The following is a 71,920-nucleotide window of genomic DNA, read 5'->3' on the forward strand; positions in this document are numbered from 1 at the left end:
ACCCCGGGCCCATGGGTTCCCAGTACGGTAAAAGTGCCAAATAAATACAATGCACTGCAATAAAAACTCACTAAGCATCCTAAACTTCTTCAACAATTATCCATCCTAGGTTCTCGCTAATCCATGAATAGGCAACTGTCATAAAGGAGTGCTAAAACTAATTCATGCTTCACATGTTTCCCAACTCGCTGACTCTTCCACGAATCAGACTCAGAATCATAAACAAAACCATCACCAGTTATTCTACCTCAGCAATTCTGTATCACTACATCATACCCTCATCTGGAGCTAGTGAAACCACATCACTGCGTCTACCCAGGGAGCTCAAATTATCTCATCAAGAACAGCCCTCAACATCCACCGACACCAGCATGAGGGGCCTCTCAGTTGTACAAGCACAAGCAATACAGGCAAGTAATACACAAATAAGGTACAAGTAGAACAAGTAGCGCATAATCAGATAACATGGCATATATGATGTAGAAATCCAAAACAAATAGGCAAACCCAAACAATTCAAACATATGCAAATGACGTATGCTTGCCCTATGGCTGATGATATCATTTGTCGGTTATATAGCCAACCCGACATGTCCAGGTAGCTAACCATTGGACAGAAACACCACTTGCGGAGCAAGTAGGCTTGAGCTACAACCCCCTTGCTACTACCCGCTCAACCCAGAGCCAATGGAATAACCACTACTGCGGCTACTACCTAGGCGGGTGTTCAAAAGCTCAACCTGGAGCGAGTGGATTCACCACTACTGCCGCTACTACCCAGGTGTCACAATCTCTGACCTTGAGCAAGTGGGACGAACCACAACCCTTGCTACTTCCCAAGATCTCAGAATATACATTCGTTCATTTTAAAAGCAATCCTCATTGTTATCAAATCTCAACCATTAACCTAGAGTAAGCGGGACGAACCACCACCCCTTACTACTACCCAGGTATCACAAATACATTCATTTAAAACTCCATAATTAAACTCATTTATCATAAATATTCTCATACCCGGAGCAAGTGGACAACGCCACTGCCTACTACCCGAGTTCACACATCACATTTCAACATTTTCCACTATTATCCATTTAACACATTCATTCATTAATCATATATGCATTTATACTCAGCCATAATCAATAATGACTTTGTCGTAACTCGGCAATAACTCAGCCATCTGGCTCATGGTTCAATCAAGAACCAGCCATTTATCAATAAATATAGCCCTTCGGCTCATGGCATACACGATACTTCCACCGTCATCCTCCATATCTCATATAATCATCTTTGATCATCATTGATCATAACTTTTTCCCTTGCTTCATTCGTAAGTTACCACATCCCCTAGCTCCTTCCTCATTGCTAGGCATATCATAAAGATTTAATACATAAGGGGTGAGATCAGAGGCTTAGAAGTATGAGATTTGGCTTTTAAAACTCAAAAATCAACTTTGGCATGAAAACAAGGCCACGCGCACGCGTACTTCAGGCGCACGCGTGGATGGCCACAAAGCTCATCGACGCGTATGCATCATACACATGGACACGCAGATTGAAACACATCCAGACGATGCGTACGCATCAGCCACGCGTACGTGTGGGTGCATTTGCGCCCCAAGCACAAAACTGGCACAACTCTCGGGAAAATGGTTGGCATTGGGTGCAGCGCATCGACGCGCACGCGCACGCGTGGATGGTGCCTTCTTGAAGAACGACGCGTACGTGCCAAGTGCGCCTACGTGCCAAGTTAAAAGCTGCAGAATTTACAAACTCAACCCCCAATCTTCTGACGGACATAACTTTCTCATTTTAAATCATTTTTCGCCCGTTCTTCGAACGGCATGGACATCCTGGATCCAATTTCACTTTTAAATAAGTTTGGCACAAAACAGAAATCTGCAATCCAAGTTATGTCCCGTCAAAGTATGCCCAAAAACCATGTTTTCACTCAAAACCGCAAAGTGCCATTTTCAAAACAAGCCATTTCCAACTCTTTTCAAAATCAACCAAAACATGCCAATTTCATCCCTTTTCTTTGAAATCAATCAAAGTATATCAAAATCGATATTAAGCCTTCTCAACTCATACACTAACACATTACCACAATTCACAAAACTTCCATATAATCATTTTTACCCATTTCAAACAAATGGCTAAATTACAAACACATTAACATGTCATACATCCTTCCTCATCCCGATTTCCAACAATACTATTTCCAATCAATCATCATTATACATAATCAATATCTACTCACTATCACATGGTTTCACCCACAAATCAATCTTAATCATTTCTCAAGCATATATCACAACATACATATCTCGCATGCATCATCATACCATCAAGGCACCAATAATTATGATCACATATATGACCACATAACATACCTCATCTATACAACTTCACCCAAAATTACCAAATTCCACATTTCAACTCCTCAAACCTTATTATTCAATAACCAACCCAATCATTCATATATTCATTATCTGAAATTCATCCAATCACCTGTGTCATCATACAATGCACACATCAACTTACCTTCCTTACCTCTTTCCGGCCTCCGGCCCAAGATTCACGGCCTCCGGCCCAAGTTCACAATTTAAATGCATAAACCACAAATCAATACTCATTACCCAATACATAAAATTCTCAATACACCAAGCATACAAGGCCACACAATTTTCAACCCAATCATTAATTCATATTACATACCAACTATGCATATTAGCACCAACCATTTACATAATCCAAACCTAATCCTAGGGGCATCTAGCCTAGGAATTCTCATCACACCACATAATACTTAAATGAAACTTAAACCGTACCTCTTGTAGCCAAACCAATTGAGCCTCTTCTATGAAAGTCTCCACCAACCCTTAGCTCCAAGCCTCACCAAAGCTCCACAAGCAACACCAACCTCCCAATTGTGCATCAAAATCACCAAATACACTAACATAACCAATTTCACATACATACATCAACCTAAGGCTCATAAAAATGACAAATCACAAGGATTTGAGCACTTCTTACCTCAGCCCATATGAAGTCGGGATAGAACCCACTTAGAATCCATGTTGGAGTATCCCTAAATACCCAAAATCACAAGATTTCAACACTAACTACCCAAAAACGTGTAACAGTGGAGAATTTCGAAACCTGGGCAGAGATGAATAGAATACTCACCACAAAACTTAGATAGAATTGTAGAGGATGAGAAGAGCGATGCGTGGCCGCAAACGGCTCATCAATCGGAGCCCCGTAGCTCAAGTTATGGTGGTTTGAAGATCAAAGAGAGTTAGGTTTTCTCTCTTCTCTTCTCTCTTCTCAATTCAGCGCCCCAACCCTTCCTTTTAGGGTAAAATGAGCTGAAATTCTCATAACTAATGTTTATATATGTTGGGTCTTGGGCCCACTTAGGCCCGGTTCACTTATTTTTGTCCATTGGCCCAATTTTGGACCAAAACCTTTAAGATTAGCGCTCTAAATCGCACTTCAAATATTTCTACCTCCCCTAATTATAATTCCTCATTTCTTAATCTTATTTACTCATAATCAATTTTCTCAACTGCAGTACCAGACAGGTCTCAGCCGGTACTGCCGGTCAAAATTTCACTGCGCGCTTTTACGCAGAAAAATATGTTTTCTGACTCGAAAAAATTCACTGAATCCAAATATCATATTTAAATCATCAAATTCTAATTGCCAAATCTTCCAACCATATTCGCTCCTATTTAACTTATTATTTAATTAATTTCAGTTTGACCGGGTATTACAATTCTCCTGGAAGAAGAACAAGAAGAATGAAATGGTGGGAAAATGAGTATTTTTATCATTTAGAAAAAAAAATTATTTAAAAGAACGATTTTAATAGCAAATAAAATATTAAAGACGATTTTAAATTGAAAACTATGTTAGGGACGGTTTTGATTTTGACCCTAAACGTTAAGGACTAAAATAATGCTTATCCCAAAAATCTTTAAAAAAAAATAATTATTAATTGTTTGGAACAAATTAAGTGTTTTATCAACCAATGGTGCATTGGTGAAAGAAAGTGGGTGTGTGTGCTCTTTATACTGGAGGTTAATAAATTTATCATCGGAAGATATCTAAAAAACTCACATAGTTTGGTTAAATGTTATTTGAAAGACATAATTGTTAAAAAATCTAATGGCTTGCAAGCTTGGAAAATAGTATTATAATTTATAATTGAAGATGTGAGACTAAAAAAGGAGGACTTAGTGTTCATATTAAAGAACAACAATATTATAGATTGGATAAATGACAAAATAGGAATGAGTTGGGACTTGAGGATATTGAGAAATAAATAAAATATATGTGGTACGCAAGTGATACAACATGTGGGAGTAAATTCGTGGACAGCAACAAATTCAAAGAAAAGAAAAGGTGAAAAAAATTGGTAAAAGAGTAAAGTGCATATTGGGTCTATTGAAATAAGGAAAAGTATAGGTAACTAACAATATTTTTTAATAATGTGTGAACAATGTGAATTAATATATTTTTGAATATTTTTGTCCCCCTCTTGCCGACATCGTTTAATGTCTCGAAATCGGTGCATCCCAATCTCATGTACCAATCTTTCAAAGGAGGATTTTAGGAGTGACTTTATAAATAAATCTGCCAGATTATCACTTGAGCGGATTTGTTGGTTTCAATTGTCCCTTGATTTTGAAGATCATGAATGAAGAAGAATTTGGGAGAAATATGCTTTGTTATATCACCTTTGATGTATCCACCTTTAAGTTGGGCAATGCATGCTGTATTATCTTCAAACAAGACAGTTGGAGCTATCTTATGATCAATTAGTCCACATGATGACAGAATATATTGGATCAGACTTTTGAGCCAAAAACACTCGCGACTAGCTTCATGAATTGCTAGTATTTTGGCATAATTAGAGAATGTTGCAGCAATCGTCTGTTTCGTGGACCTCCATGATATAGCTGTTCTACCATATGTAAATAGGTATCCTGTTTGAGATCTCCTTTTATGTGGATCAGACAAGTAGCCAGCATCTGCATAGCCAACTAGTCGTGACTTGGATCCATAGGGATAAAACAATCCCATATCAACTGTTCCATGAAGATATCGAAAGATTTGCTTAATTCCATTCTAATGTCTTCTTGTTGGAGAGGAACTATACCTTGCTAGTAAATTCACAGCAAATGATATATCGGGTTGTGTATTATTAGCAAGATATATTAGCGCTCCAATGGCACTAAGATATGATACTTTAGGACCAAGGATATCTTCATTCTCTTCTTTAGAACGGAATTGATCATTTTCCACATCCAAAGATCTTACGATTATTGGGGTACTCAAGGGATGTGACTTATCCATATAAAATCTTTTCGAGATCTTCTCTGTGTATGTTGTTTGATGAATAAAAATCCCATTTTTTATATGCTCGATCTGCAGGCCGAGACAAAATTTAGTCCTTCCAAGATCTTTCATCTCAAACTCTTCTTTTAGAATTTTTATAATTGATGGAATCTCTTCAGGTGTCCCAATGATATTTAAATCATCAACCTACACAGCAATTATAATGAATCCAGATGCGGATTTCTTTATGAAAACACATAGACATATATCATCATTCTTGAATCCATTTTTGGTCTGATACTCAGTAAGACGATTATACCACATTCGTCCAGATTACTTTAGACCATATAAAGATCTTTGCAATTTGACTGATTATAACCCTTGTGAATATTCATTGGATGGTTTAGATATCTTTAGTCCTTTAGGGACTTTCATATAGATATCCCAATCTAATGAGCCGTATAAATAGGCTGTTACCACATCCATTAAGTGCATATGCAGTTTATGATATGCAGATAAACTGATCAAATAACGCAATGTTATTGCATCCACTACAGGGGAATACGTTTCTTCATAATCTATACCGAGCCTTTGTGAAAAACCCTTGTGCCACAACTTCATTTTTCTCATTTCGTTTTCTCACAAATACCCATCGGTATCCAACAGGTTTTACATCTTCTGGTGTACGGACTACAGGTCCAAAGACTTCACGTTTTGCAAGTGAGTCTGATTCAGCCTTCATGGCTTCTTCTCATTTTGGCCAATCATTTCTTTGTCGACATTCTTCGACTGATCTTGGCTCAAGATCCTTACTTTCATGCATGATATTTAATGCCACATTATATGCAAATATTTCATTGACAATTGTCTTATTTCGGTCCCATTTCTCTCCTGTAAAGACATAATTTATCGAGATCATGTCATTTTCATAATTTTCAGGTACCTGAACGTCTTCTGGCGTTAAAACTATATCAAAATTTTGGATAGCTGCAGGTTTCTTTACTATGTCTTTTTCAACAGGAATAGTATTTACCTCTTTTCTTTTTTGAGGATTTTTGTCTTTGGAGCCGACAGGCCTGCCACGCTTCTGGCGTGTATTTGCTTCGGTGGCAATTTGTCCAACTGAGACATCAATTTGGATTGGGGTATTTTCGGTTGGTATATAAGATTTAGTTATCCTCTTTGTATCGAAAAATGTATCAGGCAATTCATTTACTATTCTTTGCAAATGTATAATCTTTTGAATTTCTAGTTCATATTGCCCTGGTCGAGGATCTAAATGCATCAAGGATGATGCATTTCAATTAAGTTCTTTTTCAGGAAGCTTATTCTCTCCTCCTAATGTGGGAAATTTTGATTCATCAAAATGACAATCCGCAAACCGGGTTTTAAATACATCTCCAATTTGTATCTCAAGATACCTCACTATAGAAGGATAATCATATCCAAAATATATCCCCAATTTTCTTTGGGGTCCCATTTTGGTGCAATTAAGTGGTGCAATGGGAACATATATCACACAACCGAATATTCTTCAATGGGAAACATTTGGCTGCTGGCCAAAAGCTAATTACATAGGAGAGAACTGATGGTAACTCATTGGCCTCAAACGAATAAGTGCTGCAGCATGTAAAATAGCATGCCCCCAAACTGAAGTTGAGAGATTTGTTCTAATAAGTAAGGGTCTAGCAATTAATTGGAGACGTTTAATAAGTGATTTTGCTAACCCATTTTGTGTGTGAACATGAACTACTGGATGTTCAACACTTATTCCATTAGTCTTACAATAAGCATAAAAAACTTGGGAAGTAAATTCACCAGCATTATCAAGATGAATTGCTTTGATTGGATTTTCTGGAAATTGTGCTTTTAATTGAATAATTTGAGCCAGTAATCTCGTAAACGCCAGGTTATGAGAAGACAATAAGCACATATGTGACCATCTCGAAGATGCGTCTATCAGGACCATAAAATATCTAAAAGATCCACATGGTGGATGAATAGGTCCACATATATTACCTTGAATCCTTTCTAGGAATTCAGGGGACTCAAATTCTATCTTTACTGGTGATGGCCTTAAAATTAACTTCCCTTGAGAACATGCAACACAACAAAATTCACTAGATTTAAGAATCTTCTGGTTCTTTAGTGAATGTCCATGGGAGTTTTTAATAATTCTCCGCATCATGGTTGTTTCTGGATGACCCAATCGGTCGTGTCAAGTTATGAATTCATTTGGGCTAGTAAACTTCTGGTTTACAATGGCATGTGATTCAATTGCACTAATCTTGGTATAATATAACCTAGATGAAAGTGAGGGTAATTTTTCTAATATAACTTTCTTATTTAAATCATGAGTTGTGATACATAAATACTCATGATTTTCCTCATTCATTGTCTCAACATGATATCCATTTCGGCGAATATCTTTGAAACTCAATAAGTTCCTCAGAGACTTAGTAGACAATAGTGCATTATTTATTATGAATTTTGTTCCTTCGGAAAACAAAATTATAACTCTTTCGGAGCCTTCTATCACATTGCCTGAGCTAATAATAGTATTAACATATTCTTCTTTTGGCACAAGATGGGTAAAATATATATCACTTTTGAAAATGGTCTGCGAACTTGCACTATCCGCAAGGCGTACATCTTCATTACATATCCTTGCCATTTTTTCAAAGATAAATAATAATGAAATGAGTAGTATGCACAGTTAAATTGAATACTTGATCAGAATTATTTTTTTTAAGAAACACTGTACATAAAAATAATGTCATATACTGAAATTTTATTTTAAAACTTGACACATTTAATGATGTCGAAATTCATGAACATTAATATTTCATTATTTATATACATCATATTTGAAACTCAAATACATAGAAAATAATACTTGACAATAAGTTCTTTACATTATTTATTTACTTGGATACTTAACAATCTCACATATTAAATTATTCCATCATTGATCAAATGACCAATATTTCCTTCAGGATCCTCAAAGAAATCAGATACATCATAATGAGTAGTGAAATTTTCAGCATCATTTGAAACAAAATTTGTTTCCTTTCCTTTGTCATCCTTTTTCAAAGATGATTGATAAAGATCAACTAAGTGCCTTGGAGTACAACAAGTACGCGACCAATGGCCATTTCCACCACAACGAAAACACTTATCCTCTGTTGATTTATTTTGTCCAGAATTTTTTTCTTTATCCCACTTCTGGTGAGATCCTCTCTTTTGATCATAATTTCTTTTCCTTCCATAATTTTTCTTGTTGCCAAAACCTTGCCATTTACCTCTTCTGGGGTAATGATTTACCGCATTTACTTCAGGAAATGGGACGGCGCCAACTGGGCGCACTTCGTGATTCTTTAAGAGCAACTCATTGTTGCGTTCAGCAACAAGAAAGCAAGAAATTAGCTCAAAATATTTTTTAAATCCTTTTTCTCGATACTGCTGCTGCAGGAGCACATTCGAGGCATGGAAGGTTGAGAAAGTTTTCTCCAACATATCATTATCAGTTATCTTTTCCCCACATAATTTCATTCGTGAGGTGATTTAAAACATTGCAGAATTATATTTATTTATAGATTTAAAATCCTGCAGACGCAAATGCATCCACTCATATCGGACTTGAGGAAGTATCACCGTTTTTTTATGATTATACCTTTTTTTCAAGGTCTTTCCAAAGATCTGCAAGATCCTTTAATGTGAGATATTCATTTTTCAATCCTTCTGGGATGCATTATTTTCAGCCTTAATAGTGTCTCCAAGATCCATTAAATCAAGATGAATTTCAGCATCTAATATCCATGATAAATAATTGTTTCCAGATATATCAAGAGCATTGAATTCAAGATGAGAGAGTTTCGACATAATGAAAATTTGTTACCTGAGTCTTCATAAAAATTTGATCAGAGTCTCGTGCTGACAACGTGTTATAAAATAACTAAATAAATAAAGAAGAAGTAACAAATATAAAATATGGAAATATAATTAGATAACTCAAGTAGTAATATTCACTAGAATTACTATATCAATATAGTAGATATAATTAATATATTTAATAATATTATAATAAAGTATATAAGAGAGAGGATAGTATGAAAGAGAGAGAAGAGTATAAGAGAGAGAATATTGTTTTATTGCTTGTTTGTTGTCTCGTATCATACCTCCTATTGATACACCTATGGGGTTCATATTTTTAACCTTCATTGAATACAAATTCTTTCTTGGTAACATGAATATTGAGTCACCCATGATATTAATGGGCATCTATATCCTTTGTATTGTGTAGTATATTTTTATTTGATTGGTAATTATTCATATTATTTAAGATAGTCATTGTTTACTTAACACTCCTCTTGAAATAATAAAGGTGAATGAAAGTAACTAAAAAATACCTCCATAATGATGGAAATATGTGACTGAAAATACTATATTAATTGTGATTTTATTTTTGCTTTGTTTGTTTATATATATATATATATATATATATATATATATATATATATATATATATATATATATATATATATATATATTTTGTTATAATTTGTGTAGCGTTGACTATTTTTAATGGTAATATCAAAGAAGATAGTCCAATTCTTCTGATGACTCTCCTACTCCCCTCTCATGGATTGAGTTTCTTTCGAAGTATCTAAACAAAAAAGCCTAAACTCCTTTGACTTTCTTTGTGCAAACATTTATATTTAAAATCTCACTACAAAAAAAAAGGGTTAAAACGGCGGTTATTTTTGGAAATTACGGCGGTTAGAACCGCCATTATTACCAAAAATGACGCCTCCAAAAAACGCCGTTATTTTGGGCGCCATTCTGGTTATTACGGCGGTTTTCAGAAAACCGCCGTAATAACCAGTGGATAATACGGCGGTTTTTTAAGGGTTAAAATGGCGGTTTAGAACCGCCATTATTTCCGTATAAAATGGCGGTTTTTGAATTGTTTAAAATGGCGGCTATAACCGCCGTTTTTACCAGGATGTTGTGGCATCCTTTCTGTTTAAAATGGTGGTTTCTAACCGCCGTTTTTACCATTATAACCGCCATTTTTATCAGGTTATAATGGCATATTTTGTGTTTAAAATGGCATTTTCTAACCGCTGCTTTTACCAGGTTATAATGGCATCATTTTCGTTTAAAATGGCAGTTTTTAACCGCCGTTTTTACCAGCGTATAATGGCATCATTTTCATTAAAAATGGGAGTTTCTATCTGCCGTTTGTACTTAATTATGATGACAATTTTATACTTTTTAAAATAATATTGAAACTACTAATTTAAAGTGATATTTTCGAAACTCACTTAAAAATCTCATAATAACCAAAAGGCATAGCCATAAATCAAACATCATAAGATGATTTTTATTAATTCTTACATGATTCAAAAGTCATAATCCAAGTCATAATTGAAATGTCATAATCCAAAAATAAAGTATCAAAATAACATTTTTCAATAATACGTCTTAACATATAATCCTTAATATACGTCTTAACATATCAAGCAAGGTCATGCTTCCTTGTTGCTTGCTCCAGAAGACCTACTTCCTAACTCTTCTGGTTATGGAATCTCACTCTCCTGATCCAATCCCTACAACAAAAATATAATTATTATGAGCACAAGAAATGCAAGAAAAAAAATCAATTTTGTTCAATCTTAAGCAGCACAAAACTTGCTCTGGAAGTTCTTCTTCCTTTTGTGCTTGTTAAAAAGAACAAAATAGAATCATCAAATAAAATAGTGCTTGCTAAAAATTTTTACTAAAAAGCTTATTGATTCAATGTATGACAGTAATAAGAACACAACACACTACGTAATTTTTCTTATTTTTAGGGAAGTGAGTGATGCAAATATAGTCTCTCTCACAAGAAAGTAGAAGAAATATAATTTCTGCAAGTATATGGAAGCAATTGAATTAAATAAATAAATATATGGCAGCAATTAAAATATATAGTCTCTCTCATTCATTTCTTTTAGACAAATAATTTAGTGCAAGTATATGCTTTAAATAAAATGAAGAAATATGGCAGCAATTGAACGATTCTTTATTGAAACTTTACAAACAACAACCACAAAAGGAAGAAGAAATTGTTGCTAGAATGATTTATACACAATTTTTCACCTTGATGCTATTGCGAAACTGTTCCATTAGCATTACTAAGAAACATGTTAGCAGGATAAGTTGGCAGCTAAAAAAAAGGAAAATAGTTAAATTTTGGCAACTTTTGGCGTTAAATATTTCAATTTTAATAAAGATATTACATTATATTTTTTATTATTGGGCCTCTTCTGTTTTATAGACCTCTCTCAAAAATTTCCAAGCCCACTTTCATAGCCATATTGCATGTGCTTCTTTCGGTTTTGGATAGGATTTGTCTTGTTATTCCCTTGTCCCATACAATCACAGCTACCTAATTATACAATAATACTAAGAAACATGTCAAAATTAATATGCCTTAAGAAAGATAGACACAAGAGAATCCTAATCCATTATTGCCTACTTTTAAATTGTACCTGAGATAAGGCTATAAACAGTATTAGCATGGGAATTCCAATTTCGACCCAGCTCCCAACCTAACACAAATGATTCAGAATCAGAATAGTATGTGTATCCAAGTCGACTGAAAAACCTGAAAGCAAAGGAAAGCACAATAATTATTTGGCGTATTCTCCAATCCAAGTTTCTCTCTTTGACTTCAAAAAGTGTAACATACATTTCAACAAAATAAAAAAAATGAGCATACCTGGAACAAATGGCCCATATTTGACTAAATCCCAAAATTATTTGTATGCATGATGCTACTATTAGTGCACCTTGGACTGCTCTCATTGTGCTAAGAATCTTTACAAACAAATGGAAAAACAATTACTTGGAAGTTTGTCTATCAATCAACTAACTAAGTTCTGGTTCTGTTAAGAACATTAACTATGACAAAGTTGAGAGCAGACAACAAAATAGAATTCTTAAAGAAAAACCTAAACCTACAATTCCGTTGCACCATTTAAGGATATCCCTGCCATGGAAAACCAAAAGAAATGAAAAGAACATGTTAAAACAAGCATGGGAAGAATTTTATTAATTAAACTAGTTGGGCTTCCAGGTTATTTATGCAGTTACTGTTGTGCAATCTTCACATGCTCCATTTGAAACACAAGGTCCTTCACCAGCAGAGCAGCAAGGAAGCTGGATTAATAAAGAAAAACCTTAGTCAGTTAAAGTAAAATAATGGTAAACTTGGAGTATTACATTGAAATCTTATCCTTCATCGACACCTTTTCCTTCTCAATTAAAGCAAAATCTCTAGATTACCAGGAGCTTCTACTGTATTCTAAACAAGATATAAAATAAGATCAGGAACATATCCATGAATATAAGAACTAAATGCATATTTGAAAATCCAGTGTGTTATTTCAATTTTCATGTCTTGCAAGTATGCAATCAAACTTTTTATAGTAAAGAGGTGCAGAAAAATAACATTTCACATACCTCATAGCCCATAAGTATAAGCTGAACTTCATTTCTGGAAAGTCCAATCTCTTAAGCAACCTAAACTAACCAACACATTATCATCAGATTTCATTAAGTGGTTGGTAGCAATATCAATCTCAACCAAAGACGAAATTCACAATTAACTTCAGTTTTGTTCTTATACATAATACTAGTTGCAAAAGCATGAAATACTACCAATGCAAATTTCATAAAAATAGTACTTTTGGCATAACTAGTCTATATACTTTTATATTGTGCATTTTTCCTTCTCAAGTAGTTGTGTATATGCAAATTAATTTTTTCCTATAAAGTAAAAAGAGTCAAGGAAATAAGAGGCTACAACTAGCTAGTTGCGAAACCACCTTCTTTTACATTATTGAAATCTCAAATTGGGGCTACTTGGAAACACTACAATACTCTGCCAAATGAAGGTGATGTTTCAAAGATTTATCTCTTTAAGCAATTCTCATACAATTATACAATACATTATTAAAGGGTTGCTTGTGAGCCTCTTTCCCAAAACCAACCTACAAACAAATTTCCATAAAGAATAAGCAAAACAAAAAGAGTGTGCTAGCTGCGTGCAAAACCTTCTTTTTATATTAAACAGGTGATGCATCATTTTGGTATCTGAAAATGATGGTAAGCTTGACAATGCTATGAACATTGATGCTTTTACTTAAAATTGGACAGATCATTGAATCTAAAATCCGGAAGGACTAATTGAATTATGAATCTTGTTAAACAATCATTCATTGGCTGCAGTTAGGCATGAAAAATTATTGGTAACATATCCCAAAAAGACATAAGTGCAATTCTAACAAAATGTGAAACAAAAATTTAAAAACAAATCCAAGTGACAGCATCAATGATGCATGCTCAATCTAATCCACAAATTTGAGGAGTGTCATATAGAACTCCATTTGGAGATACATGTTTAGAATTTCATGGTGAAGCATATATATATATATATATACACACACACACACACACACACACTACCTGCTGAAGCACTTGTATTGCAATCAACGCATGCTTAACCCCAGGTTCAGTAAGAGCTTTTCAAATTAGCCCCTTTGAAGCACCCTGAGATGGATCAAAGTTCAAATTCTTTAATGAAATAGTGAAGTTTAAATGATCAATTTATTAAAAGTGTCATTCTCTTAATTAAACATTTGAACAATAAGCTATTAATTGTTAGACTAATTTGAGGTTTGAGAACTGACATAATTTTCAAGGCAGAGGTAGTAAGCTTGATAATCCAGCAGGATCCAGAAGCATGGTGGCCACCTTCATATCTTCATACACAAACAAGAAAAGGAAGAAATAAACAAGCCATCAACATTGAAAAGCTAGATCTAATCATTTTGACAAATAGGATAAAGTCTACAAAAATAGTCTTCAATGATAGATTTTAATAATGCAACAGCACATTACAAATGTATTTCTAAACTAATGCAATTACAGTTTACATTCATCAACCTAGTTTAGTTTATTATTCATTTAAGTTATTATTCATCAAGAATCCTAACACTTTAATATTACACATGGCTGAAAACCAAAACGGAAAATACAATCGGTAACATAAATGGAACATAAATGAAACATTTGGAAGAGTGAGGGACGGCGGCAAAGGCACGAAGCAGAGGAATGGAGGAACGGCAGCGGTAGCGGCGGCGGCGGCAGCGCAGCGAGAGCGGCAGAACACAAATTGCGGAGGAACGTCGTCAACAGTGCAAACTGCGGAACTGACTTCTCCACTCGCGATGAATCCTCGCAAAGGCCTAAAAAGAGAGACTCATCACAGAGGAAGCAAAGAAGAGGAAAGGAAGGAAAGAATGAAGGAAGGAAGCTTACCTAGATCGTCGCAGAGGAATTAGGCGCTGACAATTTTGGCGGAGAAGACACAGAGGACGACAAGGAGAGGAAGCTGGAGGAGACGTCACCGGAGGATATCGCCGCTTTAGGAGATGTCGCCGAAGGAGATCACGGAGGAGATGTCACCGAAGAAGATCGTCGGAGAACGCAATAGGATCGGAGATTGTCGCATAGGCCATCCAAGAGCAACAACATCACACGCGTAGGGTTTCAACTAAGTTTCTGAAATTTAGGGACTCTTCTTTTATACCTACGTGCCAACGGCGGTTCAAAACCGCCAGAATTACCAAAACCGCCACAAATCCAAAAATAAATTATGGCAGCAACAAGAAACGCCGGAATATCTAAATATTATGGCGGTTTTGAAGAATCGCCGTATTATAAATGCCATTTTAACCTCCTTTTTTGTAGTGTCTAATAAACTTCTTGATAATATTGCAACCATTAGGTCCATCACAATCCGAATTAACATTTCCTTGGCATGTTCCATGAAGACTTTCTGAAAATTTATACGAATATTAGATCCTCAAAGTCAAACATCATACAAAAATGTAAGAAAAAGTTAAGCTAAGCAAGAAAAACTTTACCTTGAATATGAACCCCTAGATTCTGATCGACTTCTTAGGTTTAGTTTTTTAAAGAGTTAAGTATTTTTTTCGTCTTTAAACTCTGTAATCAAAATTAAAATTGTTTTTGACATTTTTTTATTAAAATCATTTTCAATGTTCAAAAATATTTTAAAATTATTCTTTTTACTCTAAAAAGATAAATTTATCCTTGTAAAAAAATAAATTATAATATTAAAAATTATAAAATAAAAAAATTAAACTCCATCTCACTAAAATCATTAGTTCTCAATAACCCTCCCTCATCAACATCCTCTCATCTCTCTCACCCATGCAGCTGCGTCGTCGCCTCCCAACTAGTGCTGAAGAGTTTTCATCCACAGCTCCCAACTAGTGCTGAAGAGTTTTCATCCACAGCAAGCCGTCGTTTGTCAATTCGCCGGCGATGACGACCACATCCACTACAAAGTGAACTTCATCATTACCTCGCACAACCCCAACCTTTTGCCATCTGTTTCCCTGACCAAGCGAAGGTAACCCATTTCTGTGTCGCGTCCAACCACACCTTCCGTCAGTTCTAAGCGCTTCCCGTAAATCTGTTTTGTTCGTTGTTTTCTTTTTTTAAACCCATTAATTGGAACGAATAATGAATAAATTAATTATTGTGATTGTTATTATTAATAAAAGAAAATTGTTGTTGAATAAATTAATTATTATTGTTGTTTTTTTTGTCTTTTTTTCTATTGTTCCTGTTGGTGGTTTTGATGGATTGTGAGAAAGAGTCTCTGAATTGCATTTGGTGATAAGAGAGTAACAATAGGATGAACTGATGAAGGTAGAAGTGTGGGTGATTGGGTACATATGGTGGTGAGTGAGTGAGGTCCAGTAGTTCACTCGTGAGTGAATGAGGTTGAACGGTGGTGAATGATGACGAAGATAAAAAAATTAAGATAAAATGGAGGTGAAGAACAATAATAGTAGAAATTGGGAACAATGATAATAGTAGGATGTGGTTTAATTTTTTAATTTATTTTTTACAAAGATAAATTTATTCTTTTAGAGTAAAAATAATAATTTTAAAAAATTTTAAATGTTAAAGATGATTTTAATAATAATAAAAAATATTAAAAATGATTTTGATTTTAATCTCAAACCTTAAAAAGAACTATGGTACTCAACTCTTTTTTAAATGATGATTCAGATTCATCAAATAGTTCAATCTCAAATAATGCATTCTCAGAAAATAACAGCAGCTTCAACAGTGTTTTTTGTACTGTGTCCAAGACCAACTTGTTCTATTCCCTTTTCTACATTAATAAATGAATAAGAAGTATAGATATCTCCTTCAAGAAATTTTTTGTTATAGCTTAAATTACTCAAAATCCTATACTGAACATTCAGCATATGCTTCTGATTTCCTAAAATCACCACCCTCTCAAACAAGCTGTAGTCAAGAATTTATTTTTCTTCGTCATCATCACTATAATTCAGAGTTTTCCTGTACGAAACATGGTTATTGAGCAATCACTCTACCCTAGTTGTTGCGAAGGAGGCCACCACAGCTCACTGAGCTCGCAACGTTCTGCTTCCCCCAATAATTCTCCTCTTAGACATCACTCATTATTGAAGAGAAGAGTGCACCCAAATGAAATTGCACACAGCATTAGACCCACACGCGGCACAAAAAATAATATCCTGTTCACATATAAATATATGGAAAAGTTTATGAGCTAGTAATTTTATCAAATTCTGGTCAGCATGTAATTAGTAAAAAAAAAGTGAATTATTAGATGAAATTTCACATTAATTTCCCACCATTAAAAATTTTATTGATAATTATTTAATAGCTATAAATCTCAAAAGTTACTGGCCTAACATTTCTCTAAATATAATATAGACTCATTAATTAATTATATTCAAATGCTAATGGAATTGGAGACAGCAAAACAGCCATAGTCAGGATCAATCACCCATTTTAATAATAATTGGGAAAAATTTTTTGTGTTTAATTGGTTAGACATTAAAATTATTTTACGTTCACATTGTATAAAAATTAATTTATTGTAAAAAAAATTTAAGAACTAACCGAATTTATTATTTTTTATTATATTTTTAATTATTAATTTAATAATTTAATAATATATTTTTAGTCTATATTTTTAATATTATTGATAAAAAATAATAAATTTTGATAACTATTAAGTAGCATTTGATAGAGAAACATAGATTTAGAGACAGAAATTGAAATAAATTTTAATATTCTATTTGGTATAAAATGGGAAACATAAATTGAAATAAGAATAAAGCTTTAATTTAATTTGTACAAAGGGTAAAATTAGAATTAATTAATTGAAATGAGGGTATTTTAGGTATAAATGTTATTAAAGTTTTAGTCTCCGTCCCTAAAAATTTCAGTCCTCTACTGTGTTTCCACTTTTTGGAAGCACTGAAATATGAAAAAAAATTTTAGAGATAGAGACAAATTTTAATACCAATCTCTAAGCCAACAAATATGATACTGAGTCTCAGTCTTCCAGTCTCTGACCTAGTACCTCAAAACAAACGCTACCTTAAGGACTAATTTATTACAGTATTAAATTTTATTTAAGAATTTATCGTTGACCAATAGATTGTGACATATATAAACCGAAATTCGAATTTCTAATATTTTTTTAAATAAACCAATAAACTAACAATGAGACCAATTCAACTTAATTTGTTGTATTATAGTTCTATTTATTCTCAATCAACTTTCTACTCATTGTTTTTTATTCTTTTTTTTTATAGTTTTTAGATAAGGGTGATTGTTTCAAGGTTTAAAACTTATTTCTAGAAATAATAAATTAAAAAATATTATTTTTATATTTGTTTTAAAATAAAAATATTATTTATGGATATCAGTATTCTTGAAAATTTGATCTTTCCATATTTTTATTCTCACCTTATAGGTTGGAAATAAAGATTTTCCTTGATATGTAAAAATGTACTAAAACAAAATGTCTCAAAATAATAATAAGAAATAAATATTTGAAGATATTTTCCCAAGAACTTATATTATAAAAAAAATTAATGCCAAAGACCATTAAAAATTTTAATTAACAAAAAATCAATTATGTTAAAAATACTAAAAAAAGACTAAGTAAATATTATATTAAAGAGAAAGATCACACAATATTTGTAAATAGACAATAATATCTTTATTTTTTTTCAAATTTCTAATTTAAGATAATAGTTTATATTTGTCACCGTCCATCTTCTTCTTTTCTTTTCTAATTTTCGCCACCCCTCATAAAAGAGAAATGTTCATATACAAAAGCATCATTTAAAAAAAATTGATTAATTAAATGCTAAAATATGAGTGCCTTTTTTTTACCAATAATTAAAAAAAAACAAACAAACAAGAAGCTGATGAACCAGCGGAAAAACCGATTGAGTTGATGGAGCAAGTAAAGGGTTTGAAAGGATTAAAATTGAGTGACAAGGAGGTGTATGTTGTTGAGATGGGAGTGAAGGGAATTTGAAACAACAAAATTGGAGGAGGAACCGCCAGAGAATAGGAAAAAAGGTTGAAGAATGGGATAGGCATGGAAAATCCAGGAAGAAACTATGCAAATAAGACAATACAAATGGAAAGAATGAATCCAAAACACAAGTTTTTTTTTTTTTTTTTGAAGTGTAAGAATTAATTATAGAATTGAGTCTAAAATATAATCGATAATAAAAAAACATTTTGAGAATGAAGATAAGCTATAAAATTAAAAGTTAGCCGAATTATGATTTATGAATGATGAATTAGAGGTAATAAATAAAAGTGTATCGATAAAAATTTGAGTATATAGACGGTTAAAAAAATATGTTTATAAAAAATAAATAATAAAATATTTTAAAGATATATTTACTTTTTTATAAAAAAAATTAGTCATTTTTTTAAATAATAAAAATTAATGCTTCTTAAATTTAGTATTAAAATTCTTTTTAATAATTAACTCCTTTTAAGGTTTTTTTGGAGTAATTTTTCCTATTATAAACCCAATAAACTTTTAACTTATCCCTGAAATTAACCGAACAAGTTTATTGAAATACACAGCGATATTATTCTCATGTATAATGTATAATATTCCTCGAAGTTTTATTCATACAAATACAATTTTTAGGATCAATATCTTTTAAAGTGGGAAAATTAATAAAGTGATAAAGTGAGGAAATAATTATAAAATATGAATATTTTGTTAAATTATTGTGTTTATATGTTAGGATATATTTTGAATACGAAACTCATCAACATTTGTTTGATATTTGTGTTTGTATTTAATCGTATTTTAATTAAAAATAAAATTTTTTCGACACATTTAAATATACCTAAATACTATTAGGGATAAGCATTTTTAGTTTTATTTCTTAACATGTATTCTTGAAATGAGTTTAAAAATAATATATATTATTATTTGTTAAAACAAATATTTTAAATATTTTATATAATTAAAAAAAATTATTAAAAAATAAAAAATTTATTTTATATTTTAATATCAATAAAATATCAAAATATTATTATAATTTATCTAAAAAATACTTTATATTTTATATATATATTGTGTCCTCATGTTTTATAAGATTTTAAAATTTGTATATTTACGTGTTTTGTATCGTGTCGTGTTCCATATCCGTACATCATAAAAAATTAATCATTCTTAAATTAAGATAATAGAACATATATTTTATAAAATGACAAAATTAGTAATAATTAACCTTTCATTACTTTATTACTTTATTAATTTTTTCATTTTAAGATCCAAATTTCAGTTTCTAAGCTTGAAACAAAAGAACGATTATTAATAATTTTACTTGTACCAAACCTTTAAGCATTACTACTCAAGAATAAGAGTAACAAAATGTAACATCTAAACATTAACTGAGACAAAAGTTAAGACCTATCCTCATAATATTAAAGCATATTAACATATATATAAGAAGGAATTTCTACAATATTTTATAGTTCTATGAGCTACTTTTTAGTTTTATGGGGAAGGCAAAAATAAAAAAATGGAAGCAAGACAAAAGAAATATAAGAAAATGGAGCCAAACCTGCTCTTATGACGGTTGTTGGGATCACCGGTGGCATAGCCTTTGAAGTAGAAATAACCAGCAATTATATAAAGCACTCCAAGAACACCACAAATTGAAGGGTGCTTGAGCCCTCCCAAAATCATTAGCATGAAGAATACTGCCATTGTTTCTAAAGAGTTTTGGTGCCCTCTCTGCATTCATCCAAAATAAATAAATAAATAACACAACGCTTAAAAAGTTTATTTGGATATCATTAAATTATTAAAAAAAATAAATATTATTTTGATCCCTATAATTTAAAATAAAAATCACAATCATTTCTCACATTTTTTTATTTAAAATCATCCCTAACAATACAATTGTTTTTAAAGTTATTCTTTTGTTAAAAGAAATAATTTTTGGATATATTATCCTTTATAAAAATTAATAATTATCATTTGTTTAAGAAAAATATATTAATACTTATTAATACACTATAAATAAAGAGTTAATCTTGTAAAAATGCTGCAAATTACATAATCTTCTCATATATGCATGCGTCTATAGAAATTTATAGAATTTAAAAAATTTTAATATACTGGTCGACTACCACAAAAAGTTATTTGCCATTTGGATTTTTTTTCTTTTATAAATAAGACATTTTAAGAGAATAAGACTATGAATTCTTGCTCTTTTTGTGGAATCTTTACATCCTCAATACATATATATTCGTTAGTAGAACAGAATTTTTTTTTTCTTTTAATAAAAAGCAAAGTATAATAAAGGGTTTGACTAACATATACTTGCAAAGTCACATGTAAAATTATTAAAGAACTTTTTATAAAAATACAAAAAATTCGAATTCTTAATACATTTATTATGTATTTATTAAAAATAAAATATTTATAATAATTTAATATATAGCCTAAAAATATACATTAGCAGCTAAAGCACTTAATAATTGAAGTGCGAAAATAATTAAATCGATATTATGTAACTAACAAAATTTATTACTTTTAGTCAATATTAGACTAATCCTTTATATTCTAAATACTAAATTCTAAATCCTAAATATAAAATTCTAACTCTTAATAATATAAAATAAATTATTGATTAATATTAATAAAACATATTTATTATATTAATAAAAAATATTATCCTCCTAACATTTCTCGGGTAATTATTAGTTAATTATTGCAATTATTACCTGAATGCAGTTAAAGAGTTTGGCATATTTGTTTTGGGATTCAGAAGCATAAAGAGTGGGATAAGGAACCTTGTACCTCTTGCGAACAATGGCCACTTGTGCAGCCATGTACAAGTTCAGGAGACAGTATATTACAAGAACAATCGCCACAAACCCGTACTCTTTTGGGACCAACTCAATTATCGTCGCCATTTTTCTGTTGATTAGTAGTAGTAGTGGTTCTTCTTCTAAGTTTTAACAAGAAATCACATGAACAGAGTCATGCAGTGCTTTGGAATGATTTTGCTTTCAATATCAGATCGATGTTGAGATTAATATATAGACCAATTCAATTCAATATTAAAAATTAGTGTATTACCCTGATTATTATTAGTATTATTCGGATTTTGATTTTGGCTTAGCAAAAGTGGTTTAGACGGACTACTTTAAATAGGTCCATAAGTAATTTTTTTGAGTAATTACCTGTTCGGTATCTCGGGTACTAGACGGTTCGGAGTGGTCCTCGGATGAACAGGTGGGGCGTAGCCTGGAATCGGGTTGCGAGGGTGAAGTAGGGAGGCCGACGTTTCGAGCTCTCGATGTGGAGGGGGTGTCACTTGCAAAGACACTCCGACGCCTAAGTCAGTCGAGTGTGCAGGCGAAAAAGGGGTACGGTAAAGTGGTGTATGACGTACCTTGGGGGAGGGGTAGGACCCTCTCCATATATACTATGTCAGAAGTGGGTCCCACAAGGGCAGAACCCACCTTCCTCAAAGCTTCCTTATACAACTGTGGAGGCCAGCTGTCCCGAATGCGTGTTCGGGTCGGCAAATGAACGCCTCACACCCGACCGTTCGGGTCAGGTGGTTAGTGGGTCGGGTCGGCCCATGTTCCCTTTGGGCCAGGCCGTAACAGTGCCCCCAACACGCCAGCAATAGTCGCGTGGGCTGTTGGTGGCGTGTTATCTCTTCTCTCACGCGTTGTCACCAGGTCGGCCGTCCGTGGAGGGGACGTGCCTCTTGCGCATGTATCTGTTCGTTGCTGGGACGATCATTTGTCGCCTCGTTCCTCGCGCAGGACATTAAATATTCATTCCCCAATTTTTTCGCGCTTCTTTGAGTAGCAGTTTTAAAACCGTTTTGCATTTGTTCCCATATCTTCACTTCAACTATCTCCATCTTCTTCTTTTCCCAAAATTTCCAGAGTGTTGTTCTTGCCTTCTTGTGCATTCTCTTTTCTTCCTTCTTCTTCAAATCTTCAAAACCAATCCAGGTAAGCAGTTGTTTCTTTATTTTCTGCTTTGTGTTTGTTTTGCCTTTGCCATTATTTCCTGTTACATGCATGCTATTTGCTTGATCTTGTATGCTGGATAGCCTTTAGTGTCAAGTAGGTGTGTTAGGGGGGTTACCATTCCAGGGTAGGCTTTTGTTAGGATTTAGCTTTAGCCATGCCTAATTTTAGTTGCAGAATAGGTTAAGTGTAGTTTCGGGGTTTTTTCGAGTTCCCGACCTCATAGACTGATTGAGTGGTACCCCCACTGTAGGTATGCTTCGCGTCGTCTCCCGAGCTTCTACCTCCGCCGCGGGTTATGACCCGTACGCTTGGGTGGTTTCCGACTTGAGGGACTCTCCGAACCAGATGGGTGAGGAGGAGCTTACTGAGTTCCGTTAGGCCGAGTACCTGTGCGGGGGTACTGACGAGGAGGCCAACTACGACGTTTTTGTCCCTGCCCCTCATGAGCGGTTGTACGAGCTCAACTTCCATGCCCCCCAGGTTGCCGACTGGAATTGGTTTTACAGAGCCATGTTCACCCAAGTGGGGGTCCGCATCCCCTTCTCTGCTTTCCAAATGAGGCTCCTCGGTCGGATTTTCGTGGGGCCGTCGCAGCTGCATCCAAACAGTTGGGCCTCAATCCGCTGTTTCGAGATGGTATGTGAATACTTAGAGCTACCGGTGTCCATCGACGTTTTCCTTTACTTCTTTAATCTCACGAACCCTTCCAAGGAGGGGAAGGCGATGAAGGGGTTCATGTCCTTCCGGTCTGCCCAGGGGCGGAGGATCTTTGGCTTGTTCGAGGACTCTTATCATGGGTTTAAGGATAAGTATTTCAAGGTGCGTCCGATCAAGGGTCGTCACCCTTTTTGGTTGTCGTTGAAGGGAGAGCGCCTCATCCCGACATATTGGAGTTTCGGGGCGGGATCCAATGCTTTTATTAAGGTAACTTACAAGGGGACGTCGGCTGTGGACTAAAAAATTGCCGACGTGCTGTGGGCCATTTTTGGGAGAAACCATGTGAACCCCCACCTCCTTATGGGTAGCCGGGAGGCCGCTAGGAATTATATTTGTGAGTCACTTTTGTCGTGTCATTTTTTGCATGGTTGCTTCTTTGGTTTGTTATGCTAATTACTGACTAACTTGTTCATTTCTGTTGTAGTGGGAATGTCTGCTGAAGTGACCGGCCTTGAAAGCTTGTTCAAAACTTTCTTAGCGGAAAGTGATAGGGAGAAGGCCGACGAGCAATCGGTAGTTCCTCCCGGGGACGAGGGGGATCAAGCGGCGCCCTTACCTCGCGACGTCGTCATGTCGGACAAACTTGTCGATGCGGCACGCGTTTCCCCTATTCTCGAGGAGGTGGCTGGCATCGGGCACTCGTCTTTCGTTCAACAGGCCGAGGATGACGACTTAAGGGTCATTCCTACCCCTAAGAGGCAAAGGTCGCATTCCAGCTACGAAGGGACCCTTACCGTGATGGAGAGGAACTTCGATGTCGGGTCGTTCATAGACTCCCAATTGCTTCCTGGCACGGAGGAACACTTTCACAGTACCAACTGGTGCACGAAAATTACACTCACACTATGTAATCCCGCATAACTAACCAGCAAGTGCACTGGGTCGTCCAAGTAATACCTTACGTGAGTAAGGGTCGATCCCACGAAGATTGTTGGTATGAAGCAAGCTGTGGTTATCTTATTAATCTTAGTCGGGATACCAATATGGTTCTTTAATTTCAATTGTAAAAAGTGAAAGTGTATGAAATGAGTAATTGTTACGCAGTAATGGAGAATGTGTTGGAGCTTGATGAGCGGATAATTTGTATGTTTTTTGGCATTGTTTTTAGTATGTTTTTGGTATGATCTAGTTAGTTTTTAGTATATTTTTATTAGTTTTTAGTTAAAATTCACTTTTCTGGACTTTACTATGAGTTTGTGTGTTTTTCTGTGATTTCAGGTATTTTCTGGCTGAAATTGAGGGACCTGAGCAAAAATCTGATTCAGAGACCAAAAAGGACTGCAGATGCTGTTGGATTCTGACCTCCCTGCACTCAAAGTGGATTTTCTGGAGCTACAGAAGCCCAATTGGCGCGCTCTCAACGGCGTTGGAAAGTAGACATCCTGGGCTTTCCAGAAATATATGATAGTCCATACTTTGCCCAAGATTTGATGGCCCAAACCGGCATTCAAAGTCACCCTCAGAAATCCCAGCGTTAAACGCTGGAACTGGCACCCAAATGGGAGTTAAACGCCCAAACTGGCACTAAAGCTGGCGTTTAACTCCAAGAAGAGTCTCTGCACGAAAAATGCTTCATTGCTCAGCCCAAGCACACACCAAGTGGGCCCGGAAGAGGATTTTTATGTCATTTACTCATTTCTGTACACCTTAGGCTACTAGTTTTCTATAAGTAGGACCTTTGACTATTGTATTAAAAATCTTTTGATCACTTTAGATCTCTAGATCATCTTTGGACATTTTAGTTCTTAGATCATTGGGAGGCTGGCCATTCGGCCATGCCTAGACCTTATGCTTATGTATTTTCAACGGTGGAGTTTCTACACACCATAGATTAAGGTGTGGAGCTCTGCTGTACCTCGAGTATTAATGCAATTACTATTGTTCTTCCATTCAATTCCGCTTGTTCTTGTTCTAAGATATCACTTGTTCTTCAACTTGATGAATGTGATGATCCGTGACACTCATCATCATTCTCACCCATGAACAAGGTGACTGACAACCACTCTTGTTCTACAAGCGATCAAGGCTCTAGTGAATATCTCTTGGATTCCTGATTGCACGATGCATGGTTGATCGCCTGACAACCGAGTGCTCGTCTGACAAACGAGCCAACCATTCCGTGAGATCAGAGTCTTCGTGGTATAGGCGAGAACTGATGGCGGCATTCAAGAGAATCCGGAAGGTCTAACCTTGTCTGTGGTATTCTGAGTAGGATTCAATGACTGAATGACTGTGACGTGCTTCAAACTCCTGAGGGCGGGGCGTTAGTGACAGACGCAAAAGAATCACTGGATTCTATTCCGGCCTGATTGAGAACCGACAGATGAATTCCGCTATGCTGTGACAGAGCATATGCAATCGCTTTCACTGAGAGGATGGGAGGTAGCCACTGACAACGGTGAAACCCTTGCTTAAGCTTGCCATGGAAGGGAGTAAGAAGGATTGGATGAAGACAGTAGGAAAGCAGAGAGACGGAAGGGAAGGCATCTTCATGCGCTTATCTGAAGTTCCTACCAATGAATTACATAAGTATCTCTATCTTTACATTTGTGTTATTTTCGTTCATCACCATTATCATTTGAGTTTGCCTAACTAAGATTTACAAGATGACCATAGCTTGCTTCAATACTAACAATCTCCGTGGGATCGACCCTTACTCGCGTAAGGTTTATTACTTGGACGACCCAGTGCACTTGCTGGTTAGTTGTGCGAAGTTGTGTAATGCCATGGTATTGAGCTACCAAGTTTTTGGGGTTCATGACCGGGGATTATGAGAGTTGTGAAAAAGTATTGTTCACAATTTCGCGCCACCAAGTTTTTGGCGCCGTTGCCGGGGATTGTTCAAGTTTTGAGCAAGCTTGTGGTAACATCAGTGCCAAGATCCGGCAACAACACCAAGTTTTTGGCGCCGTTGCCGGGGATTGTTCAAGTTTTGAGCAAGCTTGTGGTAACATCAGTGCCAAGATCCGGCAACAACACCAAGTTTTTGGCGCCGTTGCCGGGGATTGTTCTAGTTTGGACAACTGACGGTTCATCTTGTTGCTTAGATTAGGTATTTATTTTTTTCGAAATTCTTGAAGATGAATTCTAGAGTTTCATGATGATTTGCTGAAGTCTGGCTGGCTGAGAAGCCATGTCTAATTTCATTGGACCGAGGTTTCAACTTATCACCACAAGAGCTTGTTGATTTCTTATCAATCTTGCTTTTGGAGCAATGATCTGCTAAGGCTTGGCTGGCCTTTGGCCATGTCTAGTGTTTTGGACTGAAGCTTTCTTTGAAAGCTTGGCTGGCTGTGAAGCCATGTCTAATTCCTGGACCGGAGTCTTAGACTAGCATTGCACTGATTCCTGGAATTCTCATTAAGAATTTTGATACCTTTTTCCACTTAATTTTCGAAAAACACAAAAAAAAATTCAGAAAAATCATAAAATCCAAAAATATTTCTTGTTTGAGTCTAGTGTCTCATCTTAAGTTTGGTGTCAATTGCATGCATTCATTCATGTATCTTGGTTATCTTCAAGATGTTCTTGATGATTTACTTGCTCTAATCTTTGAATTCAATTGACTTGAGTATTTTGTGTGTCTCATATGCATTTTCCTTTTGTTAGTGTCAGTAGTATACAAACTGCTAAGTTTGGTGTCTTGCATGCATTGTTATTTGATTCTTGTTGCATTTTGATTTTTCCTTTTTATTAAAAAAATCCAAAAATATTTTTAATTTGTGTCTTCTCAAGTCAATAATACAGAGAATTGAAGATTCAGAACATACAGCAGAGGAATTGCACAGAAAAAGCTGGGCGTTCAAAACGCCCAGTGAAGAAGGACAGACTGGCATTTAAACGCCAGCCAGGGTACCTGGTTGGGCGTTTAACGCCCAAAAGGGTAGCATTTTGGGCGTTAAACGCCAGAATGGATACCATTCTGGGCGTTTAACGCCAGGATGGCTAGAAGGGAAGATTTTGTTTTTCAAATCAATTTTTTTCTAAGTTTTCAAAATCTTTTCAAAATCAAATCTTTTTCAAATCAATTTTCCAATCAAATCTTTTTCAAAATCAATTTCTTTCCATTTTTTTTTATACTTACTATCAATTAATGATTTGATTCAACATTTCAAGTATGTTACCTTTTCTGTTGAGAAAGGTTTAATGTTTGAATCATATCTTTTCTTGTTAGTCAAGTTTTTAATTTTCAAATCAAATCTTTTTAAAATGTTTTTCAATTCATATCTTCTCAATCACATTTTTTTAAATCAATCATATTTTCTTAACCACATCTTTTTCAAAATAGTTTTCAATCAAATCTTTTTGATTTCTGATTTCAAAATCTTTTTTCAAAAATCACTTGATTTCTTTTCCATTTTCATTTTCGAAAATTAAGTAATGTTTTTCAAAAATGTTTTCAAAATTTTTCACTTAATTTTCGAAAATTACTTCCCTCCTTCTCACATCCTTCTATTTATGGACTAATACTATCCGTTAATGCAAAATTCGAACTCCATCTCCTTTGTTAAGTTCGAATTTTCCACTTCTGTCTTCTACTCCTCTTTTTCTCTGACACCTAAAGGAATCTCTATACTGTGACATAGAGGATTCCACATTTTCTTGTTCCCTTCTCTTTCTTATGAGCAGGAGCAAAGACAAAGGCATTCTTGTTGAGGCTGATCCTGAACCTAAAAGGACCTTGAAGAGAAAGCTCAGAGAAGCCAAAGCACAAGGAAGGTGCTGGGTGACTTTACTGCACCTACTCCCGACTTTTATGGGAGAAGCATCTCTATCCCTGCCATTGGAGCAAACAACTTTGAGCTTAAGCCTCAATTAGTTTCTCTAATGCAACAGCATTGCAAGTTCCATGGACTTCCATTGGAAGATCCTCATCAGTTTTTAGCTGAATTCTTGCAAATCTGTGACACTGTTAAGACTAATGGGGTTGACCCTGAGGTCTACAGACTTATGCTATTCCCTTTTGCTGTAAGAGACAAAGCTAGAACATGGTTGGACTCTCAACCTAAAGAAAGCCTGGACTCTTGGGAAAAGCTAGTCAATGCCTTCTTGGCAAAGTTCTTTCCACCTCAAAAATTGAGTAAGCTTAGAGTGGAAGTCCAAACCTTCAGACAGAAGGAAGGAGAATCCCTCTATGAAGCTTGGGAAAGATACAAACAATTGATCAGAAAGTGTCCCACTGATATGCTTTCTGAATGGAGCATCATAGGTATTTTCTATGATGGTCTCTCTGAACTGTCCAAGATGTCTTTGGATAGCTCTTCTGGAGGATCTCTTCATCTGAAGAAGACGCCTACTGAGGCTCAAGAACTGATTGAAATGGTTGCAAATAACCAATTCATGTACACTTCTGAAAGAAATCCTGTGAACAATGGGACTAGTCAGAAGAAAGGAGTTCTTGAGATTGACACTCTGAATGCCATATTGGCTCAGAATAAAATATTGACCCAACAAGTCAATATGATCTCTCAAAGTCTGTCTGGAATGCAAAATGCACCAAGCAGTACTAAGGAAGCTTCATCTGAGGAAGAAGCTTATGATCCTGAGAACCCTTCAATGGAAGAAGTGAATTACATGGGAGAACCCTATGGAAACACCTATGATCCTTCATGGAGGAATCATCCAAATTTTTCATGGAAGGATCAACAGAGACCTCAACAAGGTTTCAACAATAATAATGGTGGAAGAAACAGGTTTAGCAATAGCAAGCCTTTTCCATCATCTTCTCAGCAACAGACAGAGAGCTCTAAGCAGAATACCTCTGACTTAGCAACCATGGTCTCTGATCTAATCAAAACCACTCAAAGTTTCATGACTGAAACAAGGTCTTCCATCAGAAATTTGGAAGGACAAGTGGGTCAGCTGAGCAAGAGAATTACTGAACTCCCTCCTAGTACTCTCCCAAGCAATACAGAAGAAAATCCAAAAGGAGAGTGCAAGGCCATCAACATGGCCGAATTTTGGGAGGAAGAAGAGGCAGTGAACGCCACTGAGGAAGACCTCACTGGACGTCCACTGGCCTCCAATGAGTTCCCCAATGAGGAACCATGGGAATCTGAGGCTCAAACTGAGACCATAGAGATTCCATTGGACTTACTTCTGCCATTCATGAGCTCTGATGAGTATTCTTCCTCTGAAGAGGATGAGTATGTCACTGAAGAGCAAGTTGCTAAATACCTTGGAGCAATCATGAAGCTGAATGACAAGTTATTTGGAAATGAGACTTGGGAGGATGAACCCCCTTTGCTCACCAAGGAACTGGATGACTTGTCTAGGCAGAAACTGCCTCAAAAGAGGCAGGATCCTGGGAAGTTTTCTATACCTTATACCATAGGCACCATGACCTTCAAGAAGGCCTTGTGTGACTTAGGATCAAGTGTAAACCTCATGCCCCTCTCTGTAATGGAGAAGTTAGGGATCCTTGAGGTGCAAGCTGCAAAAATCTCACTAGAGATGGCAGACAACTCAAGAAAACAAGCCTATGGACTTGTAGAGGATGTTCTGGTCAAAGTTGAAAACCATTACATCCCTACTGATTTCATAGTCCTAGAGACTGGGAAGTGCATGGATGAATCCATCATCCTTGGCAGACCCTTCCTAGCCACAGCAAAGGCTGTGATTGATGTTGATAGAGGAGAGTTGATCATTCAAGTGAATGACGAATCCTTAGTGTTTAAGGCCCAAGGATATCCCTCTGTCATCATGGAGAGGAAGCATGAAGAGCTTCTCTCAAAACAGAGCCAAACAGAGCCCCCACAGTCAAACTCTAAGTTTGGTGTTGGGAGGCCACAACCAAACTCTAAGTTTGGTGTTGAACCCCCACATTCAAACTCTAAGTTTGGTGTTGGGAGGTTCCAACATGGCTCTGAGAATCTGTGAGGCTCCATGAGAGTCCTCTATCAAGCTAATGACATTAAAGAAGCGCTTGTTGGGAGGCAACCCAATGTTTTATAATTAATTATTTTCTTTTGTTATTTTATCTCTTTTGTAGGTTGATGATCATAAAAAATCACAAAATCCATGAAAAAAGCAAAAACAGAATGAAAAACAGGAAGAAAAACAACACACCCTGGAGGACGCACCCACTGGCGTTTTAACGCCAGTGAGGTTAGCTGGTGGGCGTTTAACGCCCAGTCTGGCACCATTCTGGGCGTTTAACGCCAGAAAGGGGCACCAGACTGGCGTTAAACGCCAGAAAGGGGCAAGATGCTGGCGTTAAACGCCAGAAATGGGCACCAGCCCGGCGTTTAACGCCAGAAATGGCACAAAACGTGATTTTGCATGCCATTTGGTGTAGGGATGACTTTTTCTTGACACCGCAGGATCTGTGGACCCCACAGGATCCCCACCTACCCTACCACTCTCTCTCTTCTTCACCAATCACCTCAACACCTCTTCCCCAAAAACCCCTCACCTATCAAATCTCATCTTTCTCTTCACCACTCACATCCATCCTTCATAAAACCCCACCTACCTCACCATTCAAATTCAAACCACTTTCCCACCCAAACCCACCCTCAAATGGCCGAACCTCTCTCTCCCCCTCTCCTATATAAACCCTCCTTCACTCCCTCATTTTCACACATCTTAAACAATACTTCTTCTCCCTTTTGGCCGAACACAAAGCCCTCTCCATCTCCTCCATTTCTTCTTCTTCTACTCTCTTCTTTCTTCTTTTGCTCGAGGGCGAGCAAACATTTTAAGTTTGGTGTGGTAAAAGCATTGCTTTTTGTTTTTCCATAACCATTTACGGCATCCAAGGCCGGAGAAACCTCTAGAAAGAGGAAAGGGAAGGCAAAGGCTTCCACCTCCGAGTCATGGGAGATGGAGAGATTCATCTCAAGGGTGCATCAAGACCATTTCTATGAAGTTGTCGCCTTGAAGAAGGTGATTCTCGAGGTCCCTTTTTCACTCAAAAAGGGTGAATATCCGGAAATCCGACATGAGATCCGAAGAAGAGGTTGGGAAGTTCTTACCAACCCCATTCAACAAGTCGGAATCTTGATGGTTCAAGAGTTCTATGCCAATGCATGGATCACCAAGAACCATGACCAAAGTATGAACCCGAATCCAAAGAATTATCTTACTATGGTTCGGGGGAAATACTTGGATTTTAGTCCGGAGAGTGTGAGGGTGGCGTTCAACTTGCCTATGATGCAAGGAGATGAACATCCTTACACTAGAAGGGTCAACTTTGATCAAAGGTTGGACCAAGTCCTCACAGTCATATGTGAAGAGGGCGCCCAATGGAAGAGAGATTCAAGAGGAAAGCCGGTTCAATTAAGAAGGCATGACCTCAAGCCCGTGGCTAGAGGATGGTTAGAGTTCATACAACGCTCAATCATTCCCACTAGCAACCGGTCCGAAGTTACCATAGACCGGGCTATCATGATCCATAGCATCATGATTGGAGAAGAAATAGAGGTTCATGAGGTTATAGCCCAAGAACTCTATAAGGTGGCGGACAAGTCCTCTACCTTGGCAAGGTTAGCCTTTCCTCATCTCATTTGTCACCTCTGTTATTCAGTGGGAGTTGACATAGAGGGAGACACCCCCATTGATGAGGACAAGCCCATCACTAAGAAGAGGATGGAGCACACAAGAGACCCCACTCATCATGAGATCCCTGAGATTCCTCAAGGGATGCACTTTCCTCCACAAAACTATTGGGAGCAATTGAACACCTCCCTAGGAGAGTTGAGTTCCAACATGGGACAACTAAGGGTGGAGCATCAAGAACACTCCATCATCCTTCATGAGATTAGAGAAGATCAAAGAATCATGAGGGAGGAGCAACAAAGACAAGGAAGAGACATTGAGGAGCTCAAGCACTCCATAGGATCTTCAAGAGGAAGAAAGAGCCGCCATCACTAAGGTGGACCCGTTCTTTGATTTCCTTGTTCTTTGTTCTTCTGTTTTTCGAATTTTATGCTTATGTTTATCCATGTTTGTGTCTTGTGATCATTAGTGTCTTAGTGTCTATGCCTAAAAGTTATAAATGTCCTATGAATCCATCACCTTTCTTAAATAAAAATGTGCTTAATTGAAAAAGAAAGAATTGCATGAATTTTGAATTTTATAACAGTTTAATTATTTTGATGTGGTGGCATTACTTTTGTCTTCTGAATGTATGCTTAAACAGTGCATATGTATCTTGAATTTGTGGTTCATGAATGTTGGCTCTTGAAAGAATGATGAAAAAGGAGACATGTTACTGAGGATCTGAAAAATCATTAAAATGATTCTTGAAGCAAAAAAAAAAAAATTCAAAAAAAAAAGAGAAATAAGAGTTGTGATCCAAGGCAAATAAGAGTGTGCTTAAGAACCCTGGACACCTCTAATTGGGGACTTTAGCAAAGCTGAGTCACAATCTGAAAAGGTTCACCCAATTATGTGTCTGTGGCATGTATGTATCCGGTGGTAATACTGGAAGACAGAGTGCTTTGGGCCACAGCCAAGACTCAATAAGTAGCTTTGTTCAAGAATCATCATACTTTACTAGGAGAATCAATAACACTATCTGGATTCTAAGTTCCTAAAGAAGCCAATCATTCTGAATTTCAAAGGATAGAGTGATATGCCAAAACTGTTCAGAGGCAAAAAGCTAAAAGCCCCGCTCATCTAATTAATACTGATCTTCATAGATGTTTTTGGAATTCATTGCATATTCTCTTCTTTTTATCTTATTTGATCTTCAGTTGCTTGAGGACAAGCAACAATTTAAGTTTGGTGTTGTGATGAGCGGATAATTTGTATGCTTTTTGGCATTGTTTTTAGTATGTTTTTGGTATGATCTAGTTAGTTTTTAGTATATTTTTATTAGTTTTTAGTTAAAATTCACTTTTCTGGACTTTACTATGAGTTTGTGTGTTTTTCTGTGATTTCAGGTATTTTCTGGCTGAAATTGAGGGACCTGAGCAAAAATCTGATTCAGAGACCAAAAAGGACTGCAGATGCTGTTGGATTCTGACCTCCCTTCACTCAAAGTGGATTTTCTGGAGCTACAGAAGCCCCATTGGCGCGCTCTCAACGGCGTTGGAAAGTAGACATCTTGGGCTTTCCAGCAATATATGATAGTCCATACTTTGCCCAAGATTTGATGGCCCAAACCGGCGTTCAAAGTCACCCTCAGAAATCCCAGCGTTAAACGCTGGAACTGGCACCCAAATGGGAGTTAAACGCCCAAACTGGCACTAAAGCTGGCGTTTAACTCCAAGAAGAGTCTCTGCACGAAAAATGCTTCATTGCTCAGCCCAAGCACACACCAAGTGGGCCCAGAAGAGGATTTTTATGTCATTTACTCATTTCTGTACACCTTAGGCTACTAGTTTTCTATAAGTAGGACCTTTGACTATTGTATTAAAAATCTTTTGATCACTTTAGATCTCTAGATCATCTTTGGACATTTTAGTTCTTAGATCATTGGGAGGCTGGCCATTCGGCCATGCCTAGACCTTATGCTTATGTATTTTCAACGGTGGAGTTTCTACACACCATAGATTAAGGTGTGGAGCTCTGCTGTACCTCGAGTATTAATGCAATTACTATTGTTCTTCCATTCAATTCCGCTTGTTCTTGTTCTAAGATATCACTTGTTCTTCAACTTGATGAATGTGATGATCCGTGACACTCATCATCATTCTCACCCATGAACAAGGTGACTGACAACCACTCTTGTTCTACAAGCGATCAAGGCTCTAGTGAATATCTCTTGGATTCCTGATTGCACGATGCATGGTTGATCGCCTGACAACCGAGTGCTCGTCTGACAAACGAGCCAACCATTCCGTGAGATCAGAGTCTTCGTGGTATAGGCGAGAACTGATGGCGGCATTCAAGAGAATCCGGAAGGTCTAACCTTGTCTGTGGTATTCTGAGTAGGATTCAATGACTGAATGACTGTGACGTGCTTCAAACTCCTGAGGGCGGGGCGTTAGTGACAGACGCAAAAGAATCACTGGATTCTATTCCGGCCTGATTGAGAACCGACAGATGAATTCCGCTATGCTGTGACAGAGCATATGCAATCGCTTTCACTGAGAGGATGGGAGGTAGCCACTGACAACGGTGAAACCCTTGCTTAAGCTTGCCATGGAAGGGAGTAAGAAGGATTGGATGAAGACAGTAGGAAAGCAGAGAGACGGAAGGGAAGGCATCTTCATGCGCTTATCTGAAGTTCCTACCAATGAATTACATAAGTATCTCTATCTTTACATTTGTGTTATTTTCGTTCATCACCATTATCATTTGAGTTTGCCTAACTAAGATTTACAAGATGACCATAGCTTGCTTCAATACTAACAATCTCCGTGGGATCGACCCTTACTCGCGTAAGGTTTATTACTTGGACGATCCAGTGCACTTGCTGGTTAGTTGTGCGAAGTTGTGTAATGCCATGGTATTGAGCTACCAAGTTTTTGGGGTTCATGACCGGGGATTATGAGAGTTGTGAAAAAGTATTGTTCACAATTTCGCGCACCAGAGCTTTGGAGATACTTCATCTTCTGAATCTCTAATTTCCCTCTGTCTTCTCCTTCACGCACGTAGTTCCTCCCATGGCAAGCTGTGTGTTATTGGATCACTGTTGTCAATGGCCACCATCCGTCCTCTCAGTGAAAATGGTCCAGGTGCACTGTCACCGCACAGCTAATCATCTCTCGGTTCTCGATCATGTCGGAATAGGATCCATTGATCCTTTTGCGTCTGTCACTACGCCCAACACTCACGAGTTTGAAGCTCGTCACAGTCATCCAATCCTTGAATCCTACTCGGAATACCACAGACAAGGTTTAGACTTTCCGGATTCTCAAGGATGCTGCCAATGGATTCTAGCTTATACCATGAAGATTCTGATTAAGGAATCCAAGAGATACTTATTCAATCTAATGTAGAACGGAGGTGGTTGTCAGGCACACGTTCATAGGTTGAGAATGGTGATGAGTGTCATGGATCATCACATTCATCACGGTTAAGTATGAATAAATATCTTAGATAGAAACAAACGTGTTTGAATGGAAAACGGAAGTAATTGCATTAACTCATCGAGACACAGCAGAGCTCCTCACCCCCAACAATGGAGTTTAGAGACTCATGTCGTCAAAGAGTACAAAGTTTAGATCTAAAAATGTCATGAGATACAAAATAAATCTCTAAAAGTTGTTTAAATACTAAGCTAGTAACCTAGGTTTACAGAAAATGAGTAAACTAAGATAGATATTGTAGAAATCCACTTCTGGGGCCCACTTGGTGTGTGCTGGGGCTGAGACTTGAGCTTCTCACGTGCCTGGGCTGTTTCTGGAGTTAAACGTCAGGTTGTAACCTATTTCTGGTGTTCGACTCCAACTTGCAACCTGTTTCTGGCGTTCAACGCCAGAATGCAACATGCAACTGGCGTTAAACGCCAGTTTACGTCGTTTATCTTCGAGCAAAGTATGGACTATTATATATTGCTGGAAAGCCCTGGATGTCTACTTCCAACCCAATTGAGAGCACACCAATTGGACTCCTGTAAGCTCCAAAAAATCCATTCCGAGTGCAGGGAGGTCAGAATCCAACAGCATCAGCAGTACTTATTCAGCCTGAATCAGATTTTTGCTCAGCTCCCTCAATTTCAGCCAGAAAATACCTGAAATCACAAAAAAACACACAAACTCATAGTAAAGTCCAGAAATATGAATTTTTCCTAAAAACTAATAAAAATATACTAAAAACTAACTAAAATATACTAAAAACTTCATGAAATTATCTCCAAAAAGTGTATAAAATATCCACTCATCACAACACCAAACTTAAACTGTTGCTTGTCCCCAGGCAACTAGGATAAATAGAAATCAAGAAACAATAATATCTCAGAGTTTTAAGTGAAGCTCAGATTCTAATTAGATGAGCGGGACTAGTAGCTTTTTGCTTCCGAACAGTTTTGGCATCTCACTTTATCCTTTGAAATTCAGAATGATTGGCATCCATAGGAACTCAGAATTCAGATAGTATTATTGATTCTCCTAGTTTAGTATGTTGATTCTTGAACACAGCTACTTTATGAGTCTTAGCCGTGGCCCTAAGCATTTTGTTTTCCAGTATTACCACCGGATACATAAATGCCACAGACACATAACTGGGTGAACCTTTTCAGATTGTGACTTAGCTTTGCTAAAGTCCCCAATTAGAGGTATTCAGAGTTCTTAAGCACACTCTTTTGCTTTGGATCATGACTTTAACCACTCAGTCTCAAGCTTTTCACTTGGACCTGCATGCCACAAGCACATGGTTAGGGACAGCTTGATTTAGCCGCTTAGGCCTGGATTTATTTCATTGGGCCCTCCTATCCATTGATGCTCAAAGCCTTGGATCCTTTTTATCCTTGCCTTTTGGTTTTAAGGGCTATTGGCTTTTTCTACTGCTCTTTCTTTCTCTTTTTTTTTCACTGCTTTTTCTTGCTTCAAGAATCAATTTCATGATTTTTCAGATCATCAATAACATTTCTCTTATTCATCATTCTTTCAGGAGCCAACAATTTTGACATTCATAAAATTCAATATAAAAAATATACACTGTTCAGGCATTCATTCAGAAGACAAAAAGTATTGCCACCACATATAAAAAATTAGAATTTTCCTTATTAAAAACTCGAAAAAATATTGCCTCTTTATTCTAAAAATCTACTATTTTATTCATGTTTGATGATGATGAGAAAAATAAGTTATAGCTTAATTGGAGATAAAATCAAAATAGAGATACTAATTACTACTACTAATATATAACTTCTAAGGTAAATTCCTAATAAGAACAATTATCACAGAGTTAAGGCTAAGATTAGGACTCAACAAACTTTATTTTGGGATGTGGATGATCCTCTAGTCTGTGGGGTCTTTGGCCCTTCAAGAGATAGTCTCTGGCGCTTCAGTTCCCTCAGTTCACGCCTTTGTTCTTCTTGTTCCCCAAGCAGTTTGTAAAAGCATGCTACTTTTATTTTTCTGTTCTTTCTTTAGTTGGTCCATAGCTTCTTGCAACTTGGAAACAGATGCTTCAAGACGCTCCCAGTATTCAATTTGAGGGATTTTTGGGAGGAATTCATGTGCTTTCCTCTTGATGGGGTTGTCTTGCACTTGTTGTCTTTCCATTGATATTTTGGTGATTGGGTGCTCCACTGAGATATACTCATTTACTCCCATCTTTACCCCAGCATCTTTACATAGCATAGAGATTAAGCTTGGATAAGCTAATTTGGCATCTTTAGAGTTCTTGTTTGCAATTATGTAAAGTTCACAAGAAATCAGCTGATGAACTTCCACTTCTTTTCCCAACATGATGCAATGAATCATTACTGCTCTTTTGATGGTGACATCAGAGTGGTTGCTAGTAGGCAGTATAGAATGCCCAATGAAGTCTAGCCAACTTCTGGCGACTGGTTTGAGATCTCCTCTCTTGAGTTGATTTGGGACACCCTTTGTGCTGGTTGTCCACTTGGTTCCAGGGAGGCATATGTCCTCTAGAATTTCATCCAAGCTCTTATTTGTTCTCATCATTCTTCTATTAAAGGAGTCTGGGTCATCTTTCAGCTGAGGTAGCTTGAAGATCTCCCTGATTTTGTCAGGGTGGAGGTGAACAATCTTTCCTCTGACCAGAGTCCTATAGTCATAGAAGGCGGTTCCAGCTATTCTCTACCTGTCTGTTTACCACAGATTAGAGTAGAATTCCTGAACCATGTTTCTTCCCACCTTTGTTTCAGGATTAGCTAGGATTTCCCAGCTCCTGTTTCGAATTTGCTCTTGAATCTCCGGATATTCGTCTTCTTTCAGATCGAATTTAACTTTCGGGATCACTGACCTTAGACCCATTATTTTATAGTAATGGTCTGAATGTTCTTTGGTTAAGAACTTCCCTTGATTCCAAAGTGGTTCTGGAATATTCTCTTTCTTGCCTCTTGGAGAGGTTTGTTTTCCCTTAGGAGCCATGATCTTGGTGGGTATTGGTTTAGTGATCACGAATAAATACACCAAACTTAGAGATTTGCTTGTCCTCAAGCAAAAGAAAGGAAAGGAAAGGGATAGAAGGAGAGCCAATTTTGAATTGTGGAGAAAAGGAGGGGGCCGAACATGGATTTAAAGGGAGGGGTGGGTTTTTTCGAAAATTTTTTGAAAAGATAAGATAGAAGATATGATTTGTAAAAGATAAGTATGATAGGAAAAAGATGTAATTTAAAATTGAAAAGATATGAAAGATATTTGAAAATGATAGATCTGAATTTTGAAAAGAAGATATGATAAGTTTAAAAAGATTTGAGAAGAATTTAAAAAGATTTGAAAAGAATTCAAAAAGATAATTGAGTTTTTGAAAAAGGTTTGAAAAGATATTGAAGAAAAATTAAGAAACATGTTTAGGATTAAAAAGTTTTGGAATTGAAGTTGAAAGATGAGAGTTTGTAACAGTTTATGCAAGAAATCATGAATTGAAACATGAAAAATGGAAAAAAATTGAAGTGAAAATGAATTTACCTCCTCCCCACAATCCTGGCGTTAAACGCCCAAACGCTGCATGTTTTGGGCGTTTAACGCCCATTTGTAGCTTCTCCTAGGCGTTTAACGCCCAGCTGTTGCTTCTGGCTGGCGTTGAACGCCAAAAACTCCTTTGTCACTGGGCATTTTTCTGAACGCCCAGGACATTGTAAATCTGGCGTTAAACGCCTAGAAGATGCTTCTTTCTGGCGTTTAACTCCCAGATGGCTATCTCTACTGACGTTAAACGCCTAGTAGATGCTTCTTTTGGGCGTTTAACGCCCAAAACAGCTCTCACTGGCTTTTTTGCACCAGTGAGCTTCTTTATGCTATTTTATCCTCTGAATCCTTCTGTAACTCTGTGAACTCATGCAATTGCTATTTTACGTTGAAGATAATGAACCTGTAAAATTCAATTAATTAACAAATAAGCTTTGTTAATGGATGGGTTGCCTCTCAGCAAGCGCTTCTTTATTGTCTTTAGCTGGACCATTACTGAGCTTTAATCAAGTCTCAGTTTTGAGCATTCTTGCTCAAAATTGCTTTCAAGATAATGTTTGACTCTCTGTCCATTAACAATGAACTTTTTGTTAGAGTCATTATCCTGAAGCTCTACGTATCCATATGGTGACACACCTGTAATCACATATGGTCCCCTCCACCGGGATTTCAATTTCCACCGGGAATAATCTGAACCTAGAATTAAACAGCAGAACTTTTTGTCCTGGCTCAAAGACTCTGGATGACAGCTTCTTATCATGCCATCTTTTTGCTTTCTCTTTGTAAATTTTTGCATTTTCGAAAGCATTGAGTATGAATTTCTCTAGCTCATTTAACTGGAGCAATCATTTTTCTCCAACTAACTTGGCATCAAGGTTTAGGAATCTGGTTGCCTAGTAGGCCTTATGTTCCAGTTCCACTGGTAAGTGACAGGCTTTTCCATACACAAGCTGGTATGTAGAGGTCCCTATAGGAGTTTTGAATGCTGTTCTGTATGCCCACAGAGTATCATCCAAGTTTCTTGCCCAATCCTTTCTACGGTTAATCACAGTCCGTTCCAATATTCTTTTAAGTTCTCTATTAGAGACTTCAGCTTGCCCATTTGTCTGTGGATGATATGGAGTTGCCACCCTGTGGCTAACTCCATATCGGACCATAGCAGAGTAAAGCTGTTTATTGCAGAAATGAGTGCCCCCATCACTAATTAGTACTCTAGGGACACCAAATCTACTGAAGATGTGTTTTTGGAGGAATTTCAGCACTGTCTTAGTATCATTAGTGGGTGTTGCAATAGCTTCCACCCATTTGGATACATAATCCACTGCCACCAGAATATAAGTGTTTGAGTATGATGGTGAAAAAGGCCCCATGAAGTCAATACCCCATACATCAAACAACTCAATCTCCAAGATCCATTGTTGAGGCATGGCATAACTGTGAGGCAGATTACCAGATCTTTGGCCACTGTCACAATTAAGTACAAACACTCGGGAGTCTTCATAGAGAGTAGGCCAGTAGAAGCCATTTTGGAAAACTCTTGTGGCTGTTCGTTCACTTCCAAAATGTCCTCCATACTGTGATCCATGGCAATGCCAAAGGATCTTCTGTGCTTCTTCTTTAGGCACACATCTACAGATTACTTCGTCTGCACATCTCTTGAAGAGGTATGGTTCATCCCAAAGATAGTACTTTGCATCCGTGATCAATTTCTTTGATTGCAGCCTACTATACTCCTTGGGTATAAATCTCACTGTCTTGTAGTTTGCAATGTCTGCAAATCATGGCACTTCCTGGATGGCAAAGAGTTGCTCATCCAAAAAGTTTTCAGAGATCTCAGTAAGAGGGAGGGACGCCCCTTCTACTGGTTTTATTCGGGACAGGTGATCTGCTACTTGGTTCTCTATCCCTTTTCTGTCTCTTATTTCTATATCAAACTCTTGCAGAAGCAACACCCATCTAATGAGTCTGAGTTTTGAATCCTGCTTTGTGAGTAGATATTTAAGAGCAGCATGGTCAGTATACACAATCACTTTTGATCCTACTAAATAAGATTTGAACTTGTTAATGGCGTAAACCACTGCAAGTAACTCTTTTTCTGTGGTTGTGTAGTTCTTCTGTGCGTCATTTAAAACACGAATGGCATAGTAAATGACGTGTAGAAGCTTGTCATGCCTTTGTCCCAACACTGCACCAATGGCATGGTCACTGGCATCACACATTAGTTCAAATGGTAATGTCCAGTCTGGTGCAGAGATGACTGGTGCTATAACCAGCTTAGCTTTCAGAGTCTCAAACGCCTGCAAACACTCCTTATCAAAGATAAATGGTGTGTCAGCAACTAGCAGATTACTCAGAGGTTTTGCAATTTTTGAAAAATCTTTTATAAACCTCCTATAGAATCCTGCATGCCCCAGAAAGCTTCTGATTGCCTTAACATTGGCAGGTGGTGGTAATTTTTCAATTACCTCTACCTTAGCTTGATCCACCTCTATTTCCTTGTTCGAAATTTTGTGATCAAGGACAATTCCTTCAGTCACCATAAAGTGACATTTCTCCCAGTTTAAAACCAGGTTAGTCTCTTGGCACCTCTTTAGAACAAGTGCTAGATGGTCAAGACAGGAGCTGAATGAGTCTCCAAATACTGAAAAGTCATCCATCAAGACTTCCAAAAATTTTTTCACCATATCAAAAAAAATAGAGAGCATGCACCTTTGAAAGGTTGCAGGTGCATTGCACAGACCAAATGGCATCCTTTTGTATGCAAATACTCCAGATAGACATGTGAATGCTGTTTTCTCTTGATCCTGGGGATCTACTACAATTTGATTATAACCTGAATATCCATCCAGAAAGTAGTAGTAATCATGATCTGCTAGTCTTTCTAGCATCTGGTCTATGAATGGTAAAGGAAAATGATCTTTTCTGGTAGCTATATTGAGCTTTCTATAATCAATACACATACGCCACCCTGTAACTGTTCTTGTAGGAACCAATTCATTTTTTTCATTATGAACCACTGTCATGCCACCCTTCTTAGGGACGACTTGGACATGGCTTACCCAGGGCTATCAGAAATAGGATAAATAATCCCATCCTCTAGTAATTTAGTGACCTCCTTCTGCACCACTTCCTTCATGGCTGGATTTAGCCGCCTTTCTGGTTGAACCACCGGCTTAGCATTATCCTCCAATAGGATCTTGTGCATGCATCTGGCTGGGCTAATGCCCTTAAGATCACTTATGGACCACCCAAGAGCTTTCTTGTGTGTCCTCAGCACTTGAATTAGTGCTTCCTCTTCCTGTGGCTCTAAGGTAGAGCTTATGATTATAGGAAAAGTGTCACCTTCTCCCAGAAATGCATATTTCAGGAATGGTGGCAATGGTTTGAGCTCGGGTTTAGGAGGTTTCTCCTATTCCTGAGGGATTTTCAAAGGTTCTATTATTCTCTTTGGTTCCTTCAGATCAGGCTGAACATCTGTAAAGATATCTTCCAGCTCTGATTCGAAACTCTCAGTCATATTGACCTCTTTCACCAGAGAGTCAATAATATCAATGCTCATGCAGTCGTTTGGGTGTTTGGATGCTGCATAGCTTTGACAACATTCAACTTGAATTCGTCCTCATTGACTTTCAGGGTTAATTCCCCTTTTTGGACGTCAATGAGGGTTCGTCCAGTTGCTAGGAAGGGTCTTCCTAGAATGAGAGTTGCACTCTTGTGCTCCTCCATTTCCAGCACCACAAAGTTAGTGGGAAAGGCAAATGGCCCAACCTTGACAATCATGTCTTCAATCACGCCTGATGGGTATTTAATGGAGCCATCAACAAGTTGGAGACATATCCGAGTTGGTTTGACTTCTTCAGTCAAACCAAGCTTTCTGATAGTAGATGCAGGTATTAGGTTGATACTTGCCCCAAGATCACATAGAGCTTGCTTGGCGCAAGTACCCTCTAATGTGCATGGTATCATAAAGCTTCCGGGATCTTTAAGCTTTTCTGGTAATCTTTTCAGAATGACTGCACTGCATTCTTCAGTGAGGTAAACTTTTTCAGTTTCACTCCAATCCTTCTTATGACTTAAGATCTCTTTCATGAACTTGGCATAAGAGGGTATTTGCTCAAGTGCCTCTGCAAATGGAATCTTTATTTCAAGAGTCCTGAGATAGTCTGCAAAGCGGGCAAATTGCTTATCCTGTTCTGCTTGGCGGAGTTTTTGAGGATAAGGCATTTTGGTTTTGTATTCCTCAACCTTAGTTGCTGCAGGTTTATTGCCTACAGATATGGTTTTGCTATCAGCACTTGTATGTGTCTGATTCTTCACTAGCGTTTGAATGCCAGGATTGGAAGCTGGAGTGGTATTAGACGCCAACTCCTTACCTGTTTCTGGCGTCTGAACGCCAGAACTGAGCTTCTTTTGGGCGTTCAACGCCAACTTTCTGCCTGTTTCTGGCATTTGAACGCTAGAACTGAGCATGGGTTGGGCGTTTGTCGCCAGAACTCCACCCTTTTCTGGCGTTTGAGCGCCAGAATTATTCCTCTCTGAGCTCTTACTGTCCTCAGAGGAATTTTGGGTAGCAGTTTGTTCATTTCTTGGCTTCCTGCTGCCTTGAAGTGAGGTATTTAATATTTCCCCACTTAATTGAACTGCTTGGCACTCTTCTGTTATTTATTTTAATAACTGCTATTCTGTTTGCTTCAACTGCACTTCCATATTCATATTAGCCATTCTTATGTCTTGTAGTATCTCCTTGAATTCGGCTAACTGTTTTGTTAGAAATTCTAATTGCTGATTGAATTCAGTAACTTGTTCTGCAGGACTGAGTTCAGTAGTTACTGTTTTAGCCTCTTCTTTCATGGAAGGTTCACTACTTAGGTACAGATGCTGATTTCTGGCAACTGTATAGAGCTTCTTCAATTGTCTTTCTCATGTGTATAGATCCACTAGTTAAGTGGTCTAGAGAAATCTGAGCTTTCTCTGTAAGCCCATAATAGAAGATGTCTAACTGCACCCACTCTGAAAACATTTCAGAGGGGCATTTTTTTAGCATCTCTCTGTATCTCTTCCAGGCATCATAAAGAGATTCATTATCTCCTTGTTTAAAGCCTTGGATACTCAGCCTTAGTTGTGTCATCCATTTTGGAGGGAAGTATTGATTCAGGAATTTTTCTGACAGCTGTTTCCATGTCCTTATGCTAGCCTTAGGTTGGTTATTTAACCACCTCTTAACTTGATCTTTTACAGCAAATGAAAATAGTAACAATCTGTAGACATCCTGATCTACTTCCTTATCATGTACTGTGTCAGCAATTTGTAAAAATTGTGCTAGAAACTCTGTAGGTTCTTCCTGTGGAAGACTGGAATACTGGCAACTTTACTGCACCATGATAATGAGCTGAGGATTCAACTCAAAACTACTAACTCCAATGGAGGGTATACAGATACTACTCCCATATGAAGCAGTAGTGGGGTTAGCATATGACCCCAGAGTCCTTCTGGACTGTTCATTTCCACCTATGTTCATGATGGAGAAAGGGAAATGATGTGGATTTATTTTATTTATTTTATTATAAAAAAATATTTTCAAAATAATAATCTAAAATAAAATAAAATAAAAATAAAAATAAAAATAAAAAGAATTTAAAAATATTTTATGAAGATTTTTGAAAAAATGAGGAGAGAGAAAGTGGTTAGGATATTTTTGAAAAAGATATTATTTGAAAAATTTTGACCAAGTCAACCCAAGAAATTCGAAAATTATGAGAAATTAAAGGAAAAGATGCTTTTTTTTTGAATTTTGAATTTTATGATGAAAGAAAAAAACACACAAAAGACACAAGACTTAAAATTTTTAGATCTAATGCTCCTTGTTTTCAAATATTTTGGAGGGAAAACACCAAGGAACACCAAACTTAAAAATTTTAAGATCATCACAATAAAGTTTTCAAAAATTAAAGAAAGATTAACAAGAAAACACCAACTTAAAGTTTGGCACAAGATTAAAACAAAGAAAAATTATTTTAAAAAAAGTTTAAAAAGAAGATAGCCAATTACCAAGAACATAAACACAACGCTCTAGCCAATTGAGCTATATATTTAACGTATTTTAATAAGGTATTTTAATAAATAAAATTTTTTGAAAACTGATATTTTGAAAAAGCACAAGAAAAATAGGAAAAACACAGAACAGGAAAACTAAAGATTAAACAAGAAAAATTGACAAGAACAACTTGAAGATCAAGGAAGAACAAAAAACATGCAATTCGAAAATTGAAAGACAAAGAAAAGCATGCAATTGACACCAAACTTAAAACATGACACTAACTCACAGAAAAGCTAAAAATTAATAAAGAAAAATAATATTTTTGGAAAAAAGTTTTGGAAAGAAAATAAAAGACTCTGACCCAAAAGACAAAAATTCCTAATCTAAGCAACAAGATTCACCGTTAGTTGTTCAAACTCAAACAATCCCCAGCAACAGCGCCAAAAACTTGGTGCACGAAAATTACACTCACACTATGTAATCCCGCACAACTAACCAGCAAGTGCACTGGGTCGTCCAAGTAATACCTTACGTGAGTAAGGGTCGATCCCACGGAGATTGTTGGTATGAAGCAAGCTGTGGTTATCTTATTAATCTTAGTCAGGATACCAATAGGGTTCTTTAATTTCAATTGTAAAAAGTGAAAGTGTATGAAATAAGTAATTATTACGCAGTAATGGAGAATGTGTTGGAGCTTTGGAGATACTTTATCTTCTGAATCTCTGCTTTCCCTCTGTCTTCTTCTTCACGCACGCATTTCCTCCCATGGCAAGCTGTGTGTGGGTGGATCAGCATTGTCAAAGGCTACCATCCATCCTCTCAGTGAAAATGGTCCAGGTGCACTATTACCACACGGCTAATCATCTGTCGGTTCTCGATCATGTCGGAATAGGATCCATTGATCCTTTTGCGTCTGTCACTACGCCCAACACTCGTGAGTTTGAAACTCGTCACAGTCATCCAATCCTTGAATCCTACTCGGAATACCACAGATAAGATTTAGACTTTTTGGATTCTGAAGGATGCTGCCAATGGATTCTAGCTTATACCACGAAGATTCTGATTAAGAAAACCAAGAGATACTTATTCAATCTAACGTAGAACGGAGGTGGTTGTCAGGCACACGTTCATAGGTTGAGAATGGTGATGAGTGTCACAGATCATCACATTCATCACGGTTAAGTACGAATAAATATCTTAGATAAAAACAAACATGTTTGAATGGAAAACGGAAGTAATTGCATTAACTCATCGAGACACAGCAGAGCTCCTCACCCCCAACAATAGAGTTTAGAGACTCATACTGTCAAAGAGTACAAAGTTTAGATCTAAAAATGTCATGAGATACAAAATAAATCTCTAAAGGTTGTTTAAATACTAAGCTAATAACCTAGGTTTACAAAAAATGAGTAAACTAAGATAGATAGTGTGGAAATCCACTTCTGGGGCCCACTTGGTGTATGCTGGGGCTGAGACTTGAGCTTCTCACGTGTCTGGGCTGTTTTTGGAGTTAAACATCAGGTTGTAACCTGTTTCTGGCGTTCAAGTCCAACTTGCAACCTGTTTCTGGCGTTCAACGCCAGAATGCAACATGCAACTGGCGTTAAACGCCAGTTTACGTCATTTATCTTCGAGCAAAGTATGGACTATTATATATTGCTGGAAAGCCCTGGATGTCTACTTTCCAACCCAATTGAGAGCGCGCCAATTGGATATCTATAAGCTCCAAAAAATTCATTCCGAGTACAGGGAGGTCAGAATCCAACAGCATCAGCAGTCTTTATTCAGCCTGAATCAGATTTTTGCTCAGCTCCCTCAATTTCAGCCAGAAAATACCTGAAATCATAGAAAAATACACAAACTCATAGTAAAGTCTAGAAATATGAATTTTGCCTAAAAACTAATAAAAATATACTAAAAGCTAACTAAAACATACTAAAAACTTCATGAAATTACCCCTAAAAAGCGTATAAAATATCCGCTCATCACCGACCTTGCGGGGCAGGCATGATGGATGTATCGGACCCTCCTCTGTGGTGCGGCCATAGCTCAGAAGGCTGAGTTCGAGTTGTCGGGTATGCAATCGCTACGTCGGAAGCTCGAATCTGCCGCCACAGCCAACAACAAATTCAAAGCTCAAGTCGAAACACTCTAGGGGCAGCTATCCAAGGCGAAGGAGAAGCTTAAGACTGCCGAGGAGAAGGCTGCGTCTGTTGAAGAAAAGTTGAAAACTGCTGATGCTTCTGTATCATAGACCAGACGTTCGCTGATGAGTACAGCATCTTCAGAATTGTAACCCTCCCAAGGCATATAAACTACTAATATGTTTTTTCCCAAAGCAAGTTCGCCGCAAATTGTAGCAGCACCGTCCGCTAAAATTTGACCCCTTTTTATGCATTTACCGCGTTGAACTTGAGGTTTTTGATGCATGCAAGTATTTTTATTAGAACCTTGATACATAACCAATGGGATGTTTAAAGTCTCCCCATTGCCCAATAGAAGGATCTTTTCAGTATCGGTATAAAAGATCTTTCCCTCGTGTTCCGCTATAGCGGAAGCCCCCGAATCTAAGGCTACTTGGCGTTCCAATCCCGCTGACTGAGCGGGAAATGACGTTGGAAAGCTAGCTTAGTGCTGCACAAGGTCGGTTGGTCGCCTTGGAAAAGCAACGGGATGCGGCCGTTACGGCTGCTAAGACTGCTCAGGACGAGGTTGAGGGACTCAGGAAGAAACACAAGGAGGTCAGAGAGCAAGAAAAGAGTGCGATCTTTATGACTGAGGAGGCTCTTAAGGCTCAGGTGAAGATCGTGGCTCCCGACTTTGATACATCGGTAATCAGGGTTTTCAAGACGATCAAGGACGGCAAGATTGTTGATATGCCTAAGAAGTGAAGTCTTTTACCTTGTGTTTTTGTGGCCTTGTTGTAGGACTTTTGAACTATTTTGTCATACTTTATTAGCCGCTTGGTCGGCTTGTCGATATCATATTTTTCCGCCTACCCGGTAGTGTTTATGCTTTGTTTTGCTCTCGTTTTGCCGTTGTATGCCCGCTGCTTGTCATTCGTTTACCATTACGTTAGCGTCTTTGGCGAGGCCATATCGTGGCTTTATTATTATCGTGGCCGTTTATTATGGCTTTTTAACTTGGTTGGCTCTCGGGGTGATCAGTCCCGGGGCGCCGTGTTGTTACCCCGTTTACCGTTCGCTATGAAGAACGTATTGTTGTGGGACGCATAGTTGAGGAAAAATAAAAGAGAAAATTTGTTAAGTAAACATTAATCAGCAGTTAAATAGGTCTATAGCCATGGTAAGCGTTTTAACAACAATTAATCACTAAACTCATCGAACCGCCTAGCCGGCGTGCTCGAGCTAGGAATAAAATCTTCTCAAGTTACCTGCATTCCATGTTCCCGGTATCTCCCTGCCGTCGAGCTTCTCCAATTTGTAGGCGCCTTTGCCGAGCACCTCTTTGACCCTGTAGGGGCCTTCCCAATTTGCCGCTAGTTTTCTTTCTCCTTGGGTCGGTAGCCCTATGTCGTTGCGTCGCAAGACCAGGTCATTTTTTCCGAACTCCCTCTTGAGCACTTTGGCGTTGTAACGCAGGGTCATTCTTTGCTTTAGCGCTACTTCTGTCAAATGGGCCATCTCCCTGGCCTCATCCACCAGGTTTTTCTCCACTACTTCTTCTACTCCCTTCAGAAGTAGCCGCGGGCTCAGCTCGCTGATTTCCATGGGTATCATCGCGTCCACCCCATATGTCAGGCGGAAGGGGGTTTCTCCCGTGGAGGACTGCTCGGTTGTACGGTAAGACCAAAGGACTGAAGCGAGTTCATCGGCCCATGCACCTTTTTTGTCACCCAGCCGCTTCTTGAGGCCTTGTAAGATGACCTTATTTACGGAATCGACTTGCCCATTCGTCTGGGGGTGCTCTACCGAAGAGAACTTCTGCTTTATACCCAGGCCATTGAGGAATTCTATGAACTTCTTGTCAGTGAAGTGCGTCCCATTGTTTGAGATGACAACTTCTGGGATGCCGAATCGAGTTATCACCTGCCTCCACATGAACTTTCTACAATTGGATGAGGATATGCTGGCCAGTGGTTCGGCCTCTATCCATTTGGTGTAGTAGTCGATGGCAACTGTGAGATATTTGACTTGCCCTGGGCCAACCGGGAAGGGTCCCAAGAGGTTGACTCCCCATTGTGCAAAGGGTCGGGAGGTCGTCAGTAGGCTTAGTTCGGAAGCCGATGCTCTGTGAAAGTTGGCGTTCTCTTGACAATTAGCGCATTTCTTTACAAATTCTTTGGAATCTTCCATCATTGATGGCCAGTAGTATCCAGCTCGGATGAGCTTTCTTGCCAGGGCTTTGCCCCTGATATGGTGGCCGCAGCACCCTTCATGGACTTCCCTGAGCACGTAATCCGTCTGCTCGGGGTGTAGGCACTTCAATAGGGGCTGGCTGAGTCCCTTTTTAAACAGTTGTCCTTGTATGGTCGTGTATTTGGCTGCTTCCCTTCTCAACGCTTTAGCTACTTTCTCGTCATCAGGGAGTTTGCCGCTTTCAAGGAAATCGACGGTATGGTCCAACCAAGAGGGGCTTATCTTTGTTAGGTGGAGGGTAACTGCTGGTTCCTTTAGCATGCCTTGGATGAGAGATCGGTTGCCTACTCCTCGTTTTGTGCTTGCTAGCTTGGATAGGAGGCCCGCTCGTGTGCTCCTTTCCCCCGGGACATGTTGGATCGTGACCTCCTCGAACTGGTTACTCAATTCTCTAACTTTTTCCAGGTACTTTTGCAATAGCGAGTCTCTAGCTTGGTAGCTCCCGTTTACTTGAGAGGTGACGACCTGCGAGTCACTGCACACCTCCAGCCTCGTCGTCCCAACTTCACGAGCTAGGGTCAGGCCTCCCAAGAAGGCTTCGTATTCTGCTTGGTTGTTTGATATCGGAAACTCAAACTTGATCGATTGCTCGTATACGACCTCGGCAGAACTTTCCAAGATGACCCCGGCTCCTCCGGACTTTTGGTTGGAGGCCCCGTCTACGTGGATTCTCCACCGTATGCCCGTTTCCTTGGTCGGGTCCCCCGTTGCTTCTACCAAGAAGTCGGCCATCGCTTGTGCCTTAATCGCATGCCGGGGCTCATACTGCAGGTCGTACTGGGAGAGTTCAATGGCCCAAGTCATCATTCTTCCCGCTAAATCAGGTTTTTGGAGTACTTGACGGATTCCCTGGTCCGTCCTCACGATGATCTGGTGGCCTTGGAAGTATTGCCTTAGTCTGCGGGAAGAGGTCAAGAGTGCCAGTGCTAGTTTGAACGCCTCCTCGCATGCGGGGGTCCATTCGAACGCTATCCCTTTTCTCATCAGATTGAAAAAGGGTGGGACTTTCACCGCAGACGCTCCGAGGAAATGAGACAGCGCAGTGAGCCTTCCTGCCAGTCTCTGGACGTCTTTCACACAGCTCGGGCTCTTCATTTGGAGTATCGCCTGGAACTTCTCGGGATTGGCTTCTACCCCCCTTTGGGTGATCATAAATCCTAGGAATTTTTCGGCCTCTATGGCGAAGGCGCACTTGAGCGGGTTGAGCCTCATGCCGTGTTGTCGGAGGGACGCGAACACGTTCCCCAAGGCACTCAGGAGATCATCAGGTATGGTGGTCTTCGCGAGGATGTCGTCTACATAGACCTCCATCGTTTTGCCTATGAGATCGCTGAATATATTGTTCATCAATCTCTGGTATGTTGCCCCCGCATTTTTCAAGCAAAATGGCATCACCTTGTAGCAATAGATTCCTTTCGGCGTTATGAATGCTATTTTTTCCTCGTCAGGCCGGTGCATCGGTATCTAATTGTAGCCGGAGTAGGCATCCATAAAGCTCAGATACCGGTACCCTGCCGCTGCATTAACGAGCACGTCGATGTTAGGAAGGGGGTAGTAGTCTTTGAGGCATGCTTTGTTAAGATCGGAGTAATCTACACACATCCTCCATCTCCCATTGTGTTTCTTTACAAGAACTACTTTCGACAATCAGGTCGAGTAGTCAAGTTCTCGGATAAAACCTGCTTCCAGAAGGCTGGCCGTTTGCTTGGCCACCTCCTCTGCTCTTTCCCATGACATCTTCCTTCTCCTCTGAGCCACTAGTCGGGCTTCTGGCTTGACGGCTAGGCGGTGTGACATGAGATGAGGGTCTATCCCCAGCATGTCGGCTGGAGTCCAAGCAAACAGATCGCCATTGGCCCTGATCATTTCTACCAAAGGCTCTTTCAATTCATACGGGAGGTTTCTATTTACGAAGGTGAACTTTTCTTCCGTGTCCCCGACCCTAAACTTCTCCAGGTCCCCCTCTGGCTCGGGTCTGGGCTTTTCATCGACCCCAGCGTCCAGGTCGGCGAGGAACACCCCCGATGCTTCTTTGGATTTTTTTCTTAAGGAGAGGCTGGCATTGTCGCAAGCGACCGCCGTTTCCAATTCTCCTCTTATGGACCCCACAGATCTGTTGTCCGTGGCAAACTTCATCACTAGCAGCTTTGTACTGATCACTGCCCCGACATCGTTAATGGTCTTCCTCCCTAAGATGATGTTGTAGGCCGTGGAGTCTCGCAGAACTATGAACTCAGCCATTACCGATCTCCGCCCCTGTTCTCATCCCACGGAGACCGGCAGGGAGATTATCCCGTCTGGCTTGATGAAGTGATCGCCTAGCCCTACGACACCGTGCTGGTGAGTCGTCAGGTCGGCATCCCGTAGTCCTAATGCATCGAAGACGTTGCGAAACATAATGTTCGAGTCTGCCCCATGTCTATGAGGATCTGTTTGACGAGACCGGTTCCGACCCTAGCCGTGATGACCATGGGGGGGCTTTCCAGGGCCTCGTCGAACCAATGGTCTTCCTGGCCAAAAGAAATGGACGGGGCCCTTTTGGAGCTTCGCGAAGATGAGGAGGAGACCGCTAGGACTTTGGCGTCTTTTTTGTGCGCCGATCTCGACCTTGGAGCCGTGTTTCTCGCGGTTACTACATTCACTACGGTAAGACCATGGTCTTCGTCCCTTGGTTCTTGCCGTCGCTTCACCGTTTGGGTCTTGTCTTCCCCATCGTGGTTGCGACTTCGTCTCCTCGGTTCCCTGATGAGGTGGGAGAATTAAGCTAGTTTTCTGTCCCTGATTGCTTGTTCCAGTGCGTCCTTCAGGTCAAAACAGTCTTGTGTTTCGTGTCCATAGCCCTTATGGTAATCACAGTAGAGGCTTTTGTTTCCCCCAGTTCGGTCCTTCAGTGGACGGGGCTTTGACAAGATTCCCTTCTCAGCTATCTGTTGGTAAACTTCTATGATGGGAGGGTGAGGGGAGTGTAGTTGGTGAATTTTCCCACACGAGGAAACGATCTGGGTGCCTTGCTCGGACCGCCGTCTCTGGCGTGCTCCTTCTGTCTTTCTCCATTGCCGTGCTGCTAGGGTTGAGTGTAGGAGGGCTGCCACTTGTTGGCGGCCACAACTTGACTGACTTCCTCATCGTTAATGTATTCGCGGGCTACAGTTTGGATTTCTTGCATCGTCCAGACCGGCTTTGTGGTGAGGTGCTTTCTGAAGTCCTCGTTAAGGAGCCCGTTCGCCAGGCAAAGACTGGCCACCGAATCAGTTAACCCCTCGATCTCCAAGCATTCATCGTTGAAACGATCTAGGTACTTTCTGGTCGTCTCACCGGTTTTCTGAGTGACGCTGAGCAGATTGATCGGGTGTTTTTCCTTCGCGATTCTGATGGTGAATTGTGCTATGAAGGCACGACTGATATCCGAGAAGCCGGCCACAGAGCCTTGTGGGAGGCTATTGAACCACTGTATCGCAGGGCCTGCTAGGGTGATCGGGAAGGTGCGGCACCTTACTTCGTCTCCCACTCCCTCCAGGTTCATTCGGGCCTCAAAGGCCGTGAGGTGCTCCTGTGGGTCTTGGGTTCCGTCGTACATCATGTCCGTTGGTTTGTCAAAGTGCTTTGGAAACCGGACTTCGAGGATGGAACGATGGAATGGGGTGGCGCCCATGATCACGGGTCGCAGTGTTCCCCTAGATCTCTCTTCTCCGCTTTGGCGGTCTCGCCTCATGGTGCACGCCCACTTACCTTGGGCGTAGATGATTGTGTCATTTCGCCTCCTAGGGTGTTCCCGGTCCTCCCGGCTACTTCCCGATTCTGATCTCGAGACGGGAGTACGTCGGGAACGACTACTCCGGTGGGAGGTTCTTCCCCGACTCTCGGGAGAATGGTAGTAGTCGGGGTCAGAAGTTTGCTGTTGATGCTCCTGATCTGCTAATTGGCGCTCTAGGTTCTGCACCCTGTGGCGCAGTTCCTGCATTATCAGCGCACCAGTTCCCTCGAAGGGGTGTCTTTCTCGGGCTCTCGACTGCGGCTCGGTTCGTCGCGGGGGGGGGGGGGGGGGGACGGGACCTCAACCAATCACGGGGAGAGGCAACGGAAGCTGCCCCCTCGAGGCCCACCGCGCGGCCATGGTCCCCTGGACCTTGCACGATCTCCATTTAGGCGTTGTCCCCACAGACGGCACCAATGTTTGGTATCTCGGGTACCGAACGGTTCGGAGTGGTCCTCGGATGAACAGGTGGGGCGTAGCCTGGAATCGGGTCGCGAGGGCGAAGCGGGGAGGCCGACCTTCCGAGCTCTCGATACGGAGGGGGTGTCACCTGCAAGGACACTCCGACGCCCAAGTCAGTCGAGTGTGCAGACGAAAAAGGGGTAAAGTGGTGTATGACATACCTTGAGGGAGGGGTAGGACCCTCCACATATATACTATGTCAGAAGTGGGTCCCATAAGGGCAGAACCCACCTTCCTCGAAACTTCCTTATACAGCTGTGGCGGCCAGCTGTCCCGAACGCGTGTTCGGGTCGGCAAATGAACGCCTCACACCCGACCGTTCGGGTCGGGTGGTTAGTGGGTCGGGTCGACCCATGTTCCCTTTGGGCCAGGCCGTAACATTACCCAAATCAGTTTTTAATCGAAAAAAATTTTGAAAATTCTGTGTATTAATTTTTTTTAGAGATTAAAATGTCTATTTATAAAATTTTTGAAAACTGATATGGGGAATTATTCTGTAGAAAAATAAACTAAGCACTAATTTTTTTGCCGGAATAAAATTTTGAAAATGTTTTTGTGTATTAGTTTTTCTTGAAAACTAAAATATCAACTTTTAAAATTTTTGGATTATGATTTGGGTCATTACTCTAATTTTTTTTTACTTTTAACTTATAAAAAGTTATAGCATTAATGTTTGGTATATCTTTTAAAACCAACTTATAATTTTTTAAAAAAATATTTAAATATTTATGGAGAAATTAAAAAAATATTTCTCTTATTTATAAATTTTTTATTATTTTTCTTTTAAAATAAATATTTTTAGTATTATAAAATCAAACACAAAATAATTTATTTATAGATTATTTTTAATTTAAATTTTTATATTTTAAACTCTTTTTATTTAATTAAGTTGTATTATTTAAACACGCTCTAAGTTAAATTTAACTAATATTTTGTATTCCAAGAAGAACATAGTAAAATGACATAAAAATAATTTTATTATTAGTTTAATGAGTCAGACAATAATGGAAGATAGTAGAAGTAAAATTCTGTGTTCTTGGCTTTCACGGTTACGTTGTCTCCGCAGATTGTCCTCCAAGGCAGAGATTATCAAGAGTCAACCTTTGACTAAATTAATGTGGCTTGTTCACTACTCTCCACAGCGCAAAACTTATAACGTCTCTCATGTTTAATTATATTTTGCTATTACAAATAGAAATTTTTTAAAAAGATACCAAGGTTTCGACTTTCGGTAAATATCTAGGGCTGAAAATGTTTTTTGTTTTTTTATTACAAAGTGATTTGTAGTTATTTGTGTTAATAACGCTAAATAGTGTTTTCTTTTTCTTATGTTTAACATTGATATATATGTTTCTATTTGAACATAACTAAATATTTTCAGTAATTAGGGTCTATTATGGACACCGATTTTACTCAAGTAGGTATCTCCTTTATGTAAATAAATTAAAATAAGTGAATTACATACCCAATTATCCAAAGGAAGACAAACATGAAACATGTTAAAAATAACATTAAAAGTTAATACTAAGTTTCTTATAATCGGTTAACACAAACAAAGGTTTCCTGGCACCAAAAAACACAGGTTTATAGTTTATATGTAAACCACACTATTAATAAGTTCAGAAGTTTTAAATATACAAACTCATAGAAGCTAAACTCCTTTGATATTCTTTGTGCAAAGATTTAAATTTAACATCTAATAAACTCCTTAACACTTCCTTGGCCTGTTCCTTGAAGATTTCCTGAAAATTTATACAAAAATATTAGATCCTCAAAGTGAAAAATCAAACAAAAATGTACACAAATTAAGCTAAGCAACAAACATTTTACCTTGAATATGTACCATCAAATTCTATCTTACTTCCTAGGCTTAGTTTCTTAAATGTTGATGCAGACTCTTCAAGAAGTTCAATCTCAAACAATGCATCCTCAATTACTTGACCCAATTTCTTGTCTTCACTAGCATTGTGAAAACAATCTCTTTTCTTAGCATCAAGAACCAGTTTTCTCCATACAGAGTCACTATTAAACAATGTTGAACCATTTCCAACAATCCAAAGGCAATATCTACAAAAATCAAACAACAAATTTTAATCACCTTAGGCAAATTCTCATTTATAAATTAAGGTGGTAGTTTAGTTTAACATACCTAGCTCTTGTCAATGCCACATTTGTTCTTTGTCTGTTGGAAAGAAAACCAACTTTTCCAGCACCATTGGCTCTAACTGTTGATATTATGATAATGTCTTCTTCGCCGCCTTGAAAGCCATCGACGGAACGAACACTTAAACTGAAATCAGGATCAGAAACTGTAGTGTAATTCTTGACCTTCTCTTGAATTTCATAAACTTGAGCATTGTAAGGAGATATGATTCCTATGCTAGTTTTCTTCTTTGTCCTCACAAACTCTGCCAAAAAAAACAAAAGTATTGCACTATTAAGAACACATAAAAATTACATTGACATAGTTAATGAGACAAGACAAGAAAAGGTGAGAGAATTTGGCAACCTTTGTGGAGGTTTCCAACAATCTCACAAATAACTGCAGCTTCAACAGTGTTTTTTGTACTATGTCCAAGACCAATTTGTTCTCTGCCTTTAGCTACATTTATGAATGCATAAGAACCATAGATTTCTCCTTCAAGGAATTTTTTTTTATAGCTTAAATTACTCAAAATTGGAGCATCAGAGAGCTTTCCTTCATAGAACTCTTCACTTGGAAATAAGCTAATTGAAGGACTCATCCTATACTGAACATTCAGCATATGCTTCTCATTTCCTAAAATCACCAACCTTTCAAACAAGCTTCTTCCGAATTCTGTCTTCTCAGCAATCTATAAGAAGTTGATCAATTTAAAAAACATAACACATAAAAATGATCAAGATTCAATAAACAACAATTAAGATCACAAAAGTACTAACTATTTAGAAACAATGCTCAGTACCTTGCTTTTTACCAAGGCCGGAAGTTGTTTCTCGTCGCCGATTAAGACACAATGCCTAAGGCCTGGAAGCTGTAATGGTACGGTTGACTCGCATTCTTTAAGCTGTGCAGCTTCATCAACTACCAGAAATTTAAGCTGTGTCATTCCTTCTGTGAACAACTTTACAGAACTTGATGCTGTACAGAAAATCAGATACGCATTTGACAAGCAGAATTTCTCGATTCCATGCTTGTCATTAGTGACCGGAATGAAAACGGATTGACAAAGTGTAGTTAGTATTCCAACACATAATTCTCTTTCCAGGCTTGGCCACCCCAAGCAGTCAATAATTTCTTTTTCCTCATTTTCTTCTTCTTCTTCTTCATCATCACTATAATTCAGAGTTCTCCTGTACAGAACATGATTCAAGGAACTTTCAAGGGATCTAAGCAAATCTAAAGCTCTAGTCATCCTCCTCACATCACTGATCTGAATAAAAGATGTTGGCATGTGTGTGTACAAAGTCTGCATACAGAATTCAAGTTTTCCTTTCAGTTCCCTGAATTTCTTCTTCACAAATTGATCAAATGTCATTATACTTTCAATGAGAGAATGATACTTCTCTGCAATGTCACTGTATTTCATGTTCACAAATTCCTTCAATGTTTTAGAATCACTAAAGAGCAAGTTCATTCTATACTGGATTTCAACAGTGCTGTTTTCTTGCTTCACAAAATCTTCAAATGGCATTAGGCCCTCCGCTTTCTGATACAATTTATATAGCTTCTTAGGTTCCTTAATCAGTTGAATCATTGATTCAATGCTATGTTTCCAACCACCTAGTGGAGCAAAACACTTAACAAGATTATTCACACGATTTTCGAGAAAGATATCTTTAAGGCCAAGATAACTATCAACCTTCATTCTAGAACTATTGCCAAATAGCACTATGTCGCCAAAACCATATGATTCATGCTCAAGTGAATCCTTAACAAGGCTATGCAGCCGCGACGCAACCGCCATCACTGCTGTGTTAGTTGGAGCACATGTCAATGTCCTGACTCTAAGCTTCAAAAGGGAAAACAAGATACAAGCCACAGTCTTGGTTTTCCCAGTCCCAGGAGGTCCCCATACAAGGTTAATGGTGCTGTTATGGTGACATTTTGTCATGCTCACACAGCTTGAGACTGCATCTTCTTGTGATTCATTGAGATTCTGAGACTGAATCATATTTCCTATGCTTGAAGTGCCAATAACGTTTATTTCTGAGGGGCATATTTGACATTTTCTTCCAATCTAAGAACAATAAAGAAAAAATCTAACATGTTATTACCTCAGTGTTTTGAGCAATTAAGGGAATGACAGCCTTAGAAGCATTCAGATTATGATAAATTTAAAACAGTTCCGTATCATGCACTAGATTTATGTAATGTATTAAGTTACACCTAGTGAATCATAGAATCTCTAGATACATCAAATACTCATTTGCATAAATCTGTATTTACAAAGTAATTCACCATCAAACCAATGTTAAAAAATGATATACAATAAACTATAAACATAACCTAAATACACAACCTCAATATATATATATATATATATATATATATATATATATATATATATATATATATATATATATATATATATATATATTTCCCTTACCTTTGTGTCAGGTCTTAGCACCTTTTCAATAATGCTCATGTCTGCATCCTCTAGCTGTGAATTCAATGCCTTCCATATCCTAACATTTGTTAGAATGTTCATAAGATGCACAGCATAAAGCTTCTTAACACCACCACTTCTGTCATATTCATTCTTAGTCTCCATGAGCTTGGAGGACAAAATTGGAATTACATTGTCATATGCACGTTTTGGCCTAACAACATAACCAATATGGTAGAAGTTTTTGGGGCTGTTTAAATCATCTATGCATTTTGGTCTAATAGGAGTAAAAGCAATAACATCTCCTAACATAGGCTCATATGATTTTCCAATTTCACCACCTTCTTCCACATCATCTTTATCTACATCATCATTATCACTAGTGTTCACCAATGTTAAGAGATAGAACAAATTCTTAGAAGGTTTGAAGAACTCTGTGTCCATTTCGACAGTCTTGATTTCGCAGAATCGAGCTCTAGACACTCCTTTCAATCCTGAACACATGTCACTGCGTGTCTCTTCAATCAATGAAGGAATGAATGAGTTCATGTATTCTTTCACAGAATTGAATGTCTCTGGAATCTTACCAACCTGTTAAAAACAGAGTTTCTTAAACTCATTTCTTAGCTTCACCAACATGAAAACAAAAACAGATTATTTATAAAAAAAGAAGACAGAAAAGACTAAAATAACCTTATGCTTGTAAAGATTGTCATTTAGAACATCTTTGAGGTTCCAAGAGAATACAATATCCAACAAACTGGATTCATCATCATGATCCTCCCTACTAGTCTTTGACATCCTTTGCTAATTGATGAAGATCAAATCTGAATGAATTTCAAATAATAGCAGGAAACCATTAATATTCTCTGATAGATATGGTGAAACTATTCATCACTTGTATATGTTAATGTTAAATATACACTTTATGGAAGCCAGAATGAAGAATACTTACTAAAATGAATGTGGCTGTTGTAGACTTGTTGCCGTTAATGAATGTAAAAGTAAAACTTCAAGTGCTTAGTTGAAAATTAAACGTTCTTAGAATATATATATATATATATATATATATATATATATATATATATATATATATATATATATATAGAGAGAGAGAGAGAGAGAGAGAGACCTCAGCTTCATGCAATGATGCAATCAACAAATTATTTAGAAAAAAAGCTCACAACTTAGTAGAACCTTCTTTCCTAAGGCATCTCTTCTCCTTATATGAGTATTTATTTAGAAAAAAAATTAAAACTAATATTTTTCAATCAATATTTAGTCAATTTTATTAGTTTTTTTAGATTCTATTTTCAATGTTATTAAAATAAAAAGTAATGCTAGTTAACTACTTTTCTCGATGAAAATCAACAAATTTTTTTTAGAATTATTTCGTTCATCTTAAATTTTATATTTTAAATTATAAACATGTAATTCTAAATTTTAAATTACAAACATAAATTCTAATATTAATAAATATTGGTTATTTGAAAGTTAATTTTTTATATTTTTTAAAATTATAGAGGTGAATTGTTATTTTTATCTCATATTTTACTTTTGAATTTAAAGTTTAAAAGTGTCCTATGTTGCAGAAAGAGAAAAAAAAAATGCCTTTCACTATTTTTATTTTTAGTCATCTGCTTACCCTCTAAGTTTCTTTGCTTTCTCTCTCTTTTTGATACACATTCAATCATTCATATTTCCACCAGTGAAAGAAACTAAACAACAGTGCATGAGAAAGAGACCAGCCTAAATAACTTGCAATTGACTTGGCGTCAACCTTTGCTACTTTTTCATCTTTGTGTTAGGAGTGACCAACGCATTTCACTACATGTAATAACGAATACTTTTGAATTTGGATCCTCTAAATTTTAAATTTGTACTTTAGAGGGTAAAATGTGATCTTCTACCCTTAAATTGTTTCTCTCTCATATTTATTTTTGGTCTCACCTATAAAATAAATGGTGTATCTCTCTAAAGTGAAATTCAAACTTTAGAGAATCCAAATTCAATACTTTTAAATTGAGGTAACGAGAGAAAACCAAATTTATGAGTTAACCTAGCATCGACAAGCAAAATTTCTCAATTCCATGCTTGTCATTAGTCCCTGGAATGAAAACTGATTGAGAAAGTGAAGTTAGTATTCCAACACATAATTCTCTTTCCAGGCTTGGCCACCCCAAGTAGTCAAGAATTTCTTTTTCTTCATTTTCTTCTTCATCATCATCATCACTATAATTCAGAGTTTTCCTGTACGGAACATGATTCAAGGAACTTTCAAGGGATCTAAGCAAACCAAAGGCTCTAGTCATTCTCCTCACATCACTGATCTGAATAAAAGATGTTGGCATGTGTGTGTACAAAGTCTGCATACAGAACTCGAGTTTTCCTTTCAATTCCCTGTATTTCTTCTTCACAAATTGATCAAATGTCATTATGCTTTCAATGAGAGAATGATACTTTTCTGCAATGTCACTGTATTTCATGTTCACAAATTCCTTCAATGTTTTAGAATCACCAAAGAGCCAGTTCCTTATTGTGTATAGGCTATACTGGAATTCAACAGTGCTGTTTTCTTGCTTCACAAAATCTTTGAATGGCATTAGGCCCTCCGCTTTCTGATACAATTTATATAGCTTCTTAGGTTCCTTAATCAGTTGAATCATTGATTCAATGCTATGTTTCCATCCACTTAGTGGAGCAAAACACTTAACAAGATTATTCACACGATTTTCGAGAAAGATATCTTTAAGGCCAAGATAAGTGTCAACCTTCATTCTAGAACTATTGCCAAATAGGACTATGTCCCCAAAACCATATGATTCATGCTCAAGTGAATCCTTAACAAGGCTATGCAGCCGCGACGCAACCGCCATCACTGCTGTGTTAGTTGGAGCACACGTCAATGTCCTGACTCTAAGCTTCAAAAGGGAAAACAAGATACATGCCACCGTCTTGGTTTTCCCAGTCCCAGGAGGTCCCCATATCAGGTTAATGGTAATGTTATGGTGACATTTTGTCATTCTCACACAGCTTGAAACTGCATCTTCTTGTGATTCATTGAGATTCTGAGACTGAATCATATTCCTTATGCTTGAAGTGCCAATAACATTTAGTTCTGAGGCGCATAGTTGACATTTTCTTCCAATCTAAGAACAATAAGGAAAACATGTAACATGTCATGACCTCTGTTTTGAGAAATTAAGGAAATGACAAACTTAGAAGCATTCAGATTATGATCATTTAAAACAGTCCAAATCATGCACTAGATTTATGTAATGTATTTATATTTACAAAGTAATTTACCATCAAACCAAAGTTAAAAAATGATGTACAATAAACTATAAACATAACCAAAATACACAACCTCAATATACAGAATATAGTTTTTTCTTTTTTCCCTTACCTTCATGTCAGGTCTTAGCACCTTTTCAATAATGCTCATATCTGCATCCTCTAGCTGTGAATTCAATGCCTTCCATATCCTAACATTTGTTAGAATGTTCATAAGATACACAGCATAAAGCTTCTTAACACCACCACTTCTGTCATATTCATTCTTAGTCTCCATGAGCTTGGAGGACAAAATTGGAATTACATTGTCATATGCACGTTTTGGCTTAACAACATAACCAATATGGTAGAAGTTTTTGGGGCTGTTTAAATCATCTATGCATTTTGGTCTAACAGGAGTAAAAGCAATAACATCTCCTAACATAGGCTCATATGATTTTCCAATTTCACCACCTTCTTCCGCATCATCTTTTATCTACATCATCATTATCACTAGTGTTCACCAATGTTAAGAGATAGAACAAATTCTTAGGACGTTTGAAGAACTCTTTGTCCATTTCGACAGTCTTGATTTCGCAGAATCGAGCTCTAGACACTCCTTTCAATCCTGAACACATGTCACTGCGTGTCTCTTCAATCAATGAAGGAATGAATGAGTTCATGTATTCTTTCACAGAATTGAATGTTTCTGGAATCTTACCAACCTGTTAAAAACAGTTTCTTAAACTCATTTCTTAGCTTCACCAACATGAAAACAAAAACAAATTATTTATAAAAAAAGAAGACAGAAAAGACTAAAATAACCTTATGCTTGTAAAGATTGTCATTTAGAACATCTTTGAGGTTCCAAGAGAATACAATATCCAACAAACTGGATTCATCATCATGATCCTCCCTACTAGTCTTTGACATCCTTTGCTAATTGATGAAGATCAAATCTGAATGAATTTCAAATAATAGCAAGAAAGCAAAACCATTAATATTCTCTGATAGATATGGTGAAACTATTCATCACTTGTATATGTTAATGTTAAATAGTTAGCTAGCTACTACATGCATTCACACATATAAATATACACTTTATGGAAATCAGAATGAAGAATACTTACTAAAATGAATCTGGCTGCCGTTGATGAAGGTAAAAGAAAAACTTCAAGTGCTTAGTTGAAAATTAAACGTTCTTAGAATATATATATATATATATATATATATATATATATATATGTAAAATGAGAGAGAGAAAGAGAGACCTCAGCTTCATGCAATCAAGGCGGGAAGAGAAATCAAAGGATCAACTTAAAAGTAGTAATTAAAACACTACTTGGGAATTTAAACGGGGAAATGCTTTATTTATTTACGAGGCCTACTTAATTATTTGACTATTTTCTTGGAAAATGTTAATTACTTAATACTACAAATATTAAAATTAGCTACAAATATTAAAAATAATATTTGTAAGCTAAAATCAATTACAAATTCAGTTGTTATGTATTTATATATATTTTGTATTTTACTCTGAATCTTATACTACGAAGGATGTTAGATGATAAGTGAATTTATAATCAGTTAACAATATTTAAAATTAGAGATAAATATTAAATCGGTACTTGAAAGATTTTAATTAACGCTGACAAAATAGTACCTTATCTTTGTTATTGAAAAAATAATTTTCAAAAGATTTTAAAATTTGACAAAAGTGACCAACCTTTAATTAAATTACCTAGAGTTAAGGTTTAAAAGTGACGTGTCAGTAAACAATTTTCATAATTACAAAATTTAATTTGATAATGAACAAACATTATTAAAAACAATTAATTACAAAATTATTAATTTGATCTTAATTCATACTTGTTTAATTAATAATTTTGTGTGTGCAGATTTGCTATTGGGCCGAAATTAAAAAAAGAGATCCTAAGCCCAATAAAATCAAAATTCAGCCTTATGCAATTTTTGTCATATAAATGTTGGTTAAAATGCTTTGTTAGATGGGCTAGTTTTACTTATTATTGTTACAAGTCCAATTATAATCTTTGCTAAGTGATCCAATGCTTGGTTCGAAACTTATTGTGAAAGGAAGCAAAATTGCTTCTTGCCTCCAACGGATCCCATTTCTTCTTTTGGGATGAATTTCAAAATTTAATTTGCTAGCATTGGAAACATGAGAGAGATTGTCATTAATATGATTGATGGCATTAAGGCTACACGCTACTCAGGGAAGTAAAAGCAACTCTTTTTCAATTAATTTGTTTAATTTATTTAATTGCTTTTCTTCCAATTGTTTCTTCTCTCTCATTCTTTCTTTCTTCTCTTTCGGTCATTACACAACAAACCATGGAAGCTAAGCCTAGCCACCGAAGAGAGGAAGATGCACACTACAAGACCATCGAAATGATGGCAAGAAAAAGCAAACAAAAAGTATGTTGTGGCTAAGATTCTCATTCACTTGTGGTAAGATTTGGTGATAAGATTTTGGCTTCTCCATACCAAAAATGGTTGAAGAAGATTTCAACCAACAAGAAGAAGATCTTTGGAGGGATGGCTTGTCTCTGATCTTGCTCAATCACCACAGGAGGTAGCTACAGTGGCTACGTGATGGAAGAGGCAGAAATAGGAGCAGATTAAGCTATCATCATCATGAAGCATCAAGGGCCAGAAGTTCATCTTGGAGAGCAAGAAAAGATGAAGGGCTCGGATTGATGAAGATTGGTAACCAAGGAAGGACTAAAGGTAATTGCATGTTAGGTTTTGTATGGGTTATCTCTTTTCTCTCTCTCTGGCCAAACCGGTTCTATTTTTGAAGAAGAAGAAGATTAGCTTGGTTCAATTGGTTTCAACCTTGAAGGCTTCTCCCTATAAGTAAGGGTGAACAGTCAGGGTTTGAAGCAAGGAGAAAGGGTGAGAGTGCAATGCACAGAGTTCTCAGAGCTACCTGAGCTAACAGAAGTTCTTCTCCTTCAATGTATTCTGTTTTGTATTTTTCAGTTTAATTTTGTCATGTCTTGAGTCTCATAGAAAAAGACAAACAGTGAGGTTTGTATGAAAAATCCATAGAGCGAAAAAAGGCAGAGAGTGCAAAATTAAAAGAAAAAGTCATAGATGTTCTTAGAGTTCCTTTGTACATCTGTGTTGTGTTTCATGATTCTGTAAAAATTTTCTTATAAGTTGGGTTAGCACTTTACAGTTGAAAGCTTGGCAGTGACCAAGTCAAGTTTAGGATTGGGTTTAGAATTCTGGACTTGTCCCAGATAGGAAAGGTAGTTCCTAGGAAGAATTGTTGTGATGGAGACTGGATGTAGGCTGCACTGCACTTAGCAGCTGAACCAGGATATATCTGGGTGTAATTCTCTTTCTCTTCTGCTCCATTTACTGTTTCTGCTGCACAGAAGATAAAACTGCAAAATATCTCGTGCCAAGTGACGAGACAAAAAGAAAAGTCTCGTGGCTAGGGACGAGACAAAAATCAAATAAATCTCTAGAAGTTGTTTCAAAGACCAGCAAGTGTTCTAAAGTGAAAAAAGGGGCTAAGATTCAACCTTCCCCCCTTCTCTTAGCCACTGAAACCATCATCTTTGTTATTGAAAAAATAATTTCCGAAAGATTTTAAAATTTGACAAAAGTGACCAACCTTTAATAAGTTACCTAGAGTTAAGGTTTAAAGGTGACGTGTCAGTAAACAATTTTCATAATTACAAAATTTACCACTTTTAATTTTTATAATTTTAAAAATATCCCCATTTTAATTTAAAAAAAAACCCCGATCCCCTTTTTTTTAAACTCTCATCTCTTCTTCTCAGTCATCATCATTTTCAAAAAATTCTAATATCTTTTTTTCTTCTCTATTTTTTTTACTGGAGAGAGAGACCTCAAATAAGACAGCTAAAAAAGATACATCAAATATTTTAGGCAAGATGTTTATGAAAATTGGAAGTGGGACAAGTTGACAATGAAAATATGATTTCTTTTGAGGCGGATCAAGAGAGCTATCAAGGCGTCAGTTTTCTTGGATGATAATGGTAATGAAAATGCGAAAATTCTGAGTGAAGAATTTATGGGATTTTGTTAAATTTGCTGCTACTATTTTTGCTAAAAATCTCTTATTGAAAGATGTGAAACTGTCTTGATTGACAAATAAAAAGAAGAAGAAGAAGTGTTAAAGTGTTAGGGCTGAGTCTGAGAGAAATGTCACTTCTTAACTTGGACGGCGTTCTCTTCAGCCTTGGAAGTGGCGAAGCTGTTGCTGCTGTCGTTTCTATAACCACCTATCATGAGCTCAATAGCCATAGTAGATTCACAACCACTAGGTCAAGAAAAAAAAGAGAAATGAAAAAGGGGTTGAGTCTTGAGAAGAAGAGATTGAGTCTCAGATAAGCATCTTTATTTAGAAGAGAAACAAGAAGGAGGAAGGAGGAGGGTGGCACTGTTGTAGTAAGCCAGAGTCGGAGGTTGGTCGGAGGAAGAAGGAGGAGGAAGATAGAGGCGGTGATGAACGAAAATGAAGAGGAGTTTATTGGGGAAAAGAAGAAATTTGGAAGAGGATGCTGAGGAAGAGGAAGAGACGAGGGTTTCAGAAGGAAAGGAATTAGGGTTTTAAAAGTTAAATTAGGGGTGTTTTTAAAATTATAAAAATTAAAAGTGGTAAATTTTGTAAATATGAAAATTGTTAACTGACACGTCACCCTTAAACCTTAATTCGAGATAACTCAATTGAAGATTGGTCATTTTTGTCAAATTTTAAAATCTTTTGGGGATTATTTTGTCAATAACAAAGATTAGGTACCATTTTATCGGCGTCAAAATCTTTCGGGTACCGATTTGGTATTTACCCCTTAAAAATATAAATTAAAAATATGTTGTTGTATTGTTAGACTAAAAACATTAGACTGATGGCTAAAAGTACTAGCAAAAAATAATAAATTCTATTAGTACCTAAGTTTTTTTTCTTATACTAGTAGTTATTTTTTGTAATTAATTTTAGTGTATATTTAATTCGGTTTATTATTACAATTGTTTTCATTTATAATTTATAATAATAGTTTAATTTATAATTATATATTTTTTTTTTTCAAAATTAGAAGTGAAACTGAAATTCGAGATCTCTAGATAAAAATATACTATTTAAACTATAACTGGTTGACTTTATAATTATTATTTTTGTTATAATTTAATTTATAATTTGTATTTTATACTATTATTAATTTATTATTATTGTTGCTGTTTATCACGGTAAATTTTAGAAAGTTATATTTAACGATGTTTGTATAGTTTTTTGGAGTGTTTGAGAATGTTCTAAATGGTTTCGAAACGTTCTAGAAGGTCCAGAATATCCTAGAAGGTTCTAGAAGACTTCGGAAGATCATGGAATATTCTAGGAGAGTGTGGATGTATATAGAAGTATGAATAGTAGTATGGAATAATCTAATGTGCTGAAGTACTGGAGATTGCCTAAGAGCATCATTAGTGATCGAGATCCACACTTCAGAGGACGACTATGGACAGAGCTGTTCAAACTCCTTGAATCCGAGCTTCATTTTTCAACAAGATTCCATCCTCAAATCGATGGGCAAACTGAGAGAGTGAATGCCTTACTCGAGTGTGGCTTGAGATATTTCATAAGCGCTAATCAAAAGGATTGGACAAAACTCTTAGACATTACTCAATTCTCATACAATCTGCAAAGGAGTGAGTCTATAAGAAAGAGTCCATTTGAGATTGTGACTAGATAACAACCGCTTACACCGCACTCTCTTTCTTCCTCTTACTCAGAAAAGAGCCCTGAAGCTTATCATATGATCAAGTCATGGGAAGAACAAGCAGATGTCACTCGTTCTTACCTCGACAAAACTGCAAAGAGGATGAAAAATGGACAGATAAGAAGAGGAGACATACAAGCTATCAAGTGGGAGATAAGGTAATGATTAAACTTCTTCCACAACAATTCAAAGCCTTTCACAAGGTTCATAAGGGCTTAATTCACAAATACAAAGGGCCATTTGAGATCATTGGACGTGTTGGGGAGGTTGCTTATAAGGTACAACTCCCTTCCTCTTTGAAGATCCATCCGGTCTTCCATGTGAGTATGCTTAAACCATATCATGAAGACCAAGATGAACCAAGTAGAGGTGAATTGATTCGTGCTCCACTTGTGTTGATTAGATCCTTTGATAAAGAAATCGAAGAGATCTTAGCTAATTGCGTTGTGCGATGAAGAGGAGTATCACCAAGTACCCAATACTTGATCAAGTGGAAAGAACTCCCGATAACCGAAGCTAGCTGGGAAGCTCGTGAAGATCTGTGGCAATTCCAAGAACACCTAGAGCACTATCATGAACAAAACGCGACGAGGACGTCTGCGCATTAGGTGGGGGAGAATGTCACAGTAAATTTTAGAAAGTTAGATTTAACGGCATTTGTATAGTTTTTTGGAGTGTTTGAGAATGTTCTAGATGGTTTCAGAATATTCTAGAATGTTCTAGAAGGTCCCAAAATACCCTAAAAGGTTCTAGAAGACTCTGGAAGATCATGGAATATTCTAGAAGAGTGTGGATATATATAGAAGTATGAATAGTAGTATGGAATAATCTAAAAGTGTTTAGAAAGTTGTGGTATGATAGATATTTGTAATGAAGGTTCTAGATGATTAATTTAGACCGTTAATTAGATTTAATCCTAACTATCCATTGAGGAGGTGGATGGCTATAAATAGAGAGTGAGAGTTAGTGTGTGAGTCATGTGTGAATCATTTGTAACAAACATTTGAGTAATAAAGTGTTCTTTCCACCAAAACTTTCTTTCTCTTGTGTTCTTTTGTATTCTTAGCTTTCTTGCTAAGTATTGAAGGTTAGGCTGACTTGGTTTTAGCTCAAGAGATTGAGTAAGTCCGAGTGCCAACACGATAGTATTGGAGTGTGTCCAAAGACGCGACATGCTACATAATATAATCTTAAACATTATTCTTCTCTCCATGTTTATTTTTATTTTTATAATACATATTCTCAAGACAAAATAACAAAACATGAAGCTAAACAATCTAATACAAAATCGTCTGTTTATATATATATATATATATATATATATATATATATATATATATATATATATATATATATAATAGTTAATTTCGTCCTCGAAAGTGTGTCCGATCTCCATTTTCGTCCCCGAAAGTCAAAATTAATCAAAAACATCCTCGAAAGATACCCGTGTTGATCACGTTCGTCCTTCTGTCTTCTCGGTTGATGAGATGGTAAACGGCCGCTTACGTGGCCCGTTAACTGCCAAGTTGGCCAACGCCAGGCTGTAGGATATTGTTGCTGACAAGATAAGTTTTGTTTAAGCAATCAAATTAGTCCTTCGATTTTATAAACCCTAATCCCAATTCGAACGATAAATACATCGAGGTGATTACTTTTAGTGGCAGTAGAGGTAAGTTGGAGGCATAATCCCTGGCTGGTTGCGTGGATGGAAAGAGGAGATGGTGGTTGTGGTGGCGGTTTGTCACATGCATCGCACGACAGTCATGGATCCAGTGTTTCGATGCAAAGGAGGAAGGTGAATGCTCATGATGGATCATGTTTCTGTGGGCTGAAGACTGTGATTAAGAAATCTGGGACAGCGGAGAATCCGAATAGATTGTTCCATGCATGTCCAAGGTACAGGGTGAGTGATGGTAAAGAAAGTTAAAACTTTTTCATGTTCTTATATGCTATTGGGTGCTCTCTGATTTTTTTGTTTACTCCCATCTGAAATTGCAGAAGGGCAGTCACTGCAATTATTTTAAGTGGGTTGATGATGATGAATTTAAAGCAGTGGGTGTGTGCGGTACAAAGAAAGATGCAGGAGCTGATATGAAGGTTGAAGGTGAGAATGATGAATGGAGGGTGAAGGTGGCATGGAAGTTGGGCACTTTGGAAGCTGAAGTTAGAGTTTTGAAACTGCTAATGATTTTGCTATTTGTAGTAGTTGTGATACTTTGTTGTTTCTTATGTACTTCTAAATGAATCCAGTTATCCTGTATGAACATGTAATGATGTATTGAAATTGTTGATTTGAATGGGAGTAGTTATTTGAAGTTGGAAGCAATTCCCTGTCAAATGTGGATAATTTTATAAAATTTGGCAATTAATTCTGTGTTTGCATGAATTATGTTGAGGCATGAAAAAATGAAGATAATAAGTAATGTTAATCTTAATAGTAAGTTGTCATTGATGACTAATTGTGACATTGTCTTAATAGAGAAATAGCAGAACAAAGTCATATGGTTCTTAACTGACAAATACATTGTCCAGAGACTAAATTACCACACACAAAAGCAACAAACAGAATGTTGTTTCATACACAAAATGAGTCAACAACTACACATTCCTAACAAATCAAACTTTGTCATCAGTCTTCCTTGGAGCCTTGAAGCCTGGAGTAGGCACAAAGGTCATGAATATTTTCAGCCGCTTAGCAGTTCCAAAACTTGTCCCCTTAATGGTCTCAGCAGAAACAACCACAGATCCAGTTACAACATGCTTAAGGGAGGACATTAACCTTACTTTTCTTTTGATGACTTGCAACTTAGCTGGCCTACCAAACAATTGATCCTGTATGATCCAGTACCAAATGAGTTTCTGACATGATTAGGCTACATTCAAATTTTTTTATGAGTGATGATAGATGATACTACATTTAGGGACTGTTGGGTTGGTGGGATGCATTTCGAGTCACTGCTGTCACTCTCTGAGTCAGCCTGAGTGGGTGATGGAAGTGAAGGCATAGGTGCCTCAGCTTCTGTACCAATATCAGTATCAGTAGGGGCAGCATTTACTTCAGGTTCAGCACCTTCTAGACCAGCGGTAACAACTGCCAATTGTAGATGCATCTGCTTGGCATGTTCCTCAGCATCCACAGCCTTTTTCTTTGCGCACCCTCTTTTGTTGTGTCCAACCTCACCGCAGTACATGCACCGGATTGGGTTGTATTTTCTTCTCATTTTTGTCTTTGACCCACTCAGTTGTTCTTCTTTGTCCCTTATTCACTTCTTTGTTGGCCTCCTAGGTTTAGGCTTCACTTGGGGTGGGACTGGTGCTGGATGTGGCATTTTTTCCCATAGATCCTGCCCCTTAACCGGATTGACATTAAAACAGTAGGCACGCTTATAGACTTCCATCTTTAACCACTCATGGCAATATTCTTCAGGTCTCTTGTCATTCTTATCTTGTATTGCCGATATTACATGCATACACGACATTCCTTTCAAGCCAAACAAATTCATAGAGTAAAGATACTATCATGAGTGAAGACATTGTTAATTAAGTAAGGGAAGAAAGTTGTTACCTGTAAGTTACCAAAACCTGCAGGTGCATGTGTGCTTGCCCAGGTCAACCACCATATTCGTCGGCCAGCCATGTACTTCGTACAACTCCTCTTTTTCATCACCACACCACTGAGGAGCCCAATGGCGGGACAACACTGTCATAGCTTCCAACCTACTTTGCTGAACAGGAGGGAGATTTCCTTGGTAGTTCTACAACTTCTTTCTGTTATCAACCAGACTCTTCATGATGATTCTCCTAACTTCCTCAGCTAGGGTCAGGATAGGCTTACTCCTTTCGTGTTTGATCTTTGCATTGAATGACTCGCAGGCATTGTTGCATATGTTATCCACTTTCAGAGTCTCACTGAAATGCGCCTTCGCCCATGCCTCTTTTGGCCATTTATCAAGATACCGCTAAGCTTTCTCGTTGATCAACTTAACTCTCTTCATGTTTCTCTCAAACTCAGGTGTTGTCCTTGACCTTGCACATTCCCACACAAGGTCTTTTAACTCACAACTACCCCACTGTTTCGAGAAATTGCGCCACAAATACCACACACAGAAGCGGTGGTGAACTCTTGGAAAAACTTCCTAAACAGCAGGGACTAAACCCTGCACCAAAAGACAAAACACGAAAAGATATTAAATCATTTCAGTCCTCAACATTGAATTCATTAAATCAAACTAGTCCTTCAATGAATATTAAGTAAATCAAATTAGTCCTTACAGAAATGATTACCTTCTGCATATCTGAGATGAAGCACCATTTGTGCTCTCTATAGTCACCTAGATCACTGTGAAGCAGTTCAAGAAACCATTGCCAATTATCATTGTTTTTCACACTGACAATTGCATAGGCAATCACAAAGATGTGATTGTTAGCATCTTGTCCACAAGAAGTAAGAATTTGTCCTCCGTGTAGTGTCTTCAGAAATGCTCCATCTAGTCCAATTAGAGGTCTACAACCCGCCTTAAACCCCCGCTTGCAAGCATCAAGACAGACATAGAACCGATCAAATAGTGGAGGACTCTCAGGCATAGGGATCACACCAACTTGCACTCTGGATCCTGGATTG

General features: G+C 37.5%; 4 protein-coding genes and 1 non-coding gene across 27 annotated transcripts; all 5 read right to left on the reverse strand.

The window, feature by feature from the left end:
* Positions 1 to 10,706: 10,706 nt before the first annotated feature.
* LOC112702611 (uncharacterized) lies at positions 10,707 to 15,721 on the reverse strand. 23 transcript variants are annotated; one of them, XR_011863765.1, is made up of 12 exons: positions 15,323 to 15,721; positions 14,715 to 15,234; positions 14,084 to 14,641; positions 13,860 to 13,943; positions 12,855 to 12,914; positions 12,486 to 12,551; positions 12,354 to 12,381; positions 12,112 to 12,209; positions 11,882 to 11,997; positions 11,630 to 11,778; positions 11,490 to 11,556; positions 10,707 to 10,957 (listed from the first exon to the last, which is right to left on the reverse strand). XR_011863765.1 is itself a non-coding variant. In XM_072199208.1 (11 exons), exons 5-10 carry the CDS (start codon positions 12,884 to 12,886, stop codon positions 11,675 to 11,677), a joined length of 444 nt encoding a protein of 147 aa, XP_072055309.1. In that variant the 5' UTR covers positions 12,887 to 12,914; positions 13,860 to 13,943; positions 14,084 to 14,641; positions 14,715 to 15,234; positions 15,323 to 15,721; the 3' UTR covers positions 10,707 to 10,957; positions 11,630 to 11,674. The 23 variants fall into 23 exon arrangements, 15 of the variants coding, with proteins under 15 accessions (XP_072055309.1, XP_072055311.1, XP_072055313.1 ...); XR_011863766.1 differs by having other exon boundaries at positions 12,855 to 12,919; XR_011863767.1 differs by lacking the exon at positions 15,323 to 15,721 and having other exon boundaries at positions 14,084 to 14,155; positions 14,464 to 14,641; positions 14,715 to 15,215.
* Positions 15,722 to 28,622: 12,901 nt separating this feature from the next.
* Positions 28,623 to 28,730, reverse strand: LOC112704284 (small nucleolar RNA R71). The gene has a single exon (XR_003154918.1). It is a non-coding gene; the product is annotated as a small nucleolar RNA R71 (small nucleolar RNA).
* A 26,426-nt stretch (positions 28,731 to 55,156) lies between these two features.
* LOC112702612 (helicase SEN1) lies at positions 55,157 to 59,307 on the reverse strand. The gene is made up of 8 exons (XM_025753729.3): positions 59,211 to 59,307; positions 58,949 to 59,082; positions 58,256 to 58,846; positions 56,612 to 57,886; positions 56,176 to 56,500; positions 55,816 to 56,074; positions 55,497 to 55,733; positions 55,157 to 55,408 (listed from the first exon to the last, which is right to left on the reverse strand). Exons 2-8 carry the CDS (start codon positions 59,054 to 59,056, stop codon positions 55,375 to 55,377), a joined length of 2,829 nt encoding a protein of 942 aa, XP_025609514.1. The 5' UTR covers positions 59,057 to 59,082; positions 59,211 to 59,307; the 3' UTR covers positions 55,157 to 55,374.
* A 1,002-nt stretch (positions 59,308 to 60,309) lies between these two features.
* LOC112702613 (uncharacterized) lies at positions 60,310 to 62,461 on the reverse strand. The gene is made up of 4 exons (XM_072198717.1): positions 62,354 to 62,461; positions 62,113 to 62,253; positions 61,662 to 62,024; positions 60,310 to 61,404 (listed from the first exon to the last, which is right to left on the reverse strand). Exons 1-4 carry the CDS (start codon positions 62,459 to 62,461, stop codon positions 60,310 to 60,312), a joined length of 1,707 nt encoding a protein of 568 aa, XP_072054818.1.
* An 8,797-nt stretch (positions 62,462 to 71,258) lies between these two features.
* LOC140174296 (uncharacterized) lies at positions 71,259 to 71,883 on the reverse strand. Its single transcript, XM_072198718.1, has 2 exons — positions 71,584 to 71,883; positions 71,259 to 71,369 (listed from the first exon to the last, which is right to left on the reverse strand). Exons 1-2 carry the CDS (start codon positions 71,881 to 71,883, stop codon positions 71,259 to 71,261), a joined length of 411 nt encoding a protein of 136 aa, XP_072054819.1.
* Positions 71,884 to 71,920: the final 37 nt, after the last annotated feature.

This window comes from Arachis hypogaea, chromosome 7 (assembly GCF_003086295.3).
Source record: "Arachis hypogaea cultivar Tifrunner chromosome 7, arahy.Tifrunner.gnm2.J5K5, whole genome shotgun sequence".
In the NCBI taxonomy this organism is placed as follows: domain Eukaryota; kingdom Viridiplantae; phylum Streptophyta; class Magnoliopsida; order Fabales; family Fabaceae; genus Arachis; species Arachis hypogaea.

Bases quoted from the DNA above. Each gene is read 5' to 3' on its own strand.
- LOC112702611 (XM_072199208.1), bottom strand. From the start codon at position 12,886: ATGAAGTTCAGCTTATACTTATGGGCTATGAG. The intron at 12,552-12,854 runs GTATGTGAAATG...TTATTAATCCAG, and splicing joins TTATACTTATGGGCTATGAG to CTTCCTTGCTGCTCTGCTGG. The intron at 11,998-12,111 runs GTATGCTCATTT...CTTTGCTTTCAG, and splicing joins ATATGGGCCATTTGTTCCAG to GTTTTTCAGTCGACTTGGAT.
- LOC112702612 (XM_025753729.3), bottom strand. From the start codon at position 59,056: ATGTCAAAGACTAGTAGGGAGGATCATGATGATGAATCCAGTTTGTTG. The intron at 58,847-58,948 runs GTTATTTTAGTC...TGTTTTTAACAG, and splicing joins ACAATCTTTACAAGCATAAG to GTTGGTAAGATTCCAGAGAC. The intron at 55,734-55,815 runs GTATGTTAAACT...TGATTTTTGTAG, and splicing joins GTGGCATTGACAAGAGCTAG to ATATTGCCTTTGGATTGTTG.
- LOC112702613 (XM_072198717.1), bottom strand. From the start codon at position 62,461: ATGTCAAAGACTAGTAGGGAGGATCATGATGATGAATCCAGTTTGTTG. The intron at 62,254-62,353 runs GTTATTTTAGTC...TGTTTTTAACAG, and splicing joins ACAATCTTTACAAGCATAAG to GTTGGTAAGATTCCAGAAAC. The intron at 62,025-62,112 runs GTCGAAATGGAC...ATGATGATGTAG, and splicing joins GATTCTGCGAAATCAAGACT to ATAAAAGATGATGCGGAAGA.
- LOC140174296 (XM_072198718.1), bottom strand. From the start codon at position 71,883: ATGCCTGAGAGTCCTCCACTATTTGATCGGTTCTATGTCTGTCTTGAT. The intron at 71,370-71,583 runs GTAATCATTTCT...TTCTCGAAACAG, and splicing joins TCATCTCAGATATGCAGAAG to TGGGGTAGTTGTGAGTTAAA.